Here is a 72,089-nt window from a genome sequence, read left to right as displayed (position 1 = left end):
ATCAGCTACTTATTCAAAGCTGTGAAAATCGACTGTGTGCCCACTTTGATGCCAGATCTGGTGCCAATATCCCATTTGGGCCAGGCTGAAGGGACCTGAGTTCGATGCGGGGCCTCATTATCTGTGTATTCATAGTGTGAGATCAGTGGCCCAAAGTCATTTCACAGTTTAAAAACATCAGTTACTTATTGAAACCTGTGAAAATTGGCTCTTTTCCCACTTTGATGCCAATTCTGATGCCCAGAACCTATTTGGGCCAGGTTGGAGAGACCTGGATTTGATGCAGGGCATCACTATCTGTGTGTTCTTAGTGTGACATCAGTGGCCCAAAGTCAATTAACCCCTTAAAAACATCAGTTACTTATTCAAACCTGTGAAACTTGACTGTGTGCCCACTTTGATGCCAGTTCTGGTGCCAATAACCCATTTGGTCCAAGCTGAAAGGACCTGGGTTTGATGCAGGGCATCACCATCTGTGTCTACTTAGTGTGACATCAGTGGCCCAAAGTCGTTTAACCCCTTAAAAACATCAGTTACTTATTCAAATCTGTGAAAATTGACTGAGTGCCCACTTTGATGCCAGTTCTGGTGCGAATAATCCATTTGGGCCAGGCTGAAGGGACCTGAATTCAATGCGGGGCCTCATTATTTGTGTATTCATAGTGTGAGATCAGTGGCCCAAAGTCATTTCACAGTTTAAAAACATCAGTTACTTATTCAAATCTGTGAAAATTGGCTGATTGACCACTTTGGTGCCAATTCTGATGCCCAGAACCCTTTTGGGCCATGCTGGCGGAACCTAGTTTTGATGCGGGGCATCAGTTTATGTGTACTCATAGTGTTAAATCAGTGGCCCAAAGTCAATTAACCCCTTAAAACACCAGTTACTTATTCAAACCTGTGAAAATTGACTGTGTGCCCACTTTGATGCCAGTTCTGGTGCCAATAACCCATTTGGGCCAGGCTGAAGGGACCTGAGTTCAATGCGGGGCCTCATTATCTGTGTATTCATAGTGTGAGATCAGTGGCCCAAAGTCATTTCACAGTTTAAAAACATCAGTTACTTATTCAAATCTGTGAAAATTGGCTGATTGACCACTTTGGTGCCAATTCTGATGTCCAGAACCCTTTTGGGCCATGCTGGAGGAACCTAGTTTTGATGCGGGGCATCAGTTTATGTGTACTCATAGTGTTAAATCAGTGGCCCAAAGTCATTTAACCCCTTAAAACATCAGTTACTTATTCAAACCTGTGAAAATTTGCTCTTTGCCCACTTTGATGCCAATTCTGATGCCCAGAACCCATTTGGGCCTGCCTGGAGGGACCTGGATTTGATGCAGGGCATCACTATCTGTCTGTTCTTAGTGTGACATCAGTGGCCCAAAGTCATTTAACCCCTTAAAAACATCATTTATTCAAACCTGTGAAAATCGACTGTGTGCCCACTTTGATGCCAGTTCTGGTGCCCATAACCCATTTGGGCCAGGCTGGAGAGACCTGGGTTTGATGCAGGGCATCACTATCTGTCTGTGATCTTAGTGTGACATCAGTGGCCCAAAGTCATTTAACCCCTTAAAAACATGTTACTTGTTAGCCTGAAAGAACGGTTGAAAAGACACAATTGTGTTTTTAAATGCAGAATCTCAATGTTTAAAAATAAAAAAGCATAAAAAAGAGAAAAAGCTGTAAAAACCCAGGTTAAAAAAAAAGCATCGGGGAAAAAAAATCCAGCAATTCCACGCTTGGGACTCAAAACTCAAGATAGAAAGCGGACGGCACCGCTGTTACCATGTGACTTCAAATGATGTGCGGCATACAGAAGCCCAACAGCTGGGAATCTCGGGTGCCAGACCTGGAAACAGTCAATCCTGGGAATCCATGCAGAGAGAAGAGGTCGCACTCATCGAGATGGAAGTTTCACTGATTTATTTATTGACATATCATGAACATGTCAAATCGGGGGAGTGACATAAGGAGTGCAAGAAAGGCTGACAACGGCCGTTTCGCGCTGCTCGAGCGCTTCAACGGGTCAAACAGTGGGGGGAAGTGCCGGGTTCATATGGAAATCACATCACTCCATACCTCCTCCCTCCACAGCTGCTGTCTAAGTGACATTAGTGAATTAAAAACATGCTGAGATGCATTACAACATACAAAAGCATAAATACAACTTACTGCACAAGCAGAAAAATGGTTACATCGAGAGCTATCTGATACAGTAACATATACTAGATTGAAGACTGATCCCACTCCCAGGTACATCAGGGAATTAAGGTCGTTACTCAGGAAATATGTCATGATGGATGTTATTTCTGAGAAGAAGGCAGAGAAATTGCTGCCGGAGTTTCCCACGCGCCCCCACTGGTACCACGTACCCAAAATCCACAAGTCTGCTTCTTGTCCCCCAAGACGCCCAATCGTATCTGGGATAGGATCCGTCACGGAATCCCTGTCCCAGTACATTGATTGGTTGCTGCGCTTTTTATTGGGAGAGATCCCGTCGTACATAAAGGACACCAATGCTTTTCTGCATGTGATACGGGACTTTGCTTGGCAACCCGGCTTCATGCTGGCATCCATAGATGTGGAGAGCTTATATACACGAATTCCCCAGAAGTTGGGTGTGGATACTATTAGAGAAATATTGAACTCCACAGGCAAAGAGCAGGGCTTTGTGGATTTTGTTTGTGAAGCTTTGAATTTCATGCTTACTCACAATGCATTCACTTTCGATTGTACGTGGTACCGTCAAAATGTGGGCACCGCGATGGGTACCCCGGCAGCATGCATGTTCGCCAATCTCTTTTTGGGTGCCCTGGAAAAAAAATACGTCTACAATACCAAACAATTTTTTCAACATATTAGACTGTATCTCAGGTATGTGGACGACGTGTTCATTGTCTGGGATGGCACCAGAGATTCTTTTGACAAGTTTGTCAGTCACCTAAATGAGGTGAACCAGATGAACATGCTGTTTACACACAATTTTGGAGGGACACGGCTGGAATTTCTTGATGTCTTGTTGGTAGTTAAGGATAATGAAATCTGTACGTCAGTTTACAGGAAACCCTTGGCTACTAATTCCATATTGCGTTATGATAGTTTCCATCCATCACATACCATCAATTCATTACCATATAGCCAATTTTTGAGAGTCCACCGTCTAAATAATACCTTGGAGGGTTTTGAAACACAATCTAGAGAGTTATATAATAGGTTCAGACAACGGGGATATCCTAAGGTTCTATTAGATACCACACTTGAAAAAGTAAAATCTCAGTACAGTAATAAAGTTAGAGGAGCTGTGCCTCTAAAGAATAAAAGAGTCGAAAATGAAAAGAGATTTACCTTCTGTTTTCGATATAGTCCCATGGATCGTCAGATACGAGCAGCAATTAGAAAAAATTGGCATATTTTGGAACAAGATAGGGATTTAAGCGACATAGTATCTAGAGGGCCCCTTATCTCATGTAAGCGGAGTACAAGAATTAGAGATATTCTGGTTAAGAATCGGATCGTCACTAAGCGTGACACTTGGCTGAGTAAAGGAACACCACAAGGGAATTATATGTGTGGCCATTGTCCATATTGTAAATTTCATCGTACTGATCGCACACTACACATGGACGCGGTCACACATACAGTAACAGATTTGATCACATGCAAGACAGACCATGTAGTCTATGTGATTTTTTGCACATGTCGGTTTTTCTGCATAGGTAAAACCATACGTCCGCTATACATTCGTTTTCATGAGCATTTTAAGTCCATTAGAACGGGAAAAGGAGTCCCACGTTTAATTAACCATGTAAGAGATGCACATGGAAATGACCCTAATGTTCTCCCTTTGCAGGAATCGAGAAGGTGGTTTTACCGCCGCAGGGAGGGCATTTAAATAAAATCTTATTAAGACGAGAATCCAGGTGGATTATGAATACACAGGCGACAGGTCCGCTGGGTTTTAATGATAGAATAGACATGGCTGTTTTTTTATGAAGGAGCTCATATTTTCCCTCATTTCCCTTGAAGTTGATAGGAGAACTAGGTCACACATGTATACATGTGGCTTTTCTGGTTGGTACCTTTTTTCTGGAGTCTCTTATTGTAGCTTTGATGAACTTCCACATATTTGAGACAAAGACATCTTTTTGAATTTGGTGGGTTTTCTTTCCCGTAGCATTTGAATCGTTTAGTGACTTGTTTTTTGTTTGCATAGTATACGTGCACATATACATTGTGCGTTTTCGGTGCAGCGGTTTTTGTCCGCTATGATTGAGATTTGTCATTGATAGTCCATTATTGTGTTTAACCATAATGAGATACAGCTACAGTGGGGAAAAAAAGTATTTAGTCAGTCAGCAATAGTGCAAGTTCCACCACTTAAAAAGATGAGAGGCGTCTGTAATTTACATCATAGGTAGACCTCAATTATGGCAGACAAACTGTGAAAAAAAAATCCAGAAAATCACATTGTCTGTTTTTTTTTCATTTTATTTGCACATTATGGTGGAAAATAAGTATTTGGTCAGAAACAAAATTTCATCTCAATACTTTGTGATATATCCTTTGTTGGCAATGACAGAGGTCAAACGTTTTCTGTAAGTCTTCACAAGGTTGCCACACACTGTTGTTGGTATGTTGGCCCATTCCTCCATGCAGATCTCCTCTAGAGCAGTGATGCTTTTGGCTTTTTGCTTGGCAACACGGACTTTCAACTCCCTCCAAAGGTTTTCTATAGGGTTGAGATCTGGAGACTGGCTAGGCCACTCCAGGACCTTGAAATGCTTCTTACGAAGCCACTCCTTCGTTGCCCTGGCGGTGTGCTTTGGATCATTGTCATGTTGAAAGACCCAGCCACGTTTCATCTTCAATGCCCTTGCTGATGGAAGGAGGTTTGCACTCAAAATCTCACGATACATGGCCCCATTCATTCTTTCATGTACCCGGATCAGTCATCCTGGCCCCTTTGCAGAGAAACAGCCCCAAAGCATGATGTTTCCACCACCATGCTTTACAGTAGGTATGGTGTTTGATGGATGCAACTCAGTATTCTTTTTCCTCCAAACACGACAAGTTGTGTTTCTACCAAACAGTTCCAGTTTGGTTTCATCAGACCATAGGACATTCTCCCAAAACTCCTCTGGATCATCCAAATGCTCTCTAGCAAACTTCAGACGGGCCCGGACATGTACAGGCTTAAGCAGTGGGACACGTCTGGCACTGCAGGATCTGAGTCCATGTGGCGTAGTGTGTTACTTATGGTAGGCCTTGTTACATTGGTCCCAGCTCTCTGCAGTTCATTCACTAGGTCCCCCCGCGTGGTTCTGGGATTTTTGCTCACCGTTCTTGTGACCATTCTGACCCCACGGGGTGGGATTTTGCGTGGAGCACCAGATCGAGGGAGATTATCAGTGGTCTTGTATGTCTTCCATTTTCTAATTATTGCTCCCACAGTTGATTTCTTCACTCCAAGCTGGTTGGCTATTGCAGATTCAGTCTTCCCAGCCTGGTGCAGGGCTACAATTTTGTTTCTGGTGTCCTTTGACAGCTCTTTGGTCTTCACCATAGTGGAGTTTGGAGTCAGACTGTTTGAGGGTGTGCACAGGTGTCTTTTTATACTGATAACAAGTTTAAACAGGTGCCATTACTACAGGTAATGAGTGGAGGAAAGAGGAGACTCTTAAAGAAGAAGTTACAGGTCTGTGAGAGCCAGAAATCTTGATTGCTTGTTTCTGACCAAATACTTATTTTCCACCATAATATGCAAATAAAATGAAAAAAAAACAGACAATGTGATTTTCTGGATTTTTTTTTCTCAGTTTGTCTCCCATAGTTGAGGTCTACCTATGATGTAAATTACAGACGCCTCTCATCTTTTTACGTGGTGGAACTTGCACTATTGCTGACTGACTAAATACTTTTTTTCCCCACTGTATGCAGGTACATAGTAGTTGAGAATTCTAAAAAAAACAGATATTAAGTTGCACACAATTCACATTTTCCACTTCAGGAATTTTTTTTTTTTTTTTGAGTATATTAATGGTTCAATACAATAATAGTGAGACAGTTTGGTCTCTGGATACATATGATTGTAGATGTTTTCCATAAGAAAAAGAAAAAAATAGTAGTTTTCGACATATGAAAATAACAGTAGTCTTCAATATATGAATATGCATTGTAATTTATCTCTCGATGTAACCATTTTTCTGCTTGTGCAGTAAGTTGTATTTATGCTTTTGTATGTTGTAATGTATCTCAGCATGTTTTTAATTCACTAATGTCACTTAGACAGCAGCTGTGGAGGGAGGAGGTACGGAGTGATGTGATTTCCATATGAACCCGGCACTTCCCCCCACTGTTTGACCCGCTGAAGCGCTCGAGCAGCGCGAAACGGCCGTTGTCAGCCTTTCTTGCACTCTTTATGTCACTCCCCCGATTTGACATGTTCATGATATGTCAATAAATCAGTGAAACTTCCATCTCGATGAGTGCGACCTCTTCTCTCTGCATGGATTTCCACGCTTGGGAGCACAGACCGAGGGTCATAGATCGCGCTGCACTTTAATCCAGTCGTGTGGTTTCAATTGAATTAATTTTTTAGTTAATCCAATAATTAATTTACTTATTTATTTGAATTATTTCATACATATTCTTTAAAAAAATAAATACCGGAAGCCGTTATATCAGATAATAAGTCAATTGAATTTGTTTAATAAATAAAGTCTTAGATGAATAATAAATACATGAAGAAACATTGTTCTAGTTTTGGTGTTACGATCAATAAAACGGAAAGGGAGAAGATACAGATTAGATATTATAAGTACCGTAACTTTTTGACAGTGATGGTGATCAGTGAGTGGAACAGGCTGCCACGAGAGGTGGGGAGTTCTCCTTCCATGGAAGTCTTCATACAGAGGCTGGACAGACTTCTGTGTGAGATGGTTTAGTGCAGGCTCGGACTGGCCCACCGAGGTACCATTGGATCCCTCGGTGGGCCGCGCCCGACCATGAATGTCACTGGTGTCCCTCACGTGACCGCGTCGTCTCTGTGTGTGTGCAGCCCGGGACAACGCGTCGCTGCCTCTGCAGAACCACCTCGGCTGCCTGTGACTGCTATCCAGCGCTGCTGCCTGCTGCTGCTTCTGCATTAATGTAAGTAAAAGTGCAGTGCCACTGCCACCAATGTACAGGAATGGCATCTAGCGCTGGGCCTTGTAATGGGCCCCCCTCTGCCTGGTCTGTGTGGTGGGCCCCCTATGCCTGGTCTGTGTGGTGGGCCCCCCCTCTGCCTGGTCTGTGTGATGGGCCCCCCTCTGCCTGGTCTGTGTGGTGGGCCGCTCTCTGCCTGGTCTGTGTGATGGGCCCCCCTCTGCCTGGTCTGTGTGATGGGCCCCCCTCTGCCTGGTCTGTGTGATGGGCCCCCCTCTGCCTGGTCTGTGTGGTGGGCCCCCCTCTGCCTGGTCTGTGTGATGGTCCCCCCTCTGCCTGGTCTGTGTGATGGTCCCCCCTCTGCCTGGTCTGTGTGGTGGGCCGCTCTCTGCCTGGTCTGTGTGATGGGCCCCCCTCTGCCTGGTCTGTGTGATGGGCCCCCCTCTGCCTGGTCTGTGTGGTGGGCCGCTCTCTGCCTGGTCTGTGTGATGGGCCCCCCTCTGCCTGGTCTGTGTGATGGTCCCCCCTCTGCCTGGTCTGTGTGGTGGGCCGCTCTCTGCCTGGTCTGTGTGATGGGCCCCCCTCTGCCTGGTCTGTGTGGTGGGCCGGCGCCGCTCTCTGTCTGGTCTGTGTAGTGGGCCGCTCTCTGCCTGGTCTGTGTAGTGGGCCCCCTCCACCGGGCCATATGTAGTGGCCCCCCTCCACCGGGCCATGTAGTGGGCCCCCCTCTGCCAGGGCCTTGTATTGTGCCCCCCTCTGCTTGGGCTGTGTAGTGTGCCCCCCTCTGCCTGGGGCAGATCCCAAATATGGCCACCATGAATTTTATTTCTACCCTGCTACCGTATAAGATAGTTACCAGTAAAAATAAACATTCAATTGCCTAAGGGTTAACTAACCTGGATAGAGTTAAATGCAGAATATTGTTCCTGTTTGCACAATGTAGAGTGAGCTAAAAATGCACAGGTTCATGAGACCTCATTCACATGGCTTTTTCACCTGACAGATCCATGTCAAATTTTAAAGATGTGGATTTAACAGCTCAATCGGTGGCAGAACTGCGATGCTGAGCCTTGGCGTTTTGCCACAGATGTTTATGCGATAGCTCAATGCGATTTCCATTCTGAGAATTTAACCCTTAGAGGACCAGCGCCGTACATGTACGGCGCGGGGTTCCGTCGGTCCCTGCAGCAAATGGCACGGGTACCGGGAGGCTTTCGCCGCTAAGACTGGCAAGCAGCAACGCTGCCTGGCTGGTCCGGGCGAATTTTAGCTCCCCCTGCAGATACGAACGCTTCGATTGGCTGGGCTGTGTAGCATCTACCATGGAACGCTTGTTGGGACAAAGTGATCACTATACCCCCTACGTCAATCCTTGGGGGTGTAGATTCCAAAATGGGGTCACTTTTTAACTTCAAAGTAACACAGGTCAGATTTGCAAAAAATGTCCTGGGCATTAACCCCTTCCTGACATCCGACGTACTATCCCGTCCATGGGACCCGGCCCCTATGCCCATGGACGGGATAGTACGTCTACCGCGATCAGCGGCGCCCACGTGGTGAGCGCCGCTGATCGCGGCCGGGTGTCAGCTGATTATCACAGCTGACACCCGGCACAATGTGTCAGGGGCGGTCACGGACCGCCCCCGACACGTTAACCCCTTGCACACCGCGATCAAACATGATCGCGGTGTACCGGGGGGTTAAAGGGAAGCATCGGCAGGGAGGGGGCTCCCTCCGTGCTTCCCTGAGCCCCCCACGGCAGCGCAATGTGCAGCGCTGCTGCGGGGGGCTCCTTTCCTGCAGGCCCCCGAAATCCAAGATGGCGACGGGGGCCTTCGGGGGGCCTGCAGGAAGCTGGCTTCCTCAGTGCCTGCAAAGCGCAGGCATGAGGAAGCCTTCTGCACTGCCTGTGACAGATTGCTGATCTGTCACAGTGATCTGTGATGTGACAGATCAGCGATCTGTCACAGGACAGTGATGTCCCACCTGGGACTATTAAATAAAGTTAAAAAAAATAAAAAAAAGTGTTAAAATAAATTTAAAAAAATCGCCAAATAAATTAGAAAAAAAAAAATAAAACCCCAAATAAATCCATTTTTTGGAAATAAAAAAAACAAACAATAAAAGTACACTTATTAGGTATCGCCGCGTCCGTAACGACCCGCCCTATAAAACTGTCCCATTAGTTAACCCCTTTAGCGAACCCCTTAAAAAATAAAAATAAAAAACGAAGCAAAAAATAATGATTTATTATCATACCGCCAAACAAAAAGTGTAATAACGCGCGATCAAAAAGACGCATATCAATATCCATGGTACCGCTGAAAACGTCATCTTGTTCCGCAAAAAACGAGCCACCACACAGCATCATCAGCGAAAAAATAAAAAAGTTATAGCTCGCAGAATAAAGCGATGCAAAAATAATTATTTTTTATATAAAATAGTTTTCATTGCATAAAACCGACAAAACATAAAAAACGACCTAAGTGAGGTATTGCTGTAACCATACTGACCCGAAGAATAAAACCGCTTTATCAATTTTATCGCACGCGGAACGGTGAAAACGCACACCCCCCAAAAGAAATTCATGAAACGCTGGTTTTTGTTCATTCTGCGTCCCAAAAATCGGAATAAAAAGCGATCAAAAAATGTCACGTGCCCGAAAATGGTACCAATAAAAACATCACCTCATCCCGCAAAAAATAAGACCTCACATGACTCGGTTGGTCAAAATACGGAAAAATTATAGCTCTCAATATGTGGTGATGCAAAAACTATTTTTACAATAAAAAGCGTATTTTAGCGTGCGACAGCTGCCAAATATAAAAACCGCCATAAATAGTAAATCAAACCCCCCGTTATCACCCCTAGTTAGGGAAAAATATTAAATTAAAAAAAATGTATTTATTTCCATTTTTCCATTAGGGTTAGGGTAGGGTTAGGGCTAGGGTTAGGGTTAGGGCTGAGATTAGGGTTAGGGGTGTGTTGGGGTTCGGGTTGGAGTTAGAATTGGGGGTTTCCACTGTTTGGGCACATCAGGGGCTCTCCAAATGCAACATGGCGTCTGATCTCAATTCCAGCCAATTCTGAGTTGAAAAAGTCAAATGGTGCTCCTTCCCTTCCAAGCTCTGCCATGCGCCCAAACAGTGTTTTACCCCCACATGTAGGGTATCAGCCTAATCAGGACAAATTGCAAAACAATTTTTGGGGTCCAATTTCTCCTGTTACCCTTAGGAAAGTAAAAAATTGGGGGCAAAAATATCATTTTTGTGGAAAAAAATGATTTTTTTATTTTCACGTCCGAGCGTTATAAACTTCTGTGAAGCACTTGGGGGTTCAAAGTGCTCACCACACATCTAGATAAGCTCCGTGGGGGGTCTAGTGTCCAAAATGGGGTCACTTGTGGGGAGTTTCAATAGTTTAGGTACATCAGGGGCTCTCCAAACGCACATGACACCTGCAGACCATTCCATCAAAGTCTGCATTCCAAAACGTCACTGCTTCCCTTTCGAGCCCCGACATGTGTCCATACAGTAGTTTTCTCCCACATATGGGGTGTCAGCGTACTCATGACAAATTGGACAACTTTTGGGGTCCAATTTCTCTTGTTACCCTTGGGAAAATAAAAAAAATTGGGGACTAATTGATCATGTTTGTGGAAAAAATACGATTTTTTTATTTTCATGCCCTGGCATTATAAACTTCTGTGAAGCCTTTGGGGGTACAAAGTGCTCACCTCACATCAAGATAAGTTCCTTAGGGGGTCTAGTTTTTAAAATGGTCATTTGTGGGGGGTTTCCACTGTTTAGGTACATTAGGGGCTCTCCAAAGGCAACATGACACCCGCAGACCATTCCATCAAAGTCTGCATTCCAAAACGTCACTACTTCCCTTCCGAGCCCCGACGTGTGCCCATACAGTAGTTTTCTCCCACATATGGGGTATCAGCATACTCAGGACAAATTGGACAACAACTTTTGGGGTCCAATTTCTCCTGGTACCATTGGGAAAATAAATAAAAAAATCGTGACTAAAAGATCATGTTTGTGGAAAAAATACAAATTTTTTATTTTTTTATTTTCACGCCTGGGCGTTATAAACTTCTGTGAAGCACTGGGGGGTTCAAAGTTCTCACCACACATCTAGATAAGTTCCTTAGGGGGTCTAGTTTCCAAAATGGTGTCATTTGTGGGGGGTTTCCACTGTTTTGGTACATCAGGGGTTTTCCAATCGCGACATGATGTCCGATCTCAATTGCAGCCAAAAACGTCAAATGGCGCTGCTTCCCTTCCGAGCTCTGCCATGCGCCCAAATAGTGGTTTACCCCCACATGTGGGGTATCAGCATACTCAGGACAAATTGCACAATAATGTTTAGGGTCCTGTTACCCTTGGGAAAATAAAAATTGGGGTGAAAAGATCATTTTTGTGGAAATAATATGATTTTTTAATTGTACCGCTGTACGTTATAAACTTCTGTAAAGCCCTTGTGGGTTCAAAGTTCTCACCACATATCTAGATAAGTTCCTTGTGGGGTCTAGTTTCCAAAATGGTGTTACTTGTAGGGGGTTTCCTCTGTTTAGGTACATCAGGGACTCTCCAAACGTGACATGGCATCCGATCTGAATTCCAGATAATTTTGCATTGAAAAAGTCAAACGGCGCTCCTTCCATTCTGAGCTCTGCCATGCGCCGAAACAGTCATTCCCCCCGACATATAAGGTATCAGCGTACTCAGGACAAATTGCACAATAACTTTTGCAGTCCAATTTCTCCTGTTACCCTTGGTAAAATAAAAAAATTGAACCTGAAGTATTTTTTTTGTGAAAAAAAGTTAGATGTTCATTTTTTTTAAATATTCAAAAAAATTCCTGTGACGCACCTAAAGGGTTAATAAACTTCTTGAATGTAGTTTTGAGCACCTTAAGGGGTGCAGTTTTTAGAATGGTGTCACTTTTGGGTATTTTCTATCATATAGACCCCTCAAAGTGGCTTCAAATGTGATGTGGTCCTAAAAATAAAATGGTGTTGTAAAAATGAGCAATCGCTGGTCAACTTTTAACCCTTATAACTTCCTAAGAAAAAAAATTTTTGGTTCCAAAATTGTGCTGATGTAAAGTAAACATGTGGGAAATGTTAGTTATCAAGTTTTTTGTGTGCCGTATCTCTGTGATTTAAGGGCATAAAAATTCAAAGTTGGAAAATTGCGAAATTTTCAAAATTTTCGCCAAATTTCCGTTTTTCTCACAAATAAACGCAAGTTATTTGAATGAAATTTTACCACTAACATGAAGTACAATATGTGACGAGAAAGCAATGTCAGAATCACCGGGATCCATGGAAGCGTTCCAGAGTTATGACCTCATAAAGGTACAGTGGTCAGAATTGTAAAAATTGGCCCGGTCATGAAGGTGCAAACCACCCTTGGGGGTGAAGGGGTTAAGGTGAAAACAGGCCTGCGGCCCTAAAGAATTAAATGAATCGCAGTGCGGAAAGATCTGCAGCATATGAACAACGGTGCAGCTTTTAGTAGAATTAGGATGCTGAAATGATGCAGATTTGGCGTGGGATATACGGCAAAAGAACCCATGGTGTAATTCCGCGGTCTCAAAGCCTAAATGTTGAGTTGTACATTACTGTAGGTGGGCCCCTAAAATTAATTCCCTTGGTGGGCCCTAGACACCCCAGTCCGACCCTGGTTTAGTGACTCCTGCATTGAGCAGGAGGTTGGACAGGATGACCCTGGTGGCCCCTTCCAACGCTAACATTCTAGGACTCTAAATTGTACTGTTCCTTTAAGCCCAGGCTTCTCTATAGTGCACTCATATAAGGAAGTGACAATTAGAGCTCATGTGGCCGATGTTAACTCAGTTGGGAGAGCGTATGACGGTGGTCTGAAAGGTTCCTGGTTCGATCCTGGAAGTTGGCAAGCTTTTTAACAACTTGTTTACCGGTAATTGTACATAATGCGTGTAAGCCCCATATCTGGAGGTTAAATGTTGGGGGGTTAGGAATCCAGCTGCTTTTTGGGTTAGAATGAAGTTAGATATTGTATATATCAGGCTTTTGCTTATATTTAGCTGGTATAAAATATAAATATGTCTAAAGTTTGTGTATATACAATATATGTATATATTACACACACACAAACCTACATATATACACACATATAACAATAATACATCAATAATATACACACATACATACACAAAAATATACTCACACATATATATACCGACTGTATAGACACACATATAAATATTTATGGTGAATACATTAGGTTATAAGACCTGGAGACTGTTATTACACACGCTGCCACTTATTCTAGGTTTATTTTCTTAAAAAAAGTGGGAAGTGGGATTCGAACCCACGCATCCACGGGAGACTGCAACCTGAACACAGCGCCTTAGACCTCTAGGCCATCCTGCCTGCTGACTCTGAAGATGCTCCCTGGTGACACAACAGTTCGCACCACCAGGGACTTCAGTACTAACAGTGTTAACTATGTAACAAGTGTCCACAGCTGGTAGAATGTGGGCGATCTATTATTCGTGGGGTGTGACACAGTCATTACACAAGAGCACATATCTAGGAGGAGAGCGATGGAAAAGGCGTCTGATCCTTTTTTTTTCTGCATGCTATGTGCGGCTTTTGACACCAAAAACTCACAAAAAACAAGTCAAGACAGAAAAAAAGATGATTTTTGACTTTTCGCCAAATTCACGAATCATGAAGAAAACGAGGCTGAAGTTGGTTTCTTATTCGTCAGTTTCTTATTCGGCAATTTTTTCTTTTCTTGTTTTGACAGGTTTAACAACAAAAAATAAGTAACACAATAATAAAAAACAATGCAGTGAGGTGCCCTGATGTGAAAACACTTAAAATCAGCGTCAAAAATTATAAAACTGGCACAAAAATGGGCATCAAAGGGCAGGGTCGGACTGGGGTGTCTAGGGCCCACCAAGGGAATTAATTTTAGGGGCCCACCTACAGTAATGTACAACTCAACATTTAGGCTTTGAGACCGCAGAATTACACCATGGGTTCTTTTGCTGAATATCCCACGCCAAATCTGCATCATTTCAGCATCCTAATTCTACTAAAGACTACACCGTTGTTCATATGCTGCAGATCTTTCCGCACTACGATTCATTTAATCCTTTAGGGCCGCAGGCCTGTTTTCACCTTAATGCCCAGGCCATTTTTTGCAAATCTGACCTGTGTTACTTTGAAGTTAAAAAGTGACCCCATTTTGGAATCTACACCCCCAAGGATTGACGTAGGGGGTATAGTCATCACTTTGTCCCAACAAGAGTTCCATGGTAGATGCTACACAGCCCAGCCAATCGAAGCGTTCGTATCTGCAGGGGGGGCTAAAATTCGCCCGGACCAGCCAGGCAGCGTTGCTGCCTGCCGGTCTTAGCGGCGAAAGCCTCCCGGTACCCGTGCGATTAGCTGCCCCAATAGGCAGCACAGGTCCCCAATAGGCAGCACAGGTCCCCAAAAGGCAGCACAGGTCCCCAAAAGGCAGCACATGTCCCCAATAGGTAGCACACATCCCCAATAGGCAGCACAGGTCCCCAATAGGCAGCACAGGTCCCCAATAGGCAGCATTGGTCCCTATAGGCAGCACAGGTTCCCAATAGGCAGCACAACTCCCCAATAGGCAGCACAGGTCCCCAAAAGGCAGCACAGGTCCCCAATAGGCAGCACAGGTCCCCAATAGGCAGCATTGGTCCCTATAGGCAGCACAGGTTCCCAATAGGCAGCACAACTCCCCAATAGGCAGCACAGGTCCCCAAAAGGCAGCACAGGTTCCCAATAGGCAGCATTGGTCCCCAATAGGCAGCATTGGTCCCAAATAGGGAGCAAAGTTCCCCAATAGGCAGCACAGGTCCCCAATAGGCAGCACAGGTCCCCAATAGGCAGCACAGGTCCCCAATAGGCAGCATTGTTCTCAATAGGCAGCATTGGTCCCCAATAGGCAGCATTAGTCCCAAAAAGGGAGCACAGGTCCCCAATAGGCAGCACAGGTCCCAATAGGCAGCACAGGTCCCCAATAGGTAGATTTGTACCCAATAGGCAGCACAGGTCCCCAACAGGCAGCACAGGTCCCAATAGGCAGCACAGGTCCCCAATAGGCAGCATTGTTCCCTATAGGCAGCACTGGTCCCCAATAGGCAGCACAGGTCCCCAATAGACAGCACAGGTCCCTATAGGCAGCACAGGTCCCCAATAGGCAGGCACAGGTCCCTAATAGGCAGCATTGTTCCCTAATAGGCAGCACAAGTCCCCAATAGGCAGGCACAGGTCCCTAGTAGGCAGCACAGGTCCCCAATAGGCAGGCACAGGTCCCTAATAGGCAGCACAGGTCCCTAATAGGCAGGCACAGGTCCCTAGTAGGCAGCACAGGTCCCCAATACGCAGCACATACAGACTGTAACTCACTGACCCGGCGTTGGCCTGTGTACCAGATACACAGGCGACAGGCTGCGACGCGTCTGACTCTGAAGAAGACTGTCACTGTAATCCCGCGGCCGCGGTTGAGGCCTCCTGGATGGCCAGGCCCCGCACCGCCCGTCCTGCTCCTCCGGCCTCCGGGTGTGCGCAAATCACCGGTCCGTCACGCTGCCTGGGCTCAGCTCACATTGACTTGACAAGTCTGGGCAGTGGCGGTGACTCCTCCAGCGAGCTCCAGTTACCCGCCAATGCCGCACTGCGCGCAGGAATCAGTGCGCGGGGCGAGGGCCTCCGGCGTGTGCTGTGCTCTGTCCAGTAGTCAGAGACAGAGCAGAGAACGACCCGACGTATCAATGCGCGGTATCCGGCGCGGTGGGCGGGACTAGGAAGCAGAGCAAGAGTCCTCCTCTGCTCCTGCTCCTTTCCGGCTGCACTGCAGGAACATCAAAGTACCAGATCGCGGCTGTGAATCTCCCCGGTTCGGGGAACTGGCTGCTTTTTTAACAACCGGTTCCACTGAACCGGGGAGAACCCGCTGAATCCCACCCCTGGGCAGGGCCGGCTCCAGGTTTTTGAGGGCCCCGGGCGAAAAAGTCTCAGTTGGCCCCCCCTTAACACATACCACGACTCATGCCGTGTGACATCCGTGGTGACGGCCAAAAACGGACTTCTCTCTGTGTGGATCACACGGACACGCATGTGATCCACACGGACACTCGCTCTGTGGCAAAACACGTTCATGTGATGGAGGCTACTGATTAGTAGTGTACGCATGAAAGAAAGAAGAGAGGGGAAATAAAGAACAGAGAAAGAAAGAGAAAGAATGGAAGGAAGAACAGAGAAAGATACAGAGAGAGAAAGAAAGAAAGAACATAGAAAGAACGAACAGAGAAAGAAAGAAAATAAAGAACAGAGAGAGAAAGAAAAAAACAGAGAGAAAGAGAAAGAAAGAGGGTAAAGAAAGAACAGATAGAGAAAGAAAGAGGGGAAAGAAAGAACAGAGAGAAAGAAGAAAGAAACAGAACAAAGAGAAAGAAAGAGTGGACAGAAAAAAAGAACAGAGAGAGAAAGAAAGAAAGAAAGAAAGAAAGAAAGAAAGAAAGAAAAAAAGAAAAAGAAAGAGGGGAATAAAGAACAGAGAGGGAGAGAAAAAGGGGAAAGAAAGAACGGAGACAGAAAAAAAGAACAGGGAGAGAGAGAAAAAGAAGGAGGGGAAAGAAAGAACAGAGAGGTAAAGAGAAAAAGAAAGAGGGGAAAGAACAGAGAGGAAGAGGGGAAAGAAAGAACAGAGAGAGAGAAAGAAAGAGAGGAAAGAGAGAACAGACAGAGAGAAAGAACAGAGACAGAAAGAAAGAAAGAAAGAAAGAGAACAGAGAGCGAAAGAACAGAGAGAAAAAAAGATTAGAGAGAAAGAACAGAGAGAGAAAGAAACAGAGAAAGAAAAATTCTATAAAGATACTATAGCAGCCCAGCTCCCACTGTAGTGCCTACCTGAGCCTCCTGGTGCAGGACATATCATGATCCGCTCACATGGCCGACATCCCCGATTCCAAGGCGATCTCGCTGTCCGCTGTCAGAGGAGGACACGGTGATGGATCTGAAGCATTCCCTGAAGTGCCTCCATGGTTCCGTCACAATCTCCTACTGAAATGACCTAATTTCTGGTCAGCTTCCAGCACATCACTTCCGGTAGAACGTTACGTGCAAGTTTTAAATTGCTCCTTGGGGCTCCGCTGTGTACTCCTGTGTCCCACGGGGAAAGTAAGCTCCCGGCTGGGGCAGTCGCTCTCTCAAAATCGGGACTGTCTCGCTGGATCCGGGACAGTTGGGACTCGGGAGGTATAAATGCTCCCCACCATACACCTCGTACACGCACGGCTCCGCTTTGTATGCCTCGTACACACACGGCTCCGCTCCGTACACCTTGTACACACGCTGCTTCACTCCGTACACCCCCGGCTCTGCTCCGCTCCATAAACACACGGCTCAGCTCCGTACACACAGGGCTCCGTTCCGTACATCTCGTACACACACGGCTCTGCTCCATACACCTCATACACATCGTACACACACGGCTTCGCTCCGTACACTTCGTACACACACGGCCTCGCTCCGTACACCTCGTACACACACGGCTCTGCTCTGTACACACACGGCTCTGCTCCGTACAACTTGTAAACCCCTCCTGACCCCACCCAAGAACACACACGGCTCTGCTACATCCACCTTGTTAAACCCCTCCCTGACCCCACACAAGTACACACACGGCTCTGCTACATCCACCTTGTAAAACCCCTCCCTGACCCCACACAAGTACACACACGGCTCTGCTACATCCACCTTGTAAACCCCTCCTGACCCCACACAAGTACACACACGGCTCTGCTGCATCCACCTTGTTAAACCCCTCCCTGACCCCACACAAGTACACACACGGCTCTGCTACATCCACCTTGTAAAACCTCTCCCTGACCCCACACAAGTACACACAAGGCTCTGCTACATCCACCTTGTTAAACCCCTCCCTGACCCCACACAAGTACACACACGGCTCTGCTACATCCACCTTGTAAACCCCTCCTGACCCCACACAAGTACACACACGGCACTGCTACATCCACCTTGTAAACCCCTCCTGACCCCACACAAGTACACACACGGCTCTGCTACATCCACCTTGTAAACCCCTCCTGACCCCACACAAGTACACACACGGCTCTGCTACATCCACCTTGTAAAACCCCTCCCTGACCCCACACAAGTACACACACGGCACTGCTACATCCACCTTGTACAACGCCTCCTGACCCCACACAAGTACACACACGGCTCTGCTACATCCACCTTGTAAACCCCTCCCTGACCCCACACAAGTACACACACTGTTCTGCTACATCCACCTTGTAAAACCCCTCCCTGACCCCACACAAGTACACACACGGCTCTGCTACATCCACCTTGTAAAACCCCTCCCTGACCCCACACAAGTACACACACGGCTCTGCTACATCCACCTTGTTAAACCCCTCCCTGACCCCACACAAGTACACACACGGCTCTGCTACATCCACCTTGTAAAACCCCTCCCTGACCCCACACAAGTACACACACGGCTCTGCTACATCCACCTTGTAAACCCCTCCTGACCCCACACAAGTACACACACGGCTCTGCTACATCCACCTTGTTAAACCCCTCCCTGACCCCACACAAGTACACACACGGCTCTGCTACATCCACCTTGTAAAACCTCTCCCTGACCCCACACAAGTACACACACGGCTCTGCTACATCCACCTTGTTAAACCCCTCCCTGACCCCACACAAGTACACACACGGCTCTGCTACATCCACCTTGTAAACCCCTCCTGACCCCACACAAGTACACACACGGCACTGCTACATCCACCTTGTAAACCCCTCCTGACCCCACACAAGTACACACACGGCTCTGCTACATCCACCTTGTAAACCCCTCCTGACCCCACACAAGTACACACACGGCTCTGCTACATCCACCTTGTAAAACCCCTCCCTGACCCCACACAAGTACACACACGGCTCTGCTACATTCACCTTGTACAACCCCTCCTGACCCCACACAAGTACACACACGGCTCTGCTACATCCACCTTGTAAACCCCTCCCTGACCCCACACAAGTACACACACGGCTCTGCTACATCCACCTTGTAAAACCCCTCCCTGACCACACACGGCTCTGCTACATCCACCTTGTAAAACCCCTCCCTGACCCCACACAAGTACACACACGGCTCTGCTACATCCACCTTGTTAAACCCCTCCCTGACCCCACACAAGTACACACACGGCTCTGCTACATCCACCTTGTAAAACCCCTCCTGACCCCACACAAGTACACACACGGCTCTGCTACATCCACCTTGTAAACCCCTCCTGACCCCACACAAGTACACACACGGCTCTGCTACATCCACCTTGTTAAACCCCTCCCTGACCCCACCCAAGTACACACACGGCTCTGCTACATCCACCTTGTAAAACCCCTCCTGACCCCACACAAGTACACACATGGCTCTGCTACATCCACCTTGTAAACCCCTCCCTGACCCCACACAAGTACACACACGGTTCTGCTACATCCACCTTGTAAACCCCTCCTGACCCCACACAAGTAGACACACGGCTCTGCTACATCCACCTAGTTAAACCCCTCCCTGACCCCACTCAAGTACACACACGGCTCTACTACATCCACCTTGTTAAACCCCTTCTGACCCCACACAAAGTACACACACGGCTCTGCTACATCCACCTTGTTAAACCCCTCCCTGACCCCACACAAGTACACACACAGCTCTGCTACATCCACCTTGCTAAACCCCTCCTGACACCACACAAGTACACACACGGCTCTGCTACATCCACCTTGTAAAACCCCTCCTGACCCCACACAAGTACACACACGGCTCTGCTACATCCACCTTGTTAAACCCTTCATGACCCCACACAAGTACACACACGGCTCTGCTACATCCACCTTGTTAAACCCCTCCCTGACCCCACACAAGTACACACACGGCTCTGCTACATCCACCTTGTTAAACCCCTCCTGACCCCACACAAGTACACACATGGCTCTGCTACATCCACCATGTAAAACCCCTCCTGACCCCACACAAGTACACACACGGCTCTCTACATCCACCTTGTTAAACCCCTCCCTGCCCCCACACAAGTACACACACGGCTCTGCTACATCCACCTTGTAAACCCTTCCTGACCCCACACAAGTACTCACACAGCTCTGCTACATCCACCTTGTAAAACCCCTCCCTGACCCCACCCAAGTACACACACGGCTCTGCTACATCCACCTTGTAAACCCCTCCTGACCCCACACAAGTACACACACGGCTCTGCTACATCCACCTTGTAAACCCCTCCCTGACCCCACACAAGTACACACACGGCTCTGCTACATCCACCTTGTAAAACCCCTCCCTGACCCCACACAAGTACACACACGGCTCTGCTACATCCACCTTGTAAACCCCTCCTGACCCCACACAAGTACACACACGGCTCTGCTACATCCACCTTGTAAAACCCCTCCCTGACCCCACCCAAGTACACACACGGCTCTGCTACATCCACCTTGTAAAACCCCTCCCTGACCCCACACAAGTACACACACGGCTCTACTACATCCGCCTTGTAAAACCCCTCCCTGACCCCACCCAAGTACACACACGGCTCTGCTACATTCACCTTGTAAACCCTTCCCTGACCCCACACAAGTACACACACGGTTCTGCTACATCCACCTTGTAAACCCCTCCTGACCCCACACAAGTACACACACGGCTCTGCTACATCCACCTTGTAAACCCCTCCCTGACCCCACACAAGTACACACACGGCTCTGCTACATCCACCTTGTAAACCCCTCCCTGACCCCACACAAGTACACACACGGCTCTGCTACATCCACCTTGTAAACCCCTCCTGACCCCACACAAGTACACACACGGCTCTGCTGCATCCACCTTGTAAACCCCTCCTGACCCCACACAAGTACACACACGGCTATGCTACATCCACCTTGTAAAACCCCTCCCTGGCCCCACACAAGTACACACACGGCTCTGCTACATCCACCTTGTTAAACCCCTCCCTGACCCCACTGTCCCACACATAAACGTTACCTCATCCATCCAGACCAGCACCATAATGAAAAGCGACCAGCACAGCAGAGTCCTGCAGCCACCCTGATCATGTGACCCCTGACTCCTCCCCTCCTGTGACCTCATCACAGGTCCTGTGCCGGCACCGCACACACGATTACAGCCGAAGGAAGCGATGATCATTGCTGGCTGTAAGGGGCTGCGTCACTGCGTGGGTCCCTCGCGGAGGGCGCTGGATGGGGTCAGTACATGGGGGGCGTGGCGGCGGCCGGCGGGTATCCCAGATAGCGTGAGTAGGCCCTCCCATCTCGCCAGGGCCCCGACACTTGCCCGGGTGCGCCTGGTGCTGACGCCGGCCCTGCCCCTGGGTACGAGCGACCAGTGAGTGACAGTGACATTCGGGGGCGGGGCCCACCAAGGGATCCAACGGTACCTCGGTGGGCCAGTCCGAGCCTGTCAAAGGGCGATAATGAAAGGGTTAAATCAATTTGAGCCAATGAAATCACATTAAGAATACAGATAATGATGCCCTGCATCAAACCAAGGTCCCTCCAGCCTGGCCCAAATGGGTTCTGGGCATCAGAATTGGCATCAAAGTGGGCACACAGCCAATTTTCACAGATTTGAATAAGTAACTGATGTTTTTAAGGGGTTAAACGACTTTGGGCCACTGATGTCACACTAAGAATACACAGACGGTGATGCCCTTCGTCAAACCCAGGTCCCTCCAGCCTGGCCCAAATGGGTTATGGGCACCAGAACTGGCATCAAAGTGGGCACACAGTCTATTTTCACAGGTTTGAATAAGTAACTGATGTTTTTAAGGGGTTAAACGACTTTGGGCCACTGATGCCACACTAAGAACAGACAGATAGTGATGCCATGCATCAAACCCAGGTCTCTCAAACCCATTTGAGTCAGGCTGGAGGGACCTGGGTTTGACGCAGGGCATCACTGTCTGTGTATTCATAGTGTGACATCAGTGGCCAAAGTTATTTAACCCCTTAAAAACATCACTTATTTAAATTTGAGAAAATTGTCTGTGTGCCCACTTTTATGCCAATTCTGATGCCCAGAACCAATTTGGGCCAGGCTGGAGGAACCTGGGTTTGATGCGGGGCATCAGTTTATGTGTACTCACAGTGTTAAATCAGTGGGCGAAAGTCATTTAACCCCTTAAAAACATCAATTACTTATTCAAATCTGTGAAAATTGGTTGTTTGCCCATTTTGATGCCAATTCTGATGCCCAGAACCCATTTGGGCCAGGCTGAAGGGACCTGGGTTTGATGCAGGGCATCACTGTCGGTGTACTCATAGTGTGAAATCAGTGGTCCAAAGTCATTTAACCCCTTAACAACATCATTTACTTATCCAAATCTGTGAAAATTGGCTGTTTGTCCTCTTTGATGCCAATTCTGATGCCCAGAACCCATTTGCGCCAGACTGGAGGGACCTGGGTTTGAGGCAGGGCATGATTATCTGTGCATTCATAGTGTTGCATCAGTGGTCCAAAGTCATTTAACCCTTTAAAAACATCAGTTACTTATTTAAACCTGTGAAAATCAACTATGTGCCCACTTTGATGCCAGTTCTGGTGCCAATAACCCATTTGGTCCAAGCTGAAAGGACCTGGGTTTGATGCAGGGCATCACCATCTGTGTCTTCTTAGTGTGACATCAGTGGCCCAAAGTCGTTTAACCCCTTAAAAACATCAGTTACTTATCAAATCTGTGAAAATTGGCTGTGTGCCCACTTTGATGCCAATTCTGATGCCCAGAACCCATTTGGGCCAGGCTGGAGGGACCTGGGTTTGATGCAGGGCATCCCTCTCTCTCTGTGTATTCTTAGTGTGACATTAGTGGCCCAAAGTCATTTAACCCCTTAAAAACATCAGCTACTTATTCAAACCTGTGAAAATCGACTGTGTGCCCACTTTGATGCCAGATCTGGTGCCAATAACCCATTTGGGCCAGGCTGGAGGGACCTGGGCTTGATGCAGGGCATCACTATCTGTGTGTTCTCAGTGTGACATCAGTGGCCCAAAATCAATTAACCCCTTAAAAACATCAGTTACTTATTCAAACCTGTGAAAATTTACTGTGTGCCCACTTTGATGCCAGTTCTAGTGCCAATAACCCCTTTTGGGCCAGGCTGAAGGGACCTGAGTTTGATGCGGGGCCTCATTATCTGTGTATTCATAGTGTGAGATCAGTGGCCCAAAGTCATTTCACAGTTTAAAAACATCAGTTACTTATTCAAATCTTTGAAAATTGGCTGATTGACCACTTTGGTGTCAATTCTGATGCCCAGAATCCTTTTGGGCCATGCTGGAGGAACCTAGTTTTGATGCGGGGCATCAGTTTATGTGTACTCATAGTGTTAAATCAGTGTCCCAAAGTCATTTAACCCCTTAAAACATCAGTTACTTATTCAAACCTGTGAAAATTGGCTCTTTGGCCACTTTGATGCCAATTCTGATGCCCAGAACCCATTTGGGCCAGGCTGGAGGGACCTGGATTTGATGCAGGGCATCACTATCTGTCTGTTCTTAGTGTGACATCAGTGGCCCAAAGTCATTTAACCCCTTAAAAACATCATTTATTCAAACCTGTGAAAATTGACTGTGTGCCCACTTTGATGCCAGTTCTGGTGCCCATAACCCATTTGGGCCAGGCTGGAGAGACCTGGGTTTGATGCAGGGCATCACTCTCTGTCTGTGTTCTTAGTGTGACATCAGTGGCACAAAGCCATTTAACCCCTTAAAAATAGCTGCTACATATTCAAATCTGTGAAAATGGGTGATTTGACCACTTTGATGCCAGTTCTGATGCCCAGAACCCATTTGTGCCAGGCTGGAGAGACATGGATTTCATGTGGGGCATCAGTAGGTATGTAAATCAGGTGTTAGATCAGTGGCACAAAGCCATTTAACCCCTTAAAAATATCTGTTACTTATTCAAATCTGTGAAAATGGATGATTTGACCACTTTGATGCCAGTTCTGATGCCTAGAACCCATTTGTGCCAGACTGGAGAGACTTAGATTTCATGTGGGGCATCAGTAGGTATGTAAATCAGGTGTTAGATGAGTGGCACAAAGCCATTTAACCCCTTAAAAACAGCTGTTACTTATTCAAATCTGTGAAAATGTGCGATTTGCCCACTTTGATGCCAGTTCTGATGCCCAGAACCTATATGTGCCAGGCTGGATTGACATGGATTTCATGTGGGGCATCAGTAGGTATGTAAATCAGGTGTTAGATTAGTGGCACAAAGCCATTTAACCCCTTAAAAATAGCTGTTACTTATTCAAATCTGTGAAAATGGGTGATTTGACCACTTTGATGCCAGTTCTGATGCCCAGAACCCATTTGTGCCAGAGTGGAGAGACATGGATTTCATGTGGGGCATCAGTAGGTATGTAAATCAGGTGTTAGATCAGTGGCACAAAGCCATTTAACCCCTTAAAAATAGCTGTTACTTATTCAAATCTGTGAAAATGTGCGATTTGCCCACTTTGATGCCAGTTCTGATGCCCAGAACCCATTTGTGCCAGGCTGGATTGACATGGATTTCATGTGGGGCATCAGTAGGTATGTAAATCAGGTGTTAGGTCAGTGGCACAAAGCCATTTAACCCCTTAAAAATAGCTGTTACTTATTCAAATCTGTGAAAATGGGTCATTTGACCACTTTGATGCCAGTTCTGATGCCCAGAACCCATTTGTGCCAGACTGAAGAGACATGGATTTCATGTGGGGCGTCAGTAGGTATGTAAACTAGGTGTTAGATCAGTGGCCCAAAGCCATTTAACCCCTTAAAAATAGCTGTTACTTATTCAAATCTGTGAAAATGTGCGATTTGCCCACTTTGATGCCAGTTCTGATGCCCAGAACCCATTTGTGCCAGACTGAAGAGACATGGATTTCATGTGGGGCGTCAGTAGGTATGTAAATTAGGTGTTAGATCAGTGGCCCAAAGCCATTTAACCCCTTAAAAATAGCTTTTACTTATTCAAATCTGTGAAAATGTGCGATTTGCCCACTTTGATGCCAGTTCTGATGCCCAGAACCCATTTGTGCCAGGCTGGAGTGACATGTATTTCATGTGGGGCATCAGTAGGTATGTAAATCAGGTGTTAGATCAGTGGCACAAAGCCATTTAACCCCTTAAAAATAGCTGTTACTTATTCAAATCTGTGAAAATGTGCGATTTGCCCACTTTGATGCCAGTTCTGATGCGCAGAACCCATTTGTGCCAGGCTGGATTGACATGGATTTCATGTGGGGCATCAGTAGGTATGTAAATCAGGTGTTAGATCAGTGGCACAAAGCCATTTAACCCCTTAAAAATAGCTGTTACTTATTGAAATCTGTGAAAATATGCGATTTGCCCACTTTGACGCCAGTTCTGATGCCCAGAACCCATTTGTGCCAGACTGGAGTGACATGGATTTAATGTGGGGCATCAGTAGGTATGTAAATCAGGTGTTAGGTCAGTGGCCCAAAGCCATTTAACCCCTTAAAAATAGCTGTTACTTATTCAAATCTGTGAAAATGTGCGATTTGCCCACTTTGATGCCAGTTCTGATGCCCAGAACCCATTTGTGCCAGGCTGGATTGACATGTATTTCATGTGGGGCATCAGTAGGTATGTAAATCAGGTGTTAGATCAGTGGTCCAAAGCCATTTAACCCCTTAAAAACAGCTGTTACTTATTCAAATCTGTGAAAATGTGCAATTTGCCTACTTTGATGCCTGTTCTGATGCCCAGAACCCATTTGGGCCAGGCTGGATTGACATGAACTTGATGTGTGGCATCGCAAGGTATGTAAATCAGGTGTCAGATCAGTGGCACAAAGCCATTTAACCCCTTAAATACCATACCTCAGTGCCCACTTTGATGCCCATTTTGTGCCAGTCTTCTATTTTTTTAATCTGTTTTTAAGTGTATTCACTAAAGGACACGATTGCATATTATTATGTACTTAGAATTTTTATTTTTATTGAAAAACCTGAAAAAAACAGAAAATAAAAAATAGACGAATAAGAAACTGTCGAATAAGAAACCAACTTCAGCCTTGTACGGCAGAGACCCGTATGTAATGGCGTCTTCTCTTCCTGCCTTTGCTGTCAGAACACGCCCCCTCCGGTATAACACGCCCCTCCGGTGTGACACGCCCCCAGAACTGACATCACACCAGGAAGGAGCCCATACAGTCTAGCATGTGTAATGGCGTCTTCTCTTCCTGCCTTTGCTGTCAGAACACGCCCCCTCCGGTATAACACGCCCCTCCGGTGTGACACGCCCCCAGAACTGACATCACACCAGGAAGGAGCCCATACAGTCTAGCATGTGTAATGGCGTCTTCTCTTCCTGCCTTTGCTGTCAGAACACGCCCCCTCCGGTATAACACGCCCCTCCGGTGTGACACGCCCCCAGAACTGACATCACACCAGGAAGGAGCCCATACAGTCTAGCATGTGTAATGGCGTCTTCTCTTCCTGCCTTTGCTGTCAGAACACGCCCCCCCGGTATAACACGCCCCCCGGTATGACACACCCCCAGAAATGACATCACACCAGGAAGGAGCCCATACAGTCTAGCATGTGTAATGGCGTCTTCTCTTCCTGCCTTTGCTGTCAGTACACGCCCCCTCCGGTATAACACGCCCCTCCGGTGTGACACGCCCCCAGAACTGACATCACACCAGGAAGGAGCCCATACAGTCTAGCATGTGTAATGGCGTCTTCTCTTCCTGCCTTTGCTGTCAGAACACGCCCCCCCGGTATAACACGCCCCCCGGTATGACACACCCCCAGAAATGACATCACACCTGGAAGGAGCCAATACAGTCTAGCATTTACCGTTTTTGCATCCAGGCAGCGCAACAATAATGTGAAGATCCACGCAGGTCAGTGTCACCTGTGGGTCCGGGGGTGTGTGTGTATTGGGAGTGTGACTGAGCCTAGACACTTGGGTTGACGTCACTTAGCTGCAGAGTTTGCAGACAGCTGTTAAGCGCTAATTTCTTTATAGACGTTTATAGCAGAGCTGCGGGATTGTCTGTGATGGGACTGTCCCTTTAAATATGTTAATTATATGTTAATTAGCTTAATTTAAATATTGATGCTTTGTTTTTTTTCTGGAACAGGGGTCACTACTGTTTGTGCATTAGCAGACTGATCGTAATTGTCTGTAGGCATTATTATTATCGTCGTCATCGTTATTTATCACTATTTTTATTTAGTGCTATATTATTTTAAATTTCATCACATTAATTGGTAGATTATAATTTAGCTTTTTTATCACTATATTATTTATCATATTATTATTTATCATTATTAATCACATTTTATTATTGTAGTTTTATTACTACAATTATTTTTGGCTTTATTAATATTTTATTGCTATTTATTACTAATTATTACTATTGCTATGATTATTATTGTCACTGTTGTTTTTCTTATCATTATTACTACTATTATTCAGTTATTATTGCTATTAAGTATTATGTGTTATTACTATTCTTACTATTCTGATTGGTTCCTGTAATTGTGAAGGGTTTTGGGGGAAATCTCCTGTCACCCCCCCCTTGGAGCTGCTCTGCGTTGCAAACACCGGGGACGTTGCAGCCATTGCTGGTCCTTGTGTAATAACGGAGAAGGATCCGCGACATTTCAGACAGTCGTTCTCCAGCCTGCGGCGTATAAACTAGCGGCAGAAGGTAGAATCCCCTTTCTTCTGCATTACCCCCCATTGATATACCTACGTATTGATTGCATTACAGGGGTTTTCCAGCTCTGTTCTCTTCCACATCGGAGGTAACGGGTGCTGGAATGATCATCCGGTATCGTGCACGCCTCTCGGCAGCTACGTGCGTTGGTTACATTACTGGCAATACTCCAATGCAAAAGTTATCAGTGCTGGACAACCCCTTTAAATGTACAGTTTACATTCTTCCTTTTGGTATCTACAATCTTCTTGGCCCTCTGGCAGTGGACTAACCAACACACTGCATTATAGGAGTCTTAGAGGGGTTGTCCACTATTAGATATTAATCCACCAATATCAGATTATTGTGATCCGGCACATTCATTAATCAACTGTTTATGGCTCCGGTGTCTACAGAGATACACAGCGTACAGAGGCGGACATTGCAGCTCCATGCACTCCATTGAGATGCAGTACCCGAGAATGACCATTACACAGTGTACGGCGCTGTGCTGCTCTGGCTGCCTACACTTTTTACATCCGTCCGCTACTGAAGCTGTAGACAGCTGATCGTGCGGGTGCCGAGTGTGTGATCCTGCAGGATCTGATACTGATCACCTGTCGTAGAGATAGGGAATGATAGCGTATCCAAACAGTTTATTTCCAATACTCTTAATTATGTACATGGGTTTTTAATTATTTGGTTTTTTTCTTTATTTCTGCTTTATATTTCAGGCGTTGGGGTCTCATGTCTTTTCTGAAATCCCAGATTACTCCTTTAACTAGACATCTATCTTTGCTTTGATTGAGGATTTAAGATATTTGACGCTTACGAAATGACCATACAGGTGAGAAATTAATAGTCGTGATTTATAATAATAAGAATCTGTATTTATATAGCGCCAATATATTCCGCAGCGCTTTACAGTTTAACAGTTTCAATACACAAGTCATAAGTAACAACGTTAACAATACAACAATTAAAGCAAAATTAGACAACCCTGCTTGAGAGAGCTTACAATCTACAATGAGGTGGGGGAGATACAAAGTACAGGTTTGTATTTACAATGAAGGTCCAGCCACCTTGAGGGAGTGAGGGATGGATGGAGATAGTGAATGGGCTTCACATGCACACTTACACATAGAATGACTTTGATTAATGAATGTGATAGGCCGCTCTGAACAAATGAGTTTTGAGAGATCGCCTAAAACTATGCAAATAGTGGATAGTCGTAATTTCTTGGGGTAGAGCAATCCAAAGGATTGGCGCAGTGCGGGAGAAATCTTGGGAGTGGGAGGTACGGATTAGGCTAGTTTCACATTAGCGTTTACGGCCGCAGTGTCGGGCTGCGCACGGCTGCCGCTAAGCCCCGCCCCCTGCCGCACCTCCGCCGGTAGCTCCGCCCACGGACGCACGACGCTGCATGTGTCCTGCGTCGCCTATCTTTAGCACTGGGGACGCAGGCCGTGCGCAGTATGCGTTTGGCGGCGCATGCGTTCTTTTGACGCTGCGCCGACCAGCGCCAAATGCAACAGGTTGCAATTTGGTGCGCTTGGTGCAGCATCAAAAGGACGCATGCGCCGCCAAACGCATACTGCGCACGGCCTGCGTCCCCAGTGCTAAAGATAGGGGACGCAGGACACATGCAGCGTCATGCTTCCATAGGCGGAGCTACCAGCAGAGGCGTGGCAGGGGGCGGGGCTTAGCGGCAGCCGTGCGCAGCCCGACACTGCGGCCGTAAACGCTAATGTGAAACTAGCCTTAGTACGGAGGTTAGTCGAAAGTCATTTGCAGAGCGCAGCGCTCAGGCCGATAGACAGAAATGAGGGAGAAAATGTAGGGGGGTGACGCACTGTGGAGAGCTTTGTGGGTGAGAACAAGTACTTTGAATTGGATCCTATAATGAATGGGCAGCCAGTGTAACAATTGACGAAGAGCGGACGCGTCCCGAGTACTGATTAGCCAGATGGATGACCCTAGCTGCTGCATTAAGGATGGACTGGAGAGGGGAAAGTCGAGTAACCGGGAGACCAATTAAGGCCGGGGTCACACTGGCGAGGAATACGGCCGAGTGAGAGGCGCTAAAAGCACGCATTAGACACGGACCAATGATTCTCTATGGGGTTCCTCGCACCAGCCGTATATTTCTCAACCGTATTCTACGGTCCGTGCCAATCGCAGCATGCTGCGATTGTCAGCGTACTACGGCCGTAATACGCCAATGCAAGTCTATGGGTGCGCAAAAAATACGGATTACACACGGACCACACATGTGACTAGCGAGAAATACGCACCCGGTGTCTTTTAGCAAAGCCGGCAATTCAGTGCGCTATACAGTAAACTCATACTGTCAGGTTTAATAAAGAAACGAAAGAATAGATATAGACACATAGAATACACACATATATATATATATATATATATATATATATATATATATATATATATATATATATATATATATATACAGTTTATATATATATATATATATATATATATATATATATATATATATATGCATTCTATGAGTCTATATCTATTCTTTGGTTTCTGTTATAAACCCTGTCATAGGGCTCCATTATATGTCCATTTTGCAAGTCTGCGAGAAAATCTCGCCATACGGATGCCATACTGATTACATACGGATGCTGACATGCGCAAAATACGCGACCACACCTTGATTACGGATGACATACGGAGCACTGTTTAGGGGCCATTCTTCCGTATTACGCATGTAAAATACTGACCGTATTTTGCGCAGGTTAGTGTGACTCCAGCCTAATAGAGCACTGCAGTAGTCCAGGCGGGAGTGGATCAAGGCGACAGTGAGGGTTTTTGTGGTTTCCATGGTGAGAAAAGGGCGGATTCTAGCAATGTTCTTTAGGTGTAAGCGGCAAGAGCGGGCAAAAGATTGCATGTGGGATGTGAAGGAGAGATTGGTGTCAAACATAACACCCAGACAGCGCGCCTGCTGCCGGGGTGTTATTATGGTGCCACCCATGGAGAGAGAAATGTCAGGTTTAAGGCTCATTCACACGTCAGTATTTGGTCAGTATTTTGCATCAGTGTTTGTATGCCAAAGCCAGGAATGGAACTTACCAAGAAAAAAATATAATTGAAAGACTGATGTCTGTTCTTTATTTTGGAGACACTCCTGGTTTTGGCATACAAATACTGATAAAATACTGATCAAAAATACTGATGTGTGAAAGAGGCCTTAGGGAGGTTAGTAGATGGCGAGAGCAGAATCCGCTTACTGTAGTTGATGTGGAACTGAATAAAGGACTACTGCACGATCTGACATTGGAGACAAAAAAAACTCCTCAAAAAAAACTCCTTCAGTCACCAAGGAACATGCAGCACAGGTCCTGCTCTGATTAATAGGACCTGCGCATGACACTTGTTACGTGTTGATCAGTTCCTCCTGTAGCTGACCCTGTCAGCATGCAGCTGGGTGCATGTCACAATTAGGCTGCGGCATATATATGCTCAACTCCCAGCTTATAGATTGGTTTGGGTTTGCCTAACCTTGTTATTACTGATGGATGTACATAAACGTCCTGATGTGTGTACTGCTTCAGGTTGCACATATACTTTTAACTCCTCAAATGCCACAATAAAAACTGACCACAGCATTTAAAGGGTTTGACAATGGGAAACACTATTTACATCAGCCCATCGACATTCCTGCTACGGGTTGCCACAGCCATGTTCAAAGGCCTGTAGATCCTTCAGAAAGCGGAGCCGTGCAGTAGAACACTGACAGGCCAAATAATGTTTTTAAGTGTTAAAAATAAATAAAAAATTAAGACAAAAAACACCAATTTCTCCTTCGTCTCATTGGGGGACACAGGTACTGTGGGTGTATGCTACCGCCATCTGGAGGCTGACACTAAGTAAACAACACAAGGTTGGACCCTCCCCCCGATTACGGGTGGAAACCAGTTTTATGCTTAGTGTCTTTGGAGGCACACATGTCTGGGTTGCTCCAGACTTCTTTTTTTTTTTTTTTTTCTTTCTTTTTCCCATGAAGATAAGACAGGAGCGATGGACCCTATTGAAAGGGTCCGATCTCCCCGAACCAACAACGGGCGAGCACGTGTTGAGTATCGTCTCCACGTATCCTTTCCCGCACCGTGGGACATATCTGGGCCATTTTCCCCAGACTTTTTTTTTTTTTTGCTATGAAGATTAGACAGGGTCAACGGATCCTATTGAAAGAGTCCGATTTCCCCAAACCATCAACGGGCGAACACGTGCGAGTGTCCCTCCACGTATCCTCTCCCGCGACGTGGGACATGATGCCGGACTTAGCCATATACACCCCTAGGTATGGAAACCATGGGCTTGTACAGAGGCGTAAGACTAGTCCGTGCGGCCCCCTCTGCTCCACCAACGCTAGACGGCGGTGCTGCAAGTCGGCGGACAGTCCCTCTCCTCAGCCCTGGAAGGAGGACGGAGCTTGGGTGCCTGCACCGTCCCGGATTTACCCCCCTTTCCCCCTGTACCTGATCGGAGAAGGCAGACGGTATGGATGGGATGGCCAGGGAGGGCCCTGCGGCGTCCAGAGGGCCGGAGCCCTTTTCTTCAGGCATTCAGCAGAGGCTGACAGAAGTCCCGGCATAGGCCCCTTCTTCTTCCCTTCCCTTTCCCGGCCCCCCTCTCCCCACAGCAGTCCTCACAGTAACGTTGCTGCAGCGGTGGCGGCGGAGCGGAGCCTGTGCCTGGCGCCGGTAGACGCTGGCCCTGGCCTTAGTATGCGGTGCCCGGCCCGCCCGCCGCCACCCCCGTCACGGGCGGACACCAGAAATCCAGCCCGCGGCTTCGGCTGGTGGTAGGCCACGGCCGGGAGTCCTGGCTCGACGTCACTTCCGGCGGCCCGCCCTCCGGAGCCTGGGCGGACGCTGGATAAACTGAGGCCCCGGTTTCGCTTCAGGGTTGGCCGCGACCAGGAAATAACGGTCGGCCCGCCCTCAGCAGGACTGTGCAGCAGGAGAGGACGTGTGGGGGACACAGGACAGGGTAAGTGCGGTCCCGTCTGTGTGAGGCCACGCAGCAAAGGTGCTCCCTCCAACCCCTAGCAGGGCAGCATTGAGACCGGGCGGATTCAATATGGCTGGGAGAGGGAAGATGCAGACATTCCTATACGCCGCATGTATCGCCTGTAGGGCCTCATTTCCGCGGGCGCAGAGCAATAAACTATGTGAGGTCTGCGACTCCGAACGCACCCAGGATCCCTCCCCTGCGACCGAGCCCAGGGATTTAAATCCTCCGGAATGGGCCTTATCGCTGTCACAGTCTAGGCATTGCTTACAAAGGCGATCGAGTCTCTTCACACCCCAGATAGGGGCAAGGATAGTGCCTCGCTGATCTGGGAGGGGTCCTCCACCTCACAAGAGCCTCTGGTCTGCAGGGGCCGCTCTCATTCCAGGCAGGTGCAAAGGAAACGAACCCACAGGGTGTCTCCCGGCCCATCCGGTGCCTCGGCATCTGTGAGTTCGGCATCACGCTCGCCTTCACCAGTTGTCGGGAGCGGGCTGAGTTCATTTTTTGACTCAGACGAGCCGCTGGACCTAGATACCCCGGTGTGTCGGGAAACAATTGACAGCCTCATCGATGCTGTTAATCAGACTCTGGTGGTTGAGGATGAAGTCACCTTGGCGTCAGGCCATAAGGTATCCTTCAAGCGGACTAAGCGACCGCATAGAGTGTTTGGCTCTCACCCAGAGTTTGAGGACATAGTGCAGCGTCACAGGGAACGACCGGATAGGCGTTTCTCGGGCCAGAAGACGATAGTCGAGATATCCATTTGCCCCGGAGCTCTGTAAAAAATGGGCGGAATCCCCAGTGGTAGATCCACCAGTGTCACGCTTAGCCTCGAAATCCGTGTTATCTGTACCTTGTGGTTCTTCTATTAAGGACCCCACTGATCGGCTCATAGAAAGTTTGGCTCGCTCAGTCTTTGAAGCATCAGGATCATCACTCTCTCCCTCGTTCGTGGCAACGTGGGTAGCCAAGGCCATGATGTCATGGTCAGAGTCATTGAACAAGGTCTTGCAGGATAGAGACCTGCCTACAGAGGTATCAGAGATCGCGAGTCAAATCACTATGGCTGGTGACTACTTAACCAACGTTTCCTTGGATGCGGCCAATTGTGCGGCGCTCGCAGCCGCAAATGCGGTAGCCATTAGGAGGGCCCTATGGTTAAGGACATGGCAGGCCGATTCTATTTCCAAGAAGTTGTTAACTTCCCTGCCTTATCAGGGTGGCCGCCTGTTCGGGGAGAAATTAGACCAGCTCATCTCCGATGCTACGGGGGGAAAGAGCAGCTTCCTTCCGCAACAAAGGGCCAAGCAGCCGTTTCGCCAAGCTCAGGCACGGTTTCGGGCCTTTCGCAACCCCGGGTGGACGGCAGCAGCCAGCTCTGCCGCTCCAGGTCGCTCCAACCAGGATAGGGAGCGACAGGTCTCATATAGAACCAACCCATTAGGGGGAATGCGTGCTCGCCAGCCGAGGGCGAGGGGAGCCAGGGCCCAGAGACCCTCAGCCAAATGACTCAGAACACTTTTTAGGCGACATCAGCAGAGTAGGCGGCCGCCTGCTCTGCTTTCTCCAGGTCTGGGTCACGATAGCACACGACTCATGGGTGGCGGAACTGGTGTCCGCAGGATACAAGATAGTTTTTCAAATTTCCCCCAAAACGACTTCCCAAAGTGGAGCCCCGAGCAAAGGCGTTGCTAGGGGCCATCAACTGACTCCAGCGCAACGGAGTCATTGTTCCCGTATCAGAGCACGAGAAGGGGCAGGGTTTTTATTCCAATCTGTTCGCGGTCACCAAAAAGAACGGGACAGTCAGGCCGGTTTTGGACTTGAAGCTCCTGAACAAGTTCATCAGGATCAAACATTTCCGAATGGGGTCTCTCCGTTCAGTTATATCGGCCATGGGCCAAGGAGAATTCTTGGCCTCGATCGACATCCAGGATGCCTACCTGCACATCCCCATTTTTCCTCCGCATCAAAAGTTTCTGCGGTTCGCCATCAATGGCCGACATTTCCAGTTTGCAGCACTGCCCTTCGGGCTAGCCACCGCTCCCAGAGTGTTCACAAAGGTGATGGCAGTCGTGATGGCTGTCTTACACTCTCAGGGCATAGCCGTCTTACCATACCTAGATGACCTCTTGGTGAAGGGCACCTCGTTTCGGGCATGCGAGGAGAATGTCAGCATCTCGCTGGATACCCTCTCCCGCTTAGGATGGTTGGTCAACAAAAAACAATCATCCCTTGTCCCAGCCCAGAGGATTTCTTTTTTAGGGATGATTTTCGACACCTCCCGAGGGTTGGCAATTCTCCCTCAGGACAAAGCTCTAGCGCTTCGGCAAGGAGTCCAGAAGCTTCCACAGCCAGTCCCGCACACCATTCGGTTTGGGATTCCGTTTGCCCAATTTCATCTTCGTCCCCTACAGCACGCCCTCTTGTCAGCCTGGGACAAGAACCCATTCACGCTCGATCATCAGTGCCGGCTATCCTCGCAGGTCAGACAGTCACTAGAGTGGTGGACGACCACGTCCTCCCTTCTGCAGGGTAAACCCTTTCCCCCAGATCACTGGATAGTGGTCACAACCGACACCAGCCTTCTTGGCTGGGGAGCAGTTTTTCGCCACCACACCAACCAGGGACGATGGTCCCCGCAGGAGGCACGCCTCTCGATCAACTTGTTGGAAATACGAGCGGTCCGGCTGGCACTGCAACATTTTCCGCACCTTCTAGCAGGACATCCCGTCCGGATTCAATCGGACAACGCCACAACGGTGGCTTACGTAAATCATCAAGGAGGCACGAGAAGCAGAGCAACCATGCGCGAGGTGGGACAGGTGCTTCAGTGGGCCGAGAGGAACCATTCAGTAATATCGGCAGTCCATATCCCGGGCGTGGAAAATTGGGCGGCGGACTTCCTCAGCCGACAGGGGGTCACGTCGGGGGAATGGTCTCTACACCCCGAGGTCTTCCAGCAGATTTGCCAACGGTGGGGAACACCGGATGTGGATCTGATGGCCTCCAGAGTGAACGCCAAAGTGCCCGTGTTCGTTGCCCGATCTCGGGACCCGCGAGCGATCGCCGTGGATGCGTTGGTTCTGCCATGGAACCAGTTTCACCTTCCATATTTGTTTCCCCCACTGCCACTACTCCCGAGGGTCATCAAGAAGATCAAGACAGAAGGGGTTCCAGCGATTCTGCTGGCCCCAGACTGGCCTCGTCGAGCGTGGTACGCAGATCTAGTCCAGCTACTCGCCGACATCCCATGGTGACTGCCAGAGTGCCCAGATCTACTGTCCCAGGGCCCGATCTTCCACCCAAACTCAGGGGCCATGTGTTTGATGGCATGGCCGTTGAATCTTAGATTCTGACCCAGGTGGGGTTTGGGCGCGAGGTGGTCGCTACAATGATTAGCTCCCGGAAGGCTACCTCGGCGAGAATTTACCATCATACCTGGAAAGTCTTCTTCGCTTGGTGTCAGGACCGTGGTTTTTCTCCACTGACATTTTCGATTCCCAACATCTTGGCCTTTCTCCAGTCAGGCCTAGACTCAGGTTTGGCCCCGAGCTCCCTTAGGAGACAGATATCGGCGTTTTCCATCCTGTTCCAGCGAAGAATCGCTACCAATATGCAGGTGAGGACTTTCATCCAGGGAGTCTCCCACTTGGTACCGCCCTATAGGCTGCCCCTGGACACCTGGGACCTTAATCTGGTCCTGAGTGTTCTGCAGGAAGTTCCTTTCGAACCACTTCAAGATGTTCCTTTGTCATACCCTTCCCGGAAAGTAGCATTCTTGGTAGCCATAACTTCCATTAGGCGAGTCTCTGAGTTGGCGGCCTTGTCCTGTCGAGCACCGTTTCTCACCTTCCACAAGGATAAGGTGGTGCTCAGACCAGCTCCCCCCTTTCTGCCGAAGGTCATATCCTCATTCCACGTTAATGAGGATATTGTCTTGCCCTCGTTTTGTCCAGCCCAGTACATTTGTGTGGAAAAAACTCTTCACACGTTAGACCTGGTGAGAGCACTCAGAAGGTACGTGGTGTGGACGGCACCCTTTCGTCAGACGGACACGCTGTTCGTGCTCCCCGAAGGGCGCAGGAAGGGACTTGCAGCCTCAAAATCGACCATAGCCAGATGGATTCATCTAACTATTCAGGAGGCCTACCGCATCAGGGGTGCGCCGGTCCCAGCAGGGATCAAAGCACACTCTACTCGGGCAGTGGGCGCCTCTTGGGCACCTCTTGGGCGCTTCGGCACCAGGCTTCGGTGGAACAGGTTTGCAAGGCAGCAACCTGGTCCAGCCTGCAGACGTTTACTAAACATTACAATGTCCATACTCAGGGTTCGTCATATGCGAGCCTAGGTAGAAGGATTCTCCAAGCAGCGGTGGCGCACCTTTAGGCAGGAGGTGCATGTAGCTCGGATTGATGAGTCAACTGCCCACCCAGGGACTGCTTTAGCACGTCCCACAGTACCTGTGTCCCCCAATGAGACGAAGGAGAAACATGGATTTTTGTGAGTACTCACCGTAAAATCCTTTTCTCCGAGACGCTCATTGGGGGACACAGCACCCACCCTGTTAGCCAAGTTGGCTCTGGTTTATTTAAATAATGTGCATTTTTTTGTTGATGTCAGGGTGGATCTTTTCCAGACATATTGTTTTCTGCATTAAGGCTGTTTTTTCGTTATTCTCCGACTGCTTTTGCACTAAACTGGTTTCCGCCCGTAATCAGGGCGAGGGTGTATGCGGTGGAGGAGGAGCTAACCTTGTGTTGTTTACTTAGTGTCAGCCTCCAGATGGCGGTAGCATACACCCACAGTACCTGTGTCCCCCAATGAGCGTCTTGGAGAAAAGGATTTTACGGTGAGTACTCACAAAAATCCATGTTTTATTAATAAAAAATGTTTTAGGAGGGTGTTAAGTCAGCTGAAAAAGTAGGCGCGGACTCCAGACTACCTATACTTTTGTTCCGGACCGTGCAGATTACCATCCAGCATAGGAGACTTATAAAAGATATTTTTTGGGATATGCAATGGAAGTTGGGAGCTTATATGCAGGGTGATGGATTGCGGTAATAGATGAGTTAAAGATGGTGGCTTTAGTTTATATTGGGAATATCTGGTGACAGAATCTATATAAAGATGGATCATGAATATCCTAGTACTGGACAACTCCTTTAAGTGGTTATTGCTGGGGCCTTCTGCTAATAATAATCTTACTATTTGCCTTTTGTTTTTATAGGGTCCGATTACTTTCCAAGACGTTGCAGCTTCCTTTACAGAAGAGCAGTGGGTGCTGCTGGAGGACTGGCAGAAGGAGATTTACAAGACCGTTATAAAAGAGATACATGAAGCTATAATCTCTCTCGGTGAGTCTGGAGGAGGCGATACTGGAGGTGGCGGGCGTATGTTCTGTACCACCATTTAGGTTGCAGGATCCGGTATTTTGCATATATACAGTAGGTACAGAAAATATTCAGACCGCTTTAAATTTTTCACTCTTTGTTTCATTGCAGCCATTTGGTAAATTCAGCAAAGTTCATTTTTTTCTCATTAATGTACACTCTGCACCCCATCTTGACTGAAAAAACAGAAATGTAGAAATTTTTTAAAATTTATTAAAAAAGAAAAACTGAAATATCACGTGGTCATAAGTATTCAGACCCTTTGCTCAGTATTGAGTAGAAGCATCCTTTTGAGCTAGTACAGCCATGAGTCTTCTTGGGAATAATGCAACAAGTTTTTCACACCTGGATTTGGGGATACGCTGCCATTCTTCCTTGCAGATCCTCTCCTGTTCCGTCAGGTTGGATGGTGAACGCAGGTGGACAGCCATTTTCAGGTCTTTACAGAGATGCTCAGTTGGGTTAAGGTCAGGGCTCTGGCTGGGCCAGTTAAGAATAGTCACATAGTTGTTCTGAAGCCACTCCTTTGTTATTTTAGCTGTGTGCTTAGGGTCATTGTCTTGTTGGAAGGTGAACCTTTGGCCAAGTCTGAGGTTCAGAGCACTCTGGAAGAGGTTTTCATCCAGGATATCTCTGTACTTGGCCGAATTCATGTTGCCTTCAATTGCAACCAGTCGTTCTCTCCCTGCAGCTGTGACAAACACCCCCATAACATGATGCTGCCACCACCTTGTTTCACTGTTGGGATTGTATTGGGCAGGTGATGAGCAGTGCCTGGTTTTCTCCACACATACCGCTTAGAAATATCACCAAAAAGGTCTATCTTCGTATAATCAGACCGGAGAATCTGGGAGTCATGTGCTTTTTTTTTTTTTAGCAAACTATGCGGGCTTTCATATGTCTTGCACTGAGGAAAGACTTCTGTCAGGCCACTGCCATAAAGGCCCAAATGGTGGAGGGCTGCAATGATGGTTGCCTTTGTGGAACTTTCTCCCATCTCCCTACTTTATCTGTGGAGCTCAGCCACAGTGATCTTGGGGCTCTTCTCCCACGATTGCGCATTTTGGCTGGACGGCCAGGTCTAGGAAGACTTCTGGTGGTCCCAAACTTCTTCCATTTAAGAATTATGGAGGCCACTGTGCTCTTGGGAACCTTGAGTATGGTAGAAATTCTTGTGTAACCTTTGCCAGATCTGTGTCTTGCCACAATTCTGCCTCTGAGCTCCTTTGGCCAGTTCCTTTGACCTCATGATTCTCATTTGGTCTGACATGCACTGTGAGGTCTTATATAGACAGGTGTGTGCCTGTACAAATCAATTTCTATCAGTTTAAGTAAACAGCTGGACTCCAATGAAGGAAAAACATCAATTATGGCATTTGTTATTTATTTTTTTATTTTTATTGCTTTTACCTTATGGGTTAATAAACTATATTGTTATTGTACTTTTACAGATGTTACGAAACAAAATGTCTTTATTTTTGCTACCATTTATTTCAGTCCCTTTACTTAACCTGCAATCATTTGTATTTATTTTTGTTTTAATTTCTGTAGTTTTGAAGGGAGAAAAAAGGGGGGAATTTAGTTTTTATATATTTCCTAAAACTTTTTTATTTTTTTAATTTTTACTTTTTTTTTGTAGTCTCATAGTATTGCAGCATAAAATGAAAATCTTGCTCTCCTGACGCTCCTTTTTAAGGAGCACTGACATAGCAGGCACAGAAGCCATGGTAACCCATCGATACCCCCACGACTATGACATGGGAGGCAAAAAATAGTAGAAAAGAACGGCACTCACCGGGTAGTGTAGTCAAGGCTTTATTGCTAAAGCATATCAGCGGGAGAACGGGTGCAAAAAGGAGATAGCAACGACGATCGTTTCGCGCTGCAAAGGCGCTTCCACAGGTTACCTGGCGTCGTTGCTATCTCCTTTTTGCACCCGTTCTCCCGCTGATATGCTTTAACAATAAAGCCTTGACTACTCTTCCCGGTGAGTGCCGTTCTTTTCTACTATTTTTTGTTATGTCACTTAGCTTATTTTCCATGAATGTGCACATAAGGGTAAATCAGTTGTATTGCCGGCTGCGTCTCTTTTACACACGTATGATGGTTCGCATTTGTGGACTATTGTGATGGTGCTCGCCTTCTATTTCTGGACTATGACATGGGTGGACAATGGGCACAGGGATCAGGAAGCCCCACTGGATGGCTTTCTTGAAATGCCACTGTCACAGATTGACTGAGGCTTTTAAGAATTTATCAGCAGCTATTGGAGCTCAGCTCCGATCTCTGCAGATGCCGAATGTGTAACACAGCCGCCATCTTTCTGGTATAATGCGGGCTCAGCTCCTGAACCTGCTCCATACTCAGGCAGCCAACATTTGGACACACCAGTACGACCAATGTCTAAAGGAGTTAATACAGTTGTCTTTGCAGGATACACTATCATTGATCCGGACGTTGTGTTCAGTGTTAGAAAACGAGATGAATCTTGTGTTCGTGTGGACGATCAGTCAGTAGAGAAGAATGCAGGCAATGGAGGTGAGCGGGTACTGGGGGTACTATGGCGGGCTCTAGTGTCTTGCTAGAAATCCATCGGGGCTGCTCATATGAAAGGAGGGTATTATGAAAAAAATTACAAAATGAGGTATAGGGACAACAGACATTTGCCAGTTTTTGTTTGTTTTTTTTTAAACAATAGTGCAGTCTCTTTCTGGTTGATAACAGGGAGCAGTAGATTGCATATATCCTATATATTGCATATTTTTTATTTCAGTCCTTCCTGATCTGTTCCTGAAGGTGAAGGCTGAACCTCACGTAGAAGCCGCACCAGAAAATCAGACGGATGCTCTGCCTTCACCATGTGAGTATTACTAATACTATTACTACCAGACCCCATTATTGCTCGTCACTTTTCAGAAAAGTTTAAAGATCTGATTTTTTTTTTCCGTTCTCACAGGTCCTTCAGCTTCTTCATTAAATGTGATAGAAGTGGACGCTACACTAGGACAGACGCTCATTAGTAAGTGTCCGGACCACCGGAATGCGTCCTGACCTCAAGAACGGGGCCACAAGGCAACATCTGGTTTTGTGTTGCGAAGTACAACACTCTTTATATATGGAAATTCTGTAACTATCTACTTTACATTTGGGAGGGAGATTCGTCCAGACTGGCGTTTTGCTGTATTCTTCTTATTATATTTGGTCCATCTTTTGGCCGCCCATGTGCCAGAGAAAGAAAAGGTAGCTCAATTGTGCACTGACGTACGTCTCCGCTGCAAATTCTCCACCTTTACGGCGGACATTATAGTGAATCTGCCAACTTGTACTAGGCCACCTTCAGCTGAGCTGGCAGGAAAAGCACCAAGAGTCGCAGGATTTTTGTACAGTTATGTGCCGAGTTTGGGGTATATACGACATTTTGATCACTCTTTATTGCATTTTTTGGAGGTTTGTTGTGGAGACTGAAAAATTGCAGTTCTGCCTTTTTTTTCTCTTTTTTTTTTTTTTTACTGTACAGGTTATATTAATCTCTATATATAAAAATGAATGTGTGTGTGTATCACCAACCAATCACGAAGCATCTTTCATTTCACCAGAGCTGTTCAAAAGAAGCTGAGCTGTGATTGGTTGCTATGACCAACAGTTTTCCCACTCGACAACACCTCAGCAGACACTGACATGGTGGGAGAAATATAGCATCCCTAGGAACATAAGCTCCCAGACATTGTCTGCCCCACTGAAAGGAGCAGACAGCACATGACAGAAATGCATCCCCCCTCCTGTGCCCATATACCCATCACACATCCTCCATCCTGTAGGCACATCTTCCCTCTTAAAGGGATCCCTGGTATGGAAGTCAGAGCAAATCCATCCAGCGCTTTGGTTTTGACCCCAGGCCTCTCTTAAAGGGATCCCTGGTATGGAAGTTAGGACAGTTCCACTCAGCTCTGTGGTTCTGACCCCCAGGTCTCTTAAAGGGATCATTGGTATGGAATTTAGGGAAAATCCACTCTGCGCTTTGGTACTTACCCCAGGCCCTTCTTAAAGTGATCTCCGGTATGGAAGTCAAGGCAAATCCATCCAGCGCTTTAATTCTGACCCCAGGCCTCTCTTAAAGAGATCCCCGGTATGGAAGTCAGTGCAATTGCCTTCAAATGCTCTGTTACTGACCCCAGGCTCTCTTAAAGGGATCTCCTGTAAGGAAGTTAGGGCAAATCCCTCAGCGCTCTGATTCTGACCCCAGGGTTCTATTAAAGGGATCATTGGTATGCAAGTCAGGGCACATCCACTCAGCGCTCTGGTTCTGACCCAAGTCCCCTCTTAAAGGGATCCTTGATATGGAAGTGAGGGAAAATCCACTCTGCGCTTTGGTACTGACCCCAGGCCTCTCTTAAAGGGATCTCCGGTATGGAAGTTAGGGTAAATCCCTCGGCGCTCTGATTCTCACCCCAGGCTTCTATTAAAGGGATCCCCGGTATGGAAGTCAGGGCAAATCCACTCAGCGCTCTGGTTCTGATGCCAGGCCTCTCTTAAAGAGATCCCCAGTATGGAAGTTAGGACCGTTCCACTCAGCGCTCTGGTTCTGACTCCAGGCTAAGGGAATGATGTGGGATATTATGGGTAGTTGTCCGGTGGCTTTGGCTGACGGGATGATGTGGGATATTAGTAGTAGTCCAGTGGCTCTGGCTGACGGGATGATGTGGGATATTAGGGGTAGTAGTCCGGTAGCTCTGGCTGATGAGATGATGTGGGATATTATGGGTAGTTGTCCGATGGCTCTGGCTGACGATGATGTGGGATATTAGGGGTAGTAGTCCAGTGGCTCTGGCTGACGGGACGATGTGGGATATTACGGGTAGTTGTCCAGTGGCTCTGGCTGACGGGACGATGTGGGATATTACGAGTAGTAGTCCGGTAGCTCTGGCTGACGGGATGATGTGTGATATTAGGGGTTGTAGTCCGGTAGCTCTGGCTGACGGGATGATGTGGGATATTATAGTGAATGTGGCTATGCGGAGTGGGCGGGGCTCTACACTCAGCTTTATATATATAGATATAATCATAATTTGTTATAATTAACCGTAGTTAGTTACTATGCCTGGGCAGCGCCGGGCTCTTCAGCTAGTTTTATATATTGATCAGATTTTTACATTTCTGATCACTGGGTGCTAGTAGGTGCAATCACGGGGGGCTGTTGCTAGTAGAAAAACCCTTTTGAGCTTTTTTTCACATAAAAATTGCTTGTCCGATTCACTATTATCTTTGCGCCTTTTTGTTGTTATTTTTTTGTCTATTTTTTCTTATTTTTTTTAAGACTTGTCTTTTCATTTGTGCCTGTTAAAGGGTATGTGCACACGCTGCGGATTCTGCTGTGGATCTGCAGCGGATTTGGCCTTGCGGATCCACAGCAGTTCTGCAGACCGTGTACAGTACTATGTAAGTCTATGGGATTTACAATCCGCAGTGCACATGCTGCGGTTTTTTCACTGCGGAAAAGCTGCGGTTTTAAATCCGCAGAAAGAATTGACTTGTCAATTCTTTCTGCGGATTCCGCTGCGGTTTGACACCTATTCTATTGTCCAGGTGTCAAACCGCAGGGGAAAACCGCTGGCCAATCAGCAGGAAAACCGCAGATCACTTTACCTGCGGATCTGCACGGAAAAAAACGCTGGTGTATCCGCAGCGTGTGCACATCTGTTTCACGTGTTCACCTTTTTTTTTTTTCCTCTTCTCCATTGTGGACAGGGTTTGGGGGTTTCTACATGTTTTCGAGCTGATTCATCAATTCCGACATATTAGAAAGTCACATTTTTGCACAAATGTGTTCCAGTCTACTCCTCGAGGGATTTTTATGTACGACTAAAATGTTTGCAGGAATTGGTCGAAATTTTAGAGAATTGTGCAACTTTTGGAGCTTTAAAAAAGTCGCCAGAGAATGTTAAAAGAGAAAAATAAAGGGTGTTTTTGTTGACTTTGTGAAAAATTCATGAATGGTTTTCGCCATTTAGAACAGGATGCCATAAGAGAAAAGAAAACTGACTTCCAAAACCAAAATCCCGCAAATCGTGAATCGGTCCCATGTTGTTTTATTTAGGGAACCCATTTTCTGCTGCAAAGAGAGTCAATCGCTTTGGAGAAGCGGACACAACTCTTCCGGGGCTGTAACGGTCTACTAATTCCGATGGGTGCGGTGTATTGTCTCATTTCCCATGTGGTGGAGCAGTAGGGGATTTAAGCACATCCTGCGATGTTTCCCCCTCCCATACTTACTTTGTATTGCATTGCGCTCAGCATTGAGAACCCAAGTTTTCGGGTTCATTTACAGCAGGATACCATTATACGCTCATTATAATGTCACGTACTTATGTTTTATAGGTTCCCCACCAAAAAGGTCCAATGCCTTTCCTATAAAAGCGGAGGAAGAAGGGTATGCAATAGATGAATATAATATTGGAGGAGGCAAGAAGCAGCCACGTCATTCTCACGGTAAGAGGGTTATTTCTGCCTTGGTCATTCAGTCTTCAGCGGATACCTGGATCAGAAAGGAATCATGTCTCTGGGGCCAGGAAGAGGAAAGGGAGAGTTCAGCTCCTGACTGTTACATAAGATAATGCTGCATAAAAACCTTCCCTGCGCAGCAGTTTAGAGCTATAATATGATGTCCGTAAAGTGAGCGGATCCCTACTTTACGTCTATGTGACATACATTTGCTTAATATGAAAGAACATCACCATAGTTCAGGGTACAACGGCACCATACAGCATCTTCTGATATGGCGTACCTGCCTCTCCATAAGGACTAACAAACAGGCAACTGCCTGCATGTGTTGTGGCTGTTGAACAGCCGTGAGACATGCAGCCACAGGAACTCGAACATATTTTTCGAGCACGTCAAAGTCACTCGGGTAGCTCCCGAGCTGCTCAGATAACACCTTATCTGACCATGTTTGCTCATCACTATTTTAAATACTTTATTTCCCTTGAGACCCCCCACCCCCACCCCCACCCCATGAATCCTACTAAATGGGTGATAAACACACACTAGGCAGGACAAAAATCTTACAAGTTTTTGTTTGTCCCATAAAGCTATTGTCATTTTTCCACCATTATTAGGAAATCCTTGTTCAGTCTTCTGTGCTTTCTCATAACTCCGTGGAATGAGGGTTTAAAGGAAAAACATTGGGCCTGATAAATATTTGCATCTGCACCTTTTTTTTGTTTAATTTTTGGTGGTTTTCACCTGTTTTTCATTTGCACTTTTATTATTCTTTTAAGTTGTGCCTTTAAAAAAAAAAAAAAAAAAATCTGTTTCATATGTGTTTGTTTGTTGTTGTGATTTTTGGTATGTCCTGAAATTTTTTTGTGTGCAAATTTTGTGACACTCTGAGTAAAACGTGTAACTTTCTGCACTTAAAAAGATGTTGAAATGGTTGAAAACAAAATTAAAGGTCCATTTCTTTATCGCTTCATTGGGGGACACAGGTAGCCATGGGTGTATGCTGCTGTCACTAGGAGGCTGGCACTAGACAAAAAAAAAATGAAAATAACTCCTCAGCAGCAGTATACACCCACTGACAGGCACCAATTACCTCGGTTTAAACCGTGTCTGTAGGAGTTGAGCCTGGACCTGATCCCAGATCCGCAGTGTCCTTTTTCCAGTATCTTGTTATGTTTTTTATTAATCTTTTTCCTTTTGTTTTTCAGGTTCTTCATCTTCAGGGTAACAGGGTGTAATTTCTTATCCTGCTTTCCCGTACGTATGCGACCAAGAGAGCAGTGTGATGTCACCCACATCGCCCACTCTCAGACCCACAGGCAGGACTTTATTCCCTGTCACCCTTACGGGTGTTTCAGGGTGATTCCCGGTGGCCGGTCCTTTGCCTTTTCCCCACCCCACCCCTCTCCTCGGAGGGAGTTGGGAGGAAGACGGTCCTCATCAGCGGTGGCCTCCCCTCTTCTCGTAAGGGGTTGATGCCATCTTCTGCACCATCTGGTGACGGTGCAGGAGGGAGGATCCCTGTTTCCAGCGACCCTCCTCCACCCAAGGGCTCCTGATGTGATCCTCATCGGTGAAGAGGAACTGTGGACCCACCTTGCAGGTATGTATGTTTCCTCCCCCGCAGCGGCGCATGGCAGGGCTCGTCAGCATTTCTGTCCCTTAACGGGACAGGGCGGCTTTAGTGCATTATTCCTTGCACAGCTGCTGCCATTTTTCCTTCTTTCTTCCTGGCCGCGCCTCCCCTCCGGATTCCCCGGCCACTCACCACCTCGTGTTTGAATTTCACCCTTTTTTTGGTCCAATAGGAGGTCTCGTCGGGTCAGAGAGTCTTCTGCTTTGACCTGGCGATGCCCCCCGGGTTCGCGCTCATCTTCTCGGTGTCTTTTTTTCTCTCCTATCGTGGAGCTCCCTCTCCCTGCGTTTCACCAATCGGAGGGGCACCTTCTTTTCTTGCTGGCCCGCTTATCTTCCTGACTGGACACGCCCCCAGGTGTGTCAGACAATCAGATTCGTACTTTCTTATTCACCAGCTGGCATTCTTAGTCACGCCCATTTGCTCTGCATCGTGCTAGCTGTACTCTCTCCTTCTCCTCTGTCTCTATTACGTATATATCCCATTCTCAACAGTATTACCAAGGCACGACTTATGCCCAACCCTGTAGAGGCTTTTCGTTGCCCCTCTTATCCTACTGTGGTTCATTACGCCTGTGCCCTTTGTAAAAGAAAGTGTTCAAGTCAGCCTTCCCCCTTCTGTCCATCCTGCAGCCCTTCCAGCATGTCTGCCCTACAGGAGCCCCCCAATGCCCGGGATGAGAGTACACACCTTCCTCCGGAGTGGGCTGTTGCCATGTCAAAGTCGGTCTGAGACCTGACTAAAGTATCACAGTCCCTTGTCCAGGCCCTGGAGTGTCTTCCACATTTGTCTGCCGCCGCCAGTGCTCCAAACGCCTCTCGCGATGATTCACGCACACCTGACCACGTCCTTTGCAGGGACAGATCGGGTACAAAGCAAAGGAAGAGGGCTCTAACTTTTTGACAGGGTGATGAATGACTGGAACAGGCTGCCACAAGAGGTGGTGAATTCTCCTTTCATGGAAGTCTTCAAACAGAGGCTGGACAGACATCTGTCTGGGATGGTTTAACAAATCCTGCTTTGAGCATTCTCAGCAGTATTACCAAGGCACAACTTATGCCCAACCCTGTAGAGGCTTTTCGTTGCCCCTCTTATCCTACTGTGGTTCATTACGCCTGTGCCCTTTGTAAAAGAAAGTGTTCCTCAAGTCATCCTTCCCCCTTCTGTCCATCCTGCAGCCCTTCCAGCATGTCTGCCCTACTGGAGCCCCCTAACGCCCGGGATGAGAGCAAACCTGTGCCCCCCCGGAGTGGGCTGTTGCCATGTCACAGTCGGTCTCTGACCTGTCTTAAGTATCACAGTCCCTGGTCCAGGTCCTGGAGCATCTTCCACATTTGTCTGCCACCACCAGTGCTCTGAACGCTTCTCACGGTGATTTGCACGCACCTGACCATGAGGGTCGCAGGGACAGATCGGGTACAAAGCAAAGGAAGATAGGTCTTTCCAGTTCCTCATCCAGTTCCCCGGGTCCCTCTTCAACATCTAGGATGCTCTCCTCTCCCCATGCCCCCTCCTCGGAGGCTGTTTTTGGGTTGGATGCAGATTCCCAGTCTGAGTCTGATACAGACGAGGTCTCAAAAATACAGGATATGGTCAATAGCCTTATCTCAGCAATTACCCAAACTCTTAACCTACAGGAGGACAAGGCTCCTGCTCAGGAGGACAAGGCTCCTGCTCAGGAGCACTCCTTTAAATGGGTAAAACGTCCTTCATGAACCTTCCCCAATCACAGGGAATTTGAAGCAATTATGGCTAAACACTGGGAACATCCTGAAAAGTGCTTCCTGGGAAGGAAGCAGCTAGACATTCTTAATCCCTTCAGCCCAGACCTTGTTGGTAAATGGGCAGATTCTCCTAATGTGGATCTGCCGGTCTCTCACCTGTCTTCCAAGACAGTCTTGTCTGCTGGACGGTGTGTCTCTTAAAGACGCTACGGATAGGCAGATTGAGTCCTTAGCCAAGTCAGCCTTTGAAGCAGCTGGCGCTTCTCTCTGTCCCATTTTTGCCTCCACCTGGACGGCTAAGTCCATGTCTGCCTGGACAAAAATGCTTCGCCAGGGTATTATAGCAGCAGCTCTTCCAGATGAGATGGCAGATTTGGCAGACCAGATTGCCCATGCTGGCAAATATCTTCTGACCGCCTCCTTAGATGTGACTGGTTGTTCTGCCAGGGAAAACGTCAACATTATTAAAATACGCCGCATCCTTTGGTTAAAAGCGTGGAATGCTGATCCACCCTAAAAAAGGTCTCTCACTAACCTTGCGTTTTAAGACTAGACTTTTCGGGTCCAAATTGGATCAGGTAATTTTGGATGCTACCGGTGGGAAAAGCATTTCTCTTCCCCAGTCCAGGCCTAAGTGTCCTTTCAATAGGAAGAGGTTGTTTCATTTTCGTTCCTTTCAGCCCTTCTCTTCATCAGGGACTTCCTCCCAGCAGAGCCGGTCTTCCACCAAGGGGAAAGGAAGAAGTCCTTCTTGACCCCAACTCAACGCCTGGTGTTTCTGGGGATGAGGATTGACACGGCCCAAGCCTATGTCTTCCTTCCAAAGGAAAAGTTTCTTTCTCTCTACCAGGGAATCCGCCTTCTAAAGCGACCAATTCCTCTTCCCTTGTGGTCCTGCATGAAAGTCCTGGGGAAGATGATTGCTGCCATGGAAGCACTGGCCTTTTCCCAGTTCCATACTCGTCCTCTTCAGCTGGCCCTATTGTCTACCTGGGACAAGAGGACCGTCTCCCTGGACCAGCCCATTCTGCTGCCTCTCAAGGTGAGGCAGTCCCTGACCTGGTGGATGCTATCCGCCTCAGTCCTGCGCGGGAAGTCCTTCCTCCCTCTTCGGTGGCAGGTCATCACCACTGATGCCAGTCTCCTCAGTTGGGGAGCGGTGTTCCTTCATCACACAGCACAGGGTCGCTGGAACGTCCAAGAAGCCGCTCTTCCATCAATCTTCTGGAAATCAGGTCAATTTTTCTTACCCTTCGCCGCTGGCAGTCCCTCCTAGCAGGCCTCCTGGTCTGAATTCAATCGGACAACGCCACCGCGGTGGCTTACATAAACCACCATAGAAGGACTCGCAGCAAACAGGTGAAGGCAGAGGTAGCGAGGTATTCTGAGATGGACAGAGTGTCACGTTCCTGCTATATCAGCCGTACACATTCCGGGGGTGGAAAATTGTGCAGCCGATTTTCTGAGTCGTCAGGGTCTCGCATCGGGTGAGTGGTCTCTCAACTCTAACGTTTTCAACCAAATATGCCAGAGATGGGCCACTCTGGACGTAGACCTGATGGCATCTCGAATGAACCACAAGGTTCCTCAGTTTGTAGCCAGGTCCCGGGATCCGATGGCCATTGGTTGCAATACCCTAGTGATCCCGTGTTCCCAATTCCAACTGCCTTATCTTTTTTTTCTGCTCTCCCCTTGATCCTGAGAGTCGTAAAAAGGATAAAGGTGCAGAGAATCCCCCTAATCCTGGTAGCTCCAGACTGGCCAAGCAGGGTCGGAGCTAGTGAACATGCTCTTATACGCTTCCTGGAGAATTCGAGACTGTCCAGATCTTCTTTCACAAGGCCCCCTCTTCCATCAGAGTTCACAGTCTCTGAGTTTAACGGCATGGCTGTTGAGGCAGCAGTCCTGAGCGAGGCCGATTTTTCTCATCAGGTCATTCAGACCATGATAAGGGCGAGAAAATAAGCATCCTTGTGCATTTACCAAAGATGCTGGAAAGCCTTCTTTCGGTGGTGTGAGGACTACAATTTGGTCGCTATGTCTTTTTCTCTTCCTTCCATCCTGGGGTTCCTACAAGCGGGTCTTGATTCTGGTCTATCTCTTAGTACTCTAAAGGGGCAAGTTTCCGCACTGTCAATTCTTTTCCAGCAAGAGCTGGCTTTTTGTTCCCAGGACTCATGGAGTCCGCCCACTTATCTCCGCCTTATCACCCTGCGATAGATCCATGGGATCTAAACCTTGTCCTTGGCGCACTTCAGCTCACTCCTGTTGAGCCTATTCAAGACATTCCGGCTTCTCTCCTGTCATGGAAAGTGGCCTTTTTGGTTGCCATTATGTCCATCAGGAGAGTTTCTGAGTTAGCAGCACTGTCCTGCCATTCTCTCTTTCCAATTCCTCTTTAGGACAAGGTAGTTCTCAGGTCCGTTCCTTTCTTCATACCAAATGTGGTTTCTTCTTTTCGCATTAAGGAAAAAATTGTCCTTCTCTCTCTATGTCCCTCTCCGGTTTATCCCCTAGAGAAGTTCCTCCACAAGTTGAATCTGGTCAGAGCTATCTAAGTCTACCTTTCAAAGACTGCTTCCTTTTGCCGTTCTGATGCCCTATTTGTTATCTCTGAAGGTCGTCGTAAGGGGCTCCCAGCTTCCAAGTCCACTATTACCCCTTGGATTTGTTCGGCACTTTTGAAGGCATACCTCATTCATGACAAACGGCCCCCTCCGTAAGTAAAGGCTCACTCCACCCGGGCAGTGGGAGCTTCCTGGGCAGTTCGTCACCAGTCTTCGGCTTTACAGATTTGTAAAGCTGTGACCTGGTCATCATTACACACTTTCGAGAGGATTTACAGGGTTAACACCCATACCTCGTCTGATGCAGGCCTGGGAAGGAAGGTGCTGCAGGCGGCTGTTACGCATCGGATGACCTAAGACTGTGTTTTCTTTGCGTTCCTTCTGTTTCCCACCCTAGGGACTGCTTTGGGATGTCCTAATGTTAACTGTGTCCCCCAGTGAAGCAGTAAAGAAAGAGGGATTATTGGTACTCACTGTAAAATCTCTTTCTTGGAGCCATCATTAGGGGACACAGCACCCTCCCTAACTGGTTGCACCTCTTTTGGGCCTATGGCCTTTTGTTGTTGGGTTGGTACATATGTTTTACCTGTGTCCCCCAATGAAGGCTCCAAGAAAGAGATTTTACGGTGAGTACCAAAAATCCCTCTTTTTTGATTTTGCGCGAAATTCATGAACCTTGTGGTCCTTTTTGAAGAATCTGCCTCAAAAAATGTGAATGAATACCACTAGGAAAAAAAATAAAAATGACTTGATTAAAGAAAAAAACCCAGAAATGATTAATCGGACTCATTGTGTCCAGTCAAGGTTAATTGTATGTATAGAACTTAAAATACAAACAAACCCTGTTTTTATTCAATGCTTCTTTGTGTATTACATAGAGTATAGCCTTGTTAAGAATGAATCTGAGGAGGAAACGGACACTGAAGAGGATTTTCAAGGTACATGTAAGAAAGAATTTAAAAAATGAGGAATTTTAGTATCTTATATATAACAGTGGATTGACATCCACCATTTGGCAGCTAGTAATATAGCCCCAAATCACTTGAGCATGAAACCACAAATAATGATAAAAATTGCATTTTATTTATTCACAAATATAAAATATTGAACAATAAGTACAAAATACAAAAAAAGGTGACAAGAACAAGAAAAAAGTGACGTATGACTACTCCAAAAATGTAAAAATGTTGCTGCATGGTAAATAACATTGCTCCATCAGGACTAATTAAAGCCATAAATGTGATCTGCTGAACCGCTAAACAATTCTGATGCCCATAGTGCTTTGTAAATGCAATAGCTCCAAAATTTTTTTTAAGAATAAGGTATCCGTTTCAGAATACATGTGCATTCACCCCTGTCTGCCAATCTCTGAATGCATACCAAAAAAACCTCAACAATGAGATACCAAGTGTTGGCTGCAAATACGAACAGGGGAATAGCACCAGAGCCGCAGTCCTACATGAACTCGTGACATGAAATTAAATCCATATAAGTAGCCATAAAGACTTTACCTGGATCCTAGCAGCATATGAAAAAGATGAAATGGGAGTCCCATCACTCGGCCATGCCAGGTGACTGTGAACACTGTCCAACTGACTGGACCTCTGGACTTGGGTATTTTGGTTACTCTGATAAGGGCCACACTTTCATATGTGCTAGACCCTGGGAATGGCATGAAGGTAAGTTTTCTCCATGGAGATGCCAAAAACTCTCCAATGGCTCAGGTTGATGTATACACAGACTATGGTTCCATTTCCCACCAATAATCGTTTTGTGAAATTGGCCAGGCATGAGCCTCCCTCTCTGGTCAATTTAAAGCCATGTAGGCACTGTATGTTGGCATATGGTGCCCACCCCTTGGCTTTGGGCAGAGGAGGGTGTTAGGTAGCAAAGCCAGGTCAGACTGGCTTATATCCTAGCACTGCAGGTCTTAATTAGTTGAACGTAGCTAGCTTTGACTACAATCCAGCAAATAGGTTCACCCTGTGACAGTGTGCTGGGGGATTGAGCGGAGTGGAATGTGTGAAAGCTGGTGAGTGACCAGCCAAAATATGAGCTGTAGCTGGGAGAGATACAAGCCAAAGTCTCTATCTGAATGGAGACTGCACAGGTCAGCTAGGAAAGCTGAGCAGTCTGTGTGTTTGAGCTGCAGAGTAATTTGAAGACGCTGCTGGCTGTTCAGTGTGAACTGCATGGAGATGAACACTTCTGTTTGGTGCTCGAGCTCAGGCTGAAGGTGATTCAGAGAATGGTAGGACCGTACCTCTTCTTTGTGCAATGTTTGACTGTATAAATCACATTATTGTATCTGGGAGGAAGAAAAGACCTCTGGTGTTTGCAGTTTCAGCCAGAAGCTGTGAGGGAGAGGGCTGTAATTTGTTCAGGTGTGCCCACGCTGGCATAGGCTACTTTCACATTTCCGGCTTTGGAATCCGGCGGCCTGCGGTGAAAAGCCGCAATACCGGATCTGGCATAAAACGCTGACACCGGATCCTTCTTTTGGCCGTATACGGTGGAGTAGAAATTTAAAGGAACAGATGACCCTGATCCCTCCGTTCTGGCCATGTGAAGGGGTTGCTGGATTAACATTCTCGCTCGTGGAAATATGCCGGGCATGCGCATTGGAAAAAAGCGGTCCGGCAGAGGAAAAAAACGTTGCATGCAACGTTTTTTCACAACGCCGCATCGTCACTTTTCGCCGGATCCGGGAAAACCTGGACACGTCGCGTGTTAATGCTGCGTAATCCAGCACCAATGTATCCCAATGGGGAAAAAGCCGGATCTGGCAGCACATATCGCCGGATCCGGTTTGGGAAATTTTCGCCGCAGGGTGCTGGATTCTAAAAGCCGGAAATGTGAAAGTAGCCATATATGTGCCTGCTAGATTAACTGTTTCATTTTCTGTTATAACTTTGTGCCCAGAAGAGGTTTTGTTTTTGAATCCCTTGGAGTTTTATGAAAGCAATAAAACTGCAAATGTTTTGACCAAACCGCATTATCTGTGTGACCACTTCCTAATGCCTCAGAGCTTGAATTCCTATAGCTTGTTCAAGGGATTCTCAGAGAAGGTGATAAAATTGGCCATAATCACATATTTCAATCCGCAACATGTCTTAATCGTGACAGTATGGGTTGCTGCCTGATGAAACAGGTTGAAACGTGTCTCAACAGTCAAAGGAGGAGCATCATGGGCAAACATATCTGATTTGCTCAGTCAGCTGCTGAGCAGGCTGACTGAGCATAATGTTTATTTTTTTTCTCCAGCTTCAGCTCTGCTCTTTGATCAGTCATTATTTGTATCCAGCTGTAAAGCCCCTCGTCACACACAGCGAGATCACTAGCGAGATCGCTGCTGAGTCACAAGTTTTGTGACGCAACAGCGATCTCACCAGCGATATCGCTGTGTGTGACATGTATCAGTGACTGCCCCCCCACCGCCGGGTATCGCTGATCGCGCTCAAATGCCATGGACCTTTTTTTGATTGTTGGTCTCCCGCTGGCCAGCACGCATTGCTGCCAGCCTCTCATTGCTGCCTCTCCCGCACCAGAGGAGGCGGGGAGTGCAGTGGATCCCTCATAAAGAGGGTTGACCACAGAAGACGCACTCATGCCCAAAGCTTCACCATGGAAGTGGGGCAGCAAGAGCCATTACAGCTGGAGCTCTCACCAGTTGCCTTGCCGAGCCACCAGCATACCAGGAGGAGTAGCCGCTCGAGTGATAGGAGCAACAGTCGTCCTGACCGGCAAGATCCTTTGACGTCAAGAAGTGACGTACGCGCATCTGATCAGCCTCCGAAAACGGTACCCTTGACTGACAGTGGTGGTGAGTGATCTACATGAATGTCACCCTTATGGTAACGTGGTCCATATTTCTGCTTGATCACTAGGGGTCGAGAAAGTCTAGTGGCAAAACAAAGAACAGAGAATGTACCCTATGCAAAAACCCGCTGGCAGTTGAGTGGCAGGAAAATCTCTGTGCTGACTGTATCAATAAGACCATACGGGATGAGACCCCTGACTTCGTCATTAGCCTTAGGGCTATAATACAGGAGGAAGTAAAAGGCAGCCCTTTAGAAAGCGGGAAAATGAAGCCGCAAAGTGAATACTGATTCAGAGGCCTCTCTAGGGCAGGAAGGTCGGGACAGATCCCTGTCCCCCTCTGCCTCCTCCTCCTCTCCGCAATCCTCGGAATCCTCCTCGGACAGTGATATAGGGGGCCGACCATGTTTTCCCACTGAGGATGTAGAAAGACTGGTCAAAGCAGTCAGGTCTACAATGGGCCTTAAGAAGGAAAAAACACCTATGTCATTAGAGGATGTTATGTTCGGAGGGTTGGAAGAAAAAAGGAACGCACTTTCCCTGTCAATGACAATATAAAGGCATTAATTGATAAGGAATGGAAAAAGCCAGAGAGGTCGGGTACTTTACCTTCTGCATCAAAGAAGAGGTACCCATTTGAGTAGAAAGACTCTGAAACTTGGTAAAAAAAATCCCTAAAATCGATGGTGCCGTGGCTAGGTCTTCAAAAAAATTATCCCTACCATTAGAGGACTTGGGCGTGCTGAAGGACCTGCTTGATAAAAAGGCAGATGGCTTCTTAAGACACATCTGGGAAGCGTCGGCAGGGGGATCAAAACCGGCGATAGCTGGGACATGTATGGCCCGTGCCCTCATGGTCTGGCTACAGCAGATAGAAGATCAGCTAAGGGATAACGTTCCAAGAGACGATATCCTAGCAAATATGGCATTGGTGCATGGGGCCATAGCTTTCTTAGCAGATGCCTTGGCAGACTCTGCAAGACTAACAGCCAGAGCGGCGAGCTTGTCCAATGCGGCAAGACGAGCCCTGTGGCCTAAAGGGTGTTCAGGAGATTTACCGTCCAAACATAGACTGTGTTCCATCCCATGTGATGGTCAGTTCCTTTTTGGCAAAAAATTGGAAGAAATTTTGGAGCATGCAGGGGATAAAAAGAAAGGCTTTCCTCGGTTTCTTGGAGAGTCCAAAAAACCGTCTTTTCGGAGGAGAAGATTTAACAGAGGTCGTCCCTCAGGGGACAGGAAAAATTGTGACTTTAAGGAAAAAAGAGGATCGGGCTACATGTTCAAAGGGCCCTCTACGTCATCCAAAAAATCTCCCCAATGACATCAGGTCAGAGGTAGGGGGAAGGCTTTCTCTCTTCATCTCCCCAAGTACGTGGGTCTTCAATATAATCAGACGGTTTAAAGATAAAATTCATCCGACCACCAAGGCAAATTTTTACAATGACACCCTGAAGGAATTCCCAGGAGGAACAACTGGCTCTGGAGACAGAGGTCTTGGGACTAGTACAAAAACAAGCCCTACAAGAAGTCCCCACTCAGGAGGAAGAAAGGGGGTTTTACACCCCCCCCCCTCTTTTTGATAGAAAAAACAGATGGTTCTTGGAACCATAGTCAATCTAAAGAAGCTCAATCAGTGGGTAGACAATTGCTCCTTCAAGATGGAGTGAATCAATACGGCTATAAAAATTTTGTTCCAGCACTGCCTCATGGCAGTAATAGACTTAAAAGATGCCTACTATCATATCCCAATCCATCGGGAATATCAGAAGTACCTGAGGGTAGCACTCTATGTCCATGGTCAGGTCAAACATCAGTACACAACCCTTCCATTCGGCCTGTCTACAGCTCCCAGGGTCTTCACCAAAGTGATGGCCGAAGTAATGTCATACCTTCGATCCCGGGACATAGTGATCGTTCCATACCTCGATGACTTCGTTGTGGTAGGGAGGTCGAAGGCCCACTGCACACATCAAGTAAGAGAAGTGACATCAACTCTAATAGAGTTAGGATGGATAGTAAATATCCCCAAGTCAAGATTAGCACCAGTAAAAGTGCAATCCTTTCTAGGGTTAATACTGGACTCTCAGCAACAGCTCTGCCTCTGCCTCTCCTACAACAATACAACAGCCAGCAATGACACTGAGGAACGCAATGTCCCTGCTAGGCTCGTTAACATCATGTATACCAACTGTAGGGTGGGCATAGTTTCACCTCAGACAGCTTCAGTGGGAAGTTCTGTCAGCACAAAAATTATTGAAAGGTCAATTAGAAGGAGATTCCCTAATTTGGTGGACTGTAGAGAAGCATTTGACAGTGGGGTTCCTGTGGCAAAAACAAAAACCAGTCAAGGACATTATCACAACCGACGCAAGTGCTACAGGTTGGTGAGCACACCTGAGATCCCAAGGAACCTGGTCCTCGCTAGAAAGGAATCACGGTTGGAAGGTGAAAGAACTGTGGGCAGTGGAAAAGGCCTTCAGACATTTTCTCACCTTGCTTCGGGGCCGCCATACTCGAGTCATAACAGACAATTGAGCAGTGGTAGCTTACATCAACCAGCAGGGAGGATTGAGGTCCCGGGGCCTCATGGAGATGTCAAATCTACTATTCCAGTTAGCAGAAGAGCACCTGTTATCTCTCACGGCACTACATATAAGGGGCGTCGAGAATTTCCAACCAGACTTCGTGAGTCGCAGACACCTGAGACCGGGGGAATGTTCCTTAAACCCCCAGGTTTTCCAACAAATAGTAAAAGCTTGGGGCAAACCAGAACTAGACCTGTTTGCCACCTCACATAACAGAAAAGTTAGAAAGTTCTGCTCCCTAATGTTGTGCCTGCCGGCGCTCACCTGGGGTCCTCCTCCAGCCGGCGCCCCTCCTCTCCGCTCTCGCGCCGTTCCCTCTCTGGCTTTGCAGGGGTTCGGCGCGTCGGAGGCCCGCGCATGCGCGCTCGCTCTTCCTCGGCCTCTGTGCATCATGGGGGCACGTGACCCGGTGGCTCCGCCCCCATCATGGCGGCGCCCACCGGGTATTTCAGCCGGGCGTCGGGACAGGTAAGACGCCTGTTTGTCTTAGTCCGTGGCGCCGCTATCCTTGCGCAGCGTCACCCCTGGCCATCAGGTCCCCACGCACCCTCTGTGCTGCGCTCTCCTGTATCCCAGCCTTTGTCCCCGTCTGTAGCCTGCTCCCGTGTCTCCCTGTCTCTGCCTACCGTCCTCCTTGGTTCCTCTGCTTCCTCCTCCTGTGTTCCCGTGCCGGTCCCTGTACCTCTGCCCTATTGTTACCTCCCTCCTGTATTTTACGCTCCTTCCCCTGTCTCATTCCTTGTCTCATTTCCCAGGCCCAGCCTTTCCTAATCCCCTTTCCCTCATCTTCCTTTCAGCTTCTGGTCCCGGTTCCGTCCTGACCCTTCGGGCTTTCACAGCCTGCCTCCTGCTTCGTTGGATCTGCGCTACCCCTCGTATACCTTTCTCCACTCTGATCTGATCTTCTCTCCTGTATTTACCCCGGGTCGTCCCTTTGGTTCCGGCTGTCGTGGTTCCATCTCCCTTGGGCCTGCCCCTAACACTCCCTGTATAGGGGGTGGTCATCACCTGGTCCGCTCGCCCTCGGGGGGCTCTGGAGCCACGACCCAGAGGGTCCACTCTCGGGTTTTCTACCTAGAAACCCTAACACCTAAATCCAAAAGAACATCCATTTGCAGTAGATGCCCTACAAATACCCTGGAAGTTCTCCCTGGCCTACGCGTTTTCCCTGATGACAATGATTTCGACAGTAGTCCGGAAAGTCAGGGAAGATCAAGCAAGAGTAATTCTCATAGCTCCGTTTTGGCCGAGGAGGCCATGGTTCTCCATTCTGAGGCACATGTTAGTTACAGATCCATGAATCTTACCAGAGGTTCCAGACCTGTTAACCAGGGACCAGTGGGCCACTCAGGTGAAGGGCTTCCATCTGGCAGCCTGGAATTTGAGAGGGCGCTACTGAGTTGCCAGGGATTCTCACCAGGGTTAGTCTCCACCCTGTTGAAGAGTAGGAAACTTATCACATCCAGAATTTACGGTAGAATGTGGAAAAAGTTCCTAGATTTCCTGGGGGAACCTTTAGGAGATGTAGATCCGGTGGAACCTATCCTAGAATTTCTACAGGCGGTGCTGCAACTTGGATTAGCAACTAGCACCCTCAAGGTTCAAGTTTCAGCTCGGGGACCCTATATAACTGCAGCCTAGCATCTAATAGGTGGGTGTCCCGTTCATAAAGTCTTGAAGTATGTCTAGGCCGGTCATTATCCCGAAGATCCCTGGGACCTGAATCTAGTCTTGGAGGCTTTAACCAGAGACCCCTTTGAGCCATTGCAGGAGTTACTACCAAAATTACTCACACTTAAAACAGTATTACTGGTAGCCTTAACATTGGCCAGTAGAGTGAGTGACCTACAGGCTATGTGTGTATGCCCTCCATATACTCAAATTTTTGATGACCGTGTCGTTCTAAGACCAGATCCGGCCTATCTCCCCAAGGTAGTCCTTAAGTTCCATAGGACTCAGGAGATCACCTTACCATCATTCTGCAATAATCCTTGGGGAGCAAAAGTTCTATACGTTAGACGTGAGGAGGGCCATACTACAATACATGTCTAGTCAGTGGAGGAAAGATCAGTCCCTGTTTGTAGCCTTCCAGGGTAGTAGAAAAGGGTATGGGGTATCCAAAAGTACCATTGCCAGATGGATTAGGGAGGCCATTATGTTATCCTACTCTGCGAGTGGCCCTCCGGTTCTGGAAGGCATCAAGGCTCACTCCACCAGAGCCGTGGCTACCTTCTGGGCAGAGAAGGCTGAGGTATCGATTGAGCAGATTTGTAAAGCCGCTACCTGGTCCTCACCTTCGACCTTTTTCAAACACTACCGGCTAGATCTATCATCCTCTGCTGACCTGACCTTTGGTAGAAGGGTGCTACAAGCGGTGGTCCCTCCCTAAAGTGTTTCATTCTACAGAAATCTCTCAGGTGTGCTGTCATGGGGGAAGGGAAAACACCAAGGTTAGTTATCGGTAGCCGGTTTTTCCGGAACCTCATGACGGCACCCATATATTCCCCCCCCTTATCACTCCTTTGGTGTGCACTATAGTTGGGTGTTTTTAGCTGATATAATGTGGTGATAGTTTTACCATGTGTACTAACCCAGGGGGCCTCTCATGCTCTGTAAACCAACTGAAGCGAGGGAGAGATACTGCCCTTTTATTTTCAGTGGGGTTCCTGTCCTGACCAGGTGGATCCCCTCTCTCAGGTGTGTCGTCATGGGTTCCGGAAAAAACGGCTACCGGTAAGTAACCTTGGTGTTTTTCTCCTGTTACAGCTCTGCTCTGTGGCTGAGTGAGGAGATCAGGTATGTTTGTTCACGATGACAGTTGAGACACATTTCTTGAGCAGTGTTTCTCCAGGCTGCAACATGTCCTGTGATTAGGATGGTTTGCAGCTTGAAATATGTGACTGCGACTTCTTAGAGAATCCTTTTAAATCAAGGTCTCTGACAGATGATCTATATAGCAACATCTATCATCATGTTGTCCCCTTGTTAGTGGAATAATCATTTAAGTTTATCTTCTATATTTCAGAGCACAATGGTGGTGAGAAACTGAGCGGAGAGGATTGTACATCTGTAAGTAACACTTTGCCGGATCTGTGCACATGTAACACACTCAGTCTACTGTATCTTCACACGATATCTTTTAAACTCAGGCTAACCTGCTGAGTTTTTCATGCAGAAGACGCTTCAGGTAACTTTTTTTTTTTTTTTCCTCCGAATCATCTTTCGGGTCAGTTTTTCTTTTATGGTCGTTTCCTGAGTGTTTTTCCAACGATTTTGGTTGCTGTTATTTTTGGATCTTTTCCCATGGTTTTTGTGACATTACTTTTATTCTCTAATCATTTTTTCACTCAATTGAACAATGAAGAAATTGCTAGTGTTTTTATTTTTAAGCAAAAGGCTCCAAAAGATGTCCGTGCGTCTTTGAGCTCTCCCATTGCCTTACACTGTAAAATTCAGAGAGTCTTAGGAGCAGAAAACAGAAGAAGAATTTGTTGACTCAGATAATTGGTATTGGTATTCTAATTATTAATTTTTTTTTTTCTAGAGGCATGTAGTTCATCACCTCCTCCTCATTACGTCATCCACTGTGGTACACATATGCTCACAGATTGAGACTGTACAGCGCTACAGATTAATTTGGCGCTGTATAAGCTTCAGGAAATAAAATCCTCTTTTTAAATGGTCCTATGGACACGTTTTCGACCCCCTTTCAGTTTATCATCCTACACCTACCTTTTTTTAGGTTCAGTGTTTCTGTAAACTTTTGGTGATGAGGAGAGATATATATATATATATATATATATATATATATATATATATATATATATATATATATATATATATATATATTTTTTTAACGTAAGCTTTATAAACATTTTCTTTTATCCTTTCTAGCTGGAAACAGAATCAAAGAAGAGGAAATTTGGTCCTCAAGTTCATGGTGATATTCTGAGTTTACGAGAAAGAGAAGCCAGGGTAGGTGAAATTTTGTAAACGGCTGTATTACAAATAAAGATGAGCCTGAAGATTTGCAGGACCCTGGTCCAGAAGCCACATTGGTAGTATGTGGCCCCCAGACCAGAGCCTGGTGAACCTCCTACTACCCGCCAGCATTCCCAGAGCCTTTGCTGATTAATAGGACACTGCAATGTAATGAGGGTGGCGGGTGGCACACCCCCACTAATCTCACATTGATGACCGATCCAGATGGATTAAGGGTACCGTTACACCTAGCGATGCACCAGCAATCCCGACCAGCGATATGACGTGGTCAGGACCGCTGGTGCATCGCTAGGTGGTCGCTAGTGAGCTGCCACACAGGCAGATCTCACCAGCGACATCGCTGGGGACGGGGATCGCTACTTACCTGTCAGACGCGGCGATCCTGACGTCCTCCCGCCTGCGTCCACGCGTCGCTTGTCGTCACAGCAGGAAGCGCTGCAGGAAGTGGCCGACTAGGAATGGTCCAGGAGCTTCTCGCCCGATCAGCGATAACCAGCGGGGGAGCGGTCGGAGGTAAGTATCACATGCAGCGATATCGCTAGCAATATCGCTGCTATGTCACAAAATCGGTGACTTCACAGCGATATTGCTAGCGATATCGCAGTGTGTAACAGGGGCTTAAGTGTCCCATCCTTTCCTTCAACATCTGCTGTCAGTGGACAGATTTAGTATCTCCAGATGTTTGTCTGACCAATTCCTCAACCACCTTTAGTGTCCTTTAGGACTTGTTCACACAAGGTGGGGTTTTTTTGTGTGGGGAAAAAAACCCTGTGTTTTACAATAAAGTTAAAATTAAATGATTTCTGAAATCTCATGCACACAGTTTTTTTTCCCTGTGTATTTTCAGCCCTGCTATGTTTCTGCGAAGACTCAGTATGTTAATTCTTTGAGGGTTTTTTTTTTGCAGCTCTTTTTGCCCATTAAAATGAATGGGTTGAAAATGTAAAACTTGAGCAGAGTTTTTCTTGGCATCATTCTGGTTTTTGGTGCAGAAAAAAAAACATTCAGTTATATATTCCCTTTTTTTTTTTTTTTTTTTTGTGTCACAGTGTATCCGGGTCCTGGAAGGCATGGTAAAACCATCTCAAGCACATCCCAATTTTATGTTCGATCCTACAAACTATCAAGGAGTAAAAGAAGAACTTCCAGAAGTCCCAGATATCAGACGTGATATAAGAAACACCAATTGGTGTAAATGTGGCCACTGCTGCGTCATGTCTACCTTGGAAGAGTCTATATGTTGCCACGAGATTTCCGTACTTCTCCCGCAGCTTAACGAAGAGCGCCTGTGTATTACGAAGCATCCATCCTTCCAGGAGATGTGCCTAGACAAGGATCGTCTTGATTTCCTTTATCGTTTCTTAGGCAGAATTAAGAGAAAAAATGATGTTCTGTATTACCTTCAGTAAGTATTAATCACGTTATCACCATATAGGTTTATGTGTAACTTCCTTACTTTTCAAGGTCACTGCTTGCCGTAAGTGAATTAACTCATTCCTCTTTTGCATTAAAATAAAAAGCGCAAAACCAATACAAACTAAATACTTCTAACAGCTTCGAGTTTGCAACAATTAATTAAGAAAGATGCCTGTCTCCAGTAGAATATTACATAGCATGTCGTGAGCTTTAGGCCGGATCCAGAGAATTTAAAATAGCTTGGTCTTTGGTCAGATTAAAAAAAAAAGATCATTTTTCATCTGTAATGCCTACCATCTGCAATCCATATGTCTTTTTCTTTTTAATAAATATCTGAATAGCATCCGGATTTTACATAAACAAATAAAAGGCCAAACTGTTTCCCACGTTGGTCCATAAAAACATATAGAAAGGCAGCACTCACTGTTTTCTGTAGTGAAAAGAAGTCCTTTATTTCAATTCATATGGACATCCATAGCAGCCTATGAGGGGAGATATGTGGGGTGATGGAAGGACGACGGCCGTTTTTCACACAAGTGGCGCTTCTACGGGTCCAATCATGTCATATACAATATATATATATACAGTTGTGGCCAAAAGTATTGACAACCCTGCAATTCTGTCAGATAATACTCAGTTTCTTCCTGAAAATTATTGCAAACACAAATTCTTTGGTATTATTATCTTCATTTAATTTGTCTTAAATGAAAAAACACAAAAAGAATTGTCCTAAAGCCAAATTGGATATAATTCCACACCAAACATAAAAAAGAGGGTGGACAAAAGTATTGGCACTGTTCGAAAAATCATGTGATGCTTCTCTAATTTGTGTAATTAACAGCACCTGTAACTTACCTGTGGCACCTAACAGGTGTTGGCAATAACTAAATCACACTTGCAGCCAGTTGACATGGATTAAAGTTGACTCAACCTCTGTCCTGTGTCCTTGTGTGTACCACATTGAGCATGGAGAAAAGAAAGACCAAAGAACTGTCTGAGGACTTGAGAAACCAAATTGTGAGGAACCATGAGCAATCTCAAGGCTACAAGTCCATCTCCAAAGACCAGAATGTTCCTGTGTCTACCGTGCGCAGTGTCATCAAGAAGTTTAAAGCCCATGGCACTGTGGCTAACCTCCATAGATGTGGACGAAAAAGAAAAATTGACGAGATTTCAACGCAAGATTGTGCGGATGTTGGATAAAGAACCTCGGCTAACATCCAAACAAGTTCAAGCTGCCCTGCAGTCCGAGGGTACAACAGTGTCAACCCGTACTATCCGTCGGCGTCTGAATGAAATGGGACTGTATAGTAGGAGACCCAGGAAGACCCCACTTCTTACCCCGAGACATAAAAAAGCCAGGCTGGAGTTTGCCAAAACTTACCTGAAAAAGCCTAAAACGTTTTGGAAGAATGTTCTCTGGTCAGATGAGACAAAAGTAGAGCTTTTTGGGCAAAGGCATCAACATAGAGTTTACATGAGAAAAAAAGAGGCATTCAAAGAAAAGAACACGGTCCCTACTGTCAAACATGGCGGAGGTTCCCTGATGTTTTGGGGTTGCTTTGCTGCCTCTGGCACTGGACTGCTTGACCGTGTGCATGGCATTATGAAGTCTGAAGACTACCAACAAATTTTGAAGCATAATGTAGGGCCCAGTGTGAGAAAGCTGGGTCTCCTTCACAGGTCATGGGTCTTCCAGCAGGACAATGACCCAAAACGCACTTCAAAAAGCACTAGAAAATGGTTTGAGAGAAAGCACTGGGGACTTCTAAGGTGGCCAGCAATGAGTCCAGACCTGAATCCCATAGAACACCTGTGGAGAGATCTAAAAATGGCAGTTTGGAGAAGGCACCCTTCAAATATCAGGGACCTGGAGCAGTTTGCCAAAGATGAATGGTCTAAAATTCCAGCACAGTATTGTAAGAAACTCATTGATGGTTACCGGAAGCGGTTGGTCACAGTTATTTTGGCTAAAGGTTGTGCAACCAAGTATTAGGCTGAGGGTGCCAATACTTTTGTCTGGCCCATTTTTGGAGTTTTGTGTGAAATCATCAATGTTTTGCTTTTTTGCTTCATTCTCTTTTGTGTTTTTTCATTTAAGACAAATTAAATGAAGATAATAATATCAAAGAATTTGTGTTTGCAATCATTTTCAGGAAGAAACTGAGTATTATCTGACAAAATTGCATGGGTGTCAATACTTTGGCCACAACTGTATAGTGTATATGTGCCATGTGGACATTTAAATGCTCATGAGTTTGGGTCCAGAGACCTTTGGTCAATCCGGGTATTGCATCAGTATACGGAATGTGGTACATTGCCATCTGAGATCAGCATTAGATTTTTTTTATTAGCGCCATAATATTCTACAGCGCTTTTAAAGTCATTATCATCACCGTCCCCATTGGAGCTCACAATCTAGATTCCCTATCAGGATGTCTTTGGAGTGTGGGAGGAAACCGGAAAACCCAGAGGAAACCCACACAAACACGGGGAGAACATACAAACTCCTTGCAGATGTCCTTGGTGGGATTTGAACCCAGGACCCCAACGCTGCAAGGCTGCAGTGCTATCCACTGAGCCACTGTGCTGCCAATACGCAATGCTTTGAGGGATGATTTTAGCTTTATTCTCATGTAAGTGCAAATTTTGTGCTTAGACACATTTTAGCAAAAAAAAAAAAATACATATATATATATTTTTTCAATTGCTTTTCTAAAAAGTCAGTGGTGCTTGGTATTAGGGGCAAGACTTAACCACGGCTCGAAAGATTTACTATAATTTACAGCAGAAACGCAGCAATAACAGTGCTCATTACTTACTGATGTAAAGAGGTTAAAAAAAGCATTACTATACCAGATTTTACTGTTGAAAGTTGGTCTCTAATCTGTCATTAATTTTTTTTTGCTTTCTTACAGCAAGCTAAGGCGGACGTCCTATAGAACCTTTGTAGTCTGGGCCCACGGCTTTCTGAACTTTCGGAAGTACAAGCTGATCCCCGCGTGCGTGGTCAAACATGTACAAGAATTCTTACCGTACCCCGAAGAGTTAAATGTTGGCTACAGGAAGATGTACGACTACGCCGCAGCGATAATGGCATTGGATCATATCTGATATAGTTGTGTTTTATTTCTTGGCTAACCCTTGCACATTTTTATACGAATTAAATGCGTTTACAACAATTTTCCTTCAGTTGATGACTGTATTGTAAGATACAGAAGATGATCCTGGAAAGAGTTAATTCTCACCAACCGGATTATGGCCGAATTCATACATCAGGTTTTTTTTTTCCTCATGCAAAAGTCCCTGAAAAATTGGACAGACTTACGGTAATCAGTGAGCTGCAACTATTTGTTTTTGATCTGTTCGTACCATCCATATATGATCCCATAGCCGTCTTCTTGCATTAGGCAGCATACACTTACTGTCCCTTCCGTAATTTTTTGCAGACCGTCATATTGGACCGAACTTGGACATTTAGTTTTTTTTTTAATTTTTTTGGTTTCCTGGACCATCCTTCTGTAAATAAAGAGAGATATGCGAGATATGTTCATAGGCTAAAATCGACACGTATTGAAATTCAATATGCCTGATCGTTTTTTTTTTTTTTCTCCCATCATCAGCTGTTGGCAGAATCAGGAGGCCCCTGTACACACAAGGTTTTTTGGAAGGGGTTCGGTTCAAAAAACATGCTATAGAAAAATAGCTTCAGAAATGCTTGTAAAGAAAAACTCCCAAAAAACCAAAATGAGCATGTACCCTGTAGTAAGTAAATAGTAAGAGTACATGTAAATAGGGTACTTTATTAACACTATTTTGATCAGAAAAAGCATAAAAGACGCCCCGCCGTGACATGGTATCTCTTGTATTAACCCCTTCACGACCTATGACGTATAGTTACGTCATAAGTCGTGTCCCGGAATTTGATGCTTGCTCCGTCGCTGAGCCCGCATCGTTTCACGCACGTTACAGCTGATTTGATCAGCTGTCATGTGCCCCTAACGGCAACAGGTGGAATTGCAATCCACCTGCGGTGATAACAGGTTAAATGCCGCTGTCAATCTTCACATGTCACTCCACCGCATGTCACTCCACATGTCACTCCACCGCATTCCTAGCCCAGGACCGCGAGTGCCGACACCGCGGGAACTGCGTCGCGACGACGGGAAGTGAGTGTAGCCTTTATTATTTTATCCGGTAATAACATTTAGTTTAAGAGGTGGTTGTCCTAGTAGTGGACAACCCCTTTAACGTGCACGCCGGAAGCGCATCACAAACCCATCGTAAGAAGCATTTCAAGATCCTGGAGCTGCCTAGCCAGTATCCAGACTTGAGCCCAGTAGAAAATCTTTAGAGGAATCAAACTTAATTTTGCCCCGTGACAGCCCCGAAACCTGAAAGATCTGTATGGAGGGGTGGGCCAAAATCCCTGCTTCAGTTTGCGAACCTGGTCAAGAACTACAGGAAACGTCTGACCTCTGTAATTGCAAACAAAGGTTTCTGTACCAAGTATTAAGTTCGGTTTTCCTATTGTATCAAATACCTAAGAGTATGCGCACACGTTGCGGATTCTGCTGCGGATTTGGCCGTGCATATCTGCAGCAGATTCTCCTGCGGTGTACAGTACCATTAAAGTCTATGTAAAATGAAAAACGCTGTGCACATGCTGCGGATTTTTCCGCACAGATTTGCTGCGGATTTGAATCTGCAGTATGTCAATTCTTTGTGCGGAATCTGCAGCGTTTTTACACCTTTTCCATTATAGGAATCTGCAGGTGTAAAAACGCAGGCAAAATCCACACAAAATCTGCAGAAAATCCGCAGTAAATCCGCAGGTAAAACGCAGGTCATTTTACCTGCGGATTTAGCAAAATACCCTAAAAATCATACAAGTGATTTTCTGGTTTTTATTTTTAGATTCTGTCTCTCACAGGTGAAGTGTACCTACGATAAAAATTACAGATCTCTCCATTCTTTGTAGGTGGGAAAACTGGCAAAATTGTCAGTGTATCAAATACCTATTTTCCCCACTGTAAATGAAACACCTACTTCCAACGGGGGGGTTCATTCCACTTTAAAAGAAACTACAGAAAAGTCATAGAAAGGAGCCAGAGCATAAGTTGGTATATTTGTAACGTGTAGGAGCATGTTCACACTGTGGTCATTTCACAGAGAAAACCCAAGAAAAAAAACAAAATGAGCAACAGAGAGTAGTTGGGTAACACTATTTTTGAATAAAAAAAAAATGTAAAAGCCATCCCACTGTGGCAAGGTGTACCCAACCAGGACGGTCCTAGTATTAAACACCTTGTGTCAATGAATCTCAATATACAGTTAGGTCCATATATATTTGGACAGAGACAACATTTTTCTAATTTTGGTTCTAGACATTAGCACAATGAATTTTAAACAAAACAATTCAGATGCAGTTGAAGTTCAGACTTTCAGCTTTCATTTGAGGGCATCCACATTAAAATTGGATGAAGGGTTTAGGAGTTTCAGCTCCTTAACATGTACCACCCTGTTTTTAAAGGGACCAAAAGTAATTGGACAGATTAAATAATTGTAAATAAAATGTTCATTTTTTAGTACTTGGTTGAAAACCCTTTGTTGGCAATGACTGCCTGAAGTCTTGAACTCATGGACATCACCAGACGCTATGTTTTCTCCTTTTTGATGCTCTGCCAGGCCTTCACTGCGGTGGTTTTCAGTTACTGTTTGTTTGTGGGCCTTTCTGTCTGAAGTTTAGTCTTTAACAAGTGAAGTGCATGCTCAATTGGGTTGAGATCAGGTGACTGACTTTGCCATTCAAGAATATTCCGCTTCTTTGCTTTAATAAACTCCTGGGTTGCTTTGGCTTTATGTTTTGGGTCATGGTCCATCTGTAGTATGAAACCACGTCCAATCAGTTTGGCTGAATTTGGCTGGACCTAAACACAGTATGGCTCTGAATACCACAGAATTAATTCGGCTGCTTCTGTCCTGTGTCACATCATCAATAAACACTAGTGACCCAGTGCCACTGGCAGCCATGCATGCCCAAGCCATCACACTGCCTCCGCCGTGTTTTACAGATGATGTGGTATGCTTTGGATCATGAGCTGTACCACACCTTCCCCATACTTTTCTCTTTCCATCATTCTGGTAGAGGTTGATCTTGGTTTCATCTGTCCAAAGAATGTTCTTCCAGAACTGTGCTGGCTTTTTTAGATGTTTTTTAGCAAAGTCCAGTCTAGCCTTTTGATTCTTGATGCTTATGAGTGGCTTGCACCGTGCAGCGAACCCTCTGTATTTACTTTCATGCAGTCTTCTCTTTATGGTAGATTTGGATATTGATACGCCTACCTCCTGGAGAGTGTTGTTCACTTGGTAGGCTGTTGTGAAGGGGTTTCTCTTCACCATGGAGATTATTCTGCGATCATCCACCACTGTTGTATTCCGTGGGCGCCCAGGTCTTTTTGAATTGATGAGTTCACCAGTGCTTGCTTTCTTTCTCAGGATGTGCCAAACTGTAGATTTTGCCACTCCTAATGTTGTAGCAATTTCTCGGATGTTTTTGCAGCTTAAGGATGGCTTGTTTCACCTGCATGGAGAGCTCCTTTGACCGCATGTTTCCTTCACACCAAAACCTTCCAAATGCAAGCACCACACCTCAAATCAACTCTAGGCCTTTTGTCTGCTTAATTGAGAATGACATAACAAAGGGATTGCCCACACCTGTCCATGAAATAGCCTTGGAGTCAATTATCCAATTACTTTTGGTCCCTTTAAAAAAAGGGTGGCACATGTTAAGGAGCTGAAACTCCTAAACCTTTCATCCAATTTTAATATGGATACCCTCAAATGAAAGCTGAAAGTCTGAACTTCAACTGCATCTGAGTTGTTTTTTTTAAAATTCATTGTGGTAATGTCTAGAACTAAAATTAGAAAAATGTTGTCTCTGTCCAAATATATATGGACCTAACTGTAGATAATGGCATAGGAAGATACAGGCCCAACTGTTCAGATATCTGCCTATGGGAAGCTATGTAGATGATTGCCTAGTTCAAAAAGGGGGAGCATTTTTTACTTTATTCTATATATAAACTTAACTTTCACTTGTAAAAGGTACAAGGTCCAGAATCTGATGTCAGTACAACCAACATCCAGTCAACTATGGTCAGAATATTGCATTCCATAATCTTTGATTTCTCTTGGCACCTTCTTCCATGGGTAAAAGTGACTTGCACATCTCGCTGGAGTTCATAAAATAGGGAGACTCCCTTAGACCCAAACATTGCTGGGGTAGTTTACTCAAAGTCCTGGGTGTTGGCCACTGATTCCTTATCTGTTCTTTAGCAATATTCATCTGGGGAAAATAGCACATGTACGACAAGTCAAAGGATAGAGTCCACCCTGTAGACATAAATTATATTGTCCCTATGTTAATGAGTAATATTGCACACCAAAGATACAGTATGGCGCTGGAAACCTAGAAATCTGGGGCTTATCACCGGAGGCCTTGGAAGTGTAAACTCCCGATAAGAACCTACCGATTTCAATAGGATCCAAGTCCACGCTGCTCTCAGGAGAAACAATGATCCCAGCATCATGGGATGTGCATGGGTAGATGCCTTTCCACACTAATGACTTCTCAGCCAAGGAATATCCTATGAGCATATCCTCTTTAAAACGCAGAGGGCTATATAAATCGGACCGAGATCGGAATGCAGTGCTTGGACTGGCCGGCGGCTCTCCTGACCCAAAAGTGACAGCTGCATAGAAATAAATGAGAATTTAATGTCAAAGTAGAAGAAATGCAGCACTCACCACATCGAAGCTAGATATTCAATCCGTTATTACACCATGTCTGGCTTGGATATGAAATACATGCAGCCGCACACTCCGGTCCTCAGTGCCGGCGGCAGTGCAGGGTATTGACGTGCGATACTCGTTCGAGTTTCTGAGTTTCTCGCATGACTGACCCTGGCCCAAAGTGGATTTACGATTTAGAAAACTTCTTGACTCCTGGCTGCGGTTTAAATAAAACAAAAGTTCTTTAGTCATCCTACCTGGGTACGATGCTGAATCTTTGTTGCTGCTGACAGTGTCTGTTGGTTGCAGCGCCAATGTCACTTCCAGCATGACTGCAGACAAACAGTGAGCTCAGGGACTAGCGTAGTCAACTCAGGGAGAGTCCCCAAACTCAGTTTTTGGCTGCAGTGCTGTAGACGTTGAACCGGTGCTACTGACAATAACAAACACCAGGAACAATGTTAGAGACTCAGCACTGGACCTGGGGAGGGTGAGTAAAGCAGAGTTTGTATGGTTTTTTTTTATAAACTGCATCAGGGGGACATTAACTTTCCAAAACTGAAAAACTAATTTAATTACTTACATCTGTAAAAAATAGGAAGTAATAAATTCCTGTAAAGCTCCTGGCACCTTGACTAACCTTTACTGCTCTCTTCATAGTGTTTATTACCGTGGTCATGTTGGTGAATAATAAGGCCTCATACAGACGTCCATCTTTCAAGTATATGTTCTATCTGAGTTTTTCAGAAATCCTTATCTCATTATAGTCCATGTCTGGGTTATTTTGTGGACTGGGTGTCAATTAGAAAAAAAACGGAGACATTTCTGTGGCATGAGCCACCCACTCAAATCAGTGGGTTTATGAGAAACACAGAGCACATGGATGCCATCCATGCATCGTCTTTTTTTTTACTATTACATGGGCACGAAAAGTTTATTTTCCTGTGTACAAGAAAAATGGATGCATGGGAAAAACAGGCCAAAAATGCGTAAAACTTGAATTCAGCACACTGATGAAAAATGGTCTATTGTACAATCAAGTCTGAATGGTGCCTTGGTTAGTTTCACACAGGTCTGTTCTAGGGCTCATTCCGACCAGCATATAATTGGTCAAGGACCGTACATGGAGAGGCCATGCACCCATTATAGCCAATGCGCCAGTAAACGTCGACGATTTTCCACATGGACCAATGGTCTGTGTGTAAAAAAATGGCAGCATGCACTACTTTGATCCATTTTATTGCCCAGAATAATGCATGTAATGTAAAGGCAGCTACGACACTTGTCCACATGAGCAGATACATGTAGATATCCACTCATGTCCAATTTCTGTCCTCTCAGCACATTGAAAGAGCTCTCCATTAACTCCATAATGATAGGTTGCTGTGGTAACTATGACAACAGCATCAATTCTTCTTACTTAAGCTTGTCAACCTTAATTAACTTCATAATACAAGTTACGCACTGAAAAATGGGGGTTATTTGGCTAAAGTTGTGGGGGGGTAGGGCTGGCTGCAGGTTTTCATGTGCCCTGGGCGAAAGAGCGCCCCTTTAGCACATACCACAACTCATCATGCTCCGATACGGCAGAGAAATAGCGGTATAGTACAATGAAAATT

At 46.4% G+C, this 72,089-nt stretch overlaps 1 protein-coding gene across 2 annotated transcripts; it reads left to right on the top strand.

Moving 5' to 3' along the window:
* The first annotated feature begins 27,038 nt into the window (after positions 1 to 27,038).
* Positions 27,039 to 65,858, top strand: LOC141097958 (uncharacterized). Of its 2 annotated transcripts, XM_073585508.1 has the most exons (13): positions 27,051 to 27,189; positions 27,839 to 28,002; positions 28,725 to 28,837; positions 38,267 to 38,393; positions 40,863 to 40,967; positions 41,203 to 41,289; positions 41,386 to 41,448; positions 44,805 to 44,915; positions 51,730 to 51,789; positions 60,284 to 60,327; positions 61,153 to 61,233; positions 62,310 to 62,665; positions 65,595 to 65,858. In XM_073585508.1, exons 3-13 carry the CDS (start codon positions 28,826 to 28,828, stop codon positions 65,788 to 65,790), a joined length of 1,242 nt encoding a protein of 413 aa, XP_073441609.1. In that variant the 5' UTR covers positions 27,051 to 27,189; positions 27,839 to 28,002; positions 28,725 to 28,825; the 3' UTR covers positions 65,791 to 65,858. The 2 variants fall into 2 exon arrangements, with proteins under 2 accessions (XP_073441608.1, XP_073441609.1); XM_073585507.1 differs by lacking the exon at positions 27,839 to 28,002 and having other exon boundaries at positions 27,039 to 27,189.
* Positions 65,859 to 72,089: the final 6,231 nt, after the last annotated feature.

The sequence above is a fragment of the Dendrobates tinctorius genome, unplaced genomic scaffold, assembly GCF_039654945.1.
Source record: "Dendrobates tinctorius isolate UK_male_01 unplaced genomic scaffold, ASM3965494v1 ptg000086l, whole genome shotgun sequence".
Lineage (NCBI taxonomy): Eukaryota > Metazoa > Chordata > Amphibia > Anura > Dendrobatidae > Dendrobates > Dendrobates tinctorius.
This window is presented reverse-complemented; position numbering and strand designations above follow the sequence as displayed.

What these genes read in the sequence shown, in the direction of transcription:
- LOC141097958 (XM_073585507.1), top strand. An exon ending in GAAGAATGCAGGCAATGGAG is followed by an intron (nt 40,968 to 41,202) that starts GTGAGCGGGTAC and finishes TTTTTATTTCAG; the next exon opens with TCCTTCCTGATCTGTTCCTG. An exon ending in GATGTTCTGTATTACCTTCA is followed by an intron (nt 62,666 to 65,594) that starts GTAAGTATTAAT and finishes GCTTTCTTACAG; the next exon opens with CAAGCTAAGGCGGACGTCCT.